We start from the raw sequence: 72089 nt of genomic DNA on the forward strand, positions 1-72089 counted from the left end.
CCACCCCACTCTATTCACCCATCTTCTGGCGGATTGGGGCCCACCCTCACAAAAAAAAACTTATGCTCATTCAGACATACAATCTAGCTACGCCCGGCTTCGTATTCATCCCCCTTTTTTTCATCCCCTGTCCCCCTTTTCGCACCCCCCTCCCCAAAAAAGAGGTAAAAATTCATTCTCTACATTTGTAACTATTAAGCTCCTACGTCCAAGAAATACTTATTTCATGTAAACATTCAACATTTGCTTCAAAATAGGGAATTTTGTTTATTATTCTATTAAAAACAAATGGACCTCATTCACCAATCGTAAACACACAATATGGTTCTCGTGGTTCTCTATCTCTTCCATACAAATTACGTAATCCACAAATACTGTCACGTGATACGTTTTGTTCCATTATATTAATACTTAGCTAAATGTTGTTTTTTTACGATTGGTGAATGAGGTCCATTTGAAACATTGAACTATATAAATCGTTTGTTACAAATCTCACTGCTCTACTTTACGCCCCTACTTTTCTTTAAGTTTTCATGAGTTGAGAGGTCTGTTCTTGAAACTTTATGGTACTTTTATTCCTTAGTTCAAAATATATTTTTGTGTAAAAACAAACATACTTAAAACGTTGAAAATGCTAATATTCACACACAAAAAAAGTTTTCCTCTTATATAGCGGAGATAATGTAAAGGCCATCTGTTTCCTTGGTCCACGGTTAACTAGGGTGTCATGTGGCCAGCACAACGATCAACCTCCTTTACTTTTCCCCAAGTAATGTCAAGTACCCATTAGAGCTGTATGGACTCTGCGGCTCCCTAATGATCCCAAAATTTAAAATATTTCACTCCTCCGCCGCACCTCAGATTGTCTCGGATACAATAACTAGTCCAACTATATAGATGTGTTTAGATAAGATATGTCCTTTTAATAGACCTACTTTTTTTTTAAAATATATCTTTAATAAATGTTTAAACATTGTGAACGTCACAGAGACTGTACCTACAAAAACACACACATTTTGCTCTTTGATGCAGACACATATACATAAAATGTATGTTTTGCCCTAGATTTCCACCTGTTTATCTTTGTCACGGTTTTACTACTGGTCAGATAAAAAACACTTACAACACTATTACAATCACAATATATTATACTGTTAAAGTGGTTTCAACTGGAAATAATTTATTGACATCAACGTATCCTAACATCATGAGGCTGTTTATCATCTGTGCATTATTATCCCTAGCCAACGCAGGTAGGTGTGATATACCACTTTTCGCACATTACGTTTTGTGTATATAAGTGAAATGTTAGGTGCTGAAACAAATGGTACATACATATTGTAATAACTTAAGGGAGGCAACTCAACGAGACATAGACGTTTATTCACACGACACCACAGGTACACAAAACAACATCTATCTTAGGCACTATCTCTCCATATTGGCTCTCTCCTTGGGCGGAAATCGTTCTCTTTATAATGTTGACATCCTTTTAGGTCTAGTCTATCACAGTGCGCACCTTCTAGCACTAGCCTGGATGGCTGTGCGCATGGCGGAGTTATAACAATATTTAATCATAAATGAACAGCAGCACCAGAGACATAGTATTAAATGAGAGAAAGTAGTGAATGAAATGTGGCGAAAATAAGAGACTGCACCGACCGAGGATTTGTTGTTTTTGTTTTTGTTTTGACCGCGTCTAAAGTGAAGCGGAACTGACGTTAGGAATTCTTTTTTTAGGTTGATTTATTATTATTATTATAGCTTTTATATAGCGCTACTTTCATGCTTATAGCATACTCAGAGCGCTTTTAGTCCAATCTCAGTTGTGGACCAGTGGTGGGAGGGGGTATCTAATAGTTGGTTTTCCGTGCTGCCTTTAGGCGCTCAGTAAACACAACTCTGCCCGAGTCGGGTGTCCAACCTCGAGCCCCCTTCTAGGTAGTCAAGCCAGGCCAAATTCAAGCGCACTTGGCCTCTCGACCACGCTTCCCACATAAGAAAAAGACTTAGAGAAAAAGAAAGAAAATACAGGAAGTCTTAATTGTGTGCAATGTCTATGCCTTATCAGTAGATTGCGGCCTTTTGTGGTAATACCGAAAATAAAAAAAAAGGTTTACTAGAAACCTTGAGGTTTTTCTAGAATTGCGTTTTTCAGGTTGCGAATTTATCAAAACTGCGTCTTATAGAGCATCCATACATCCATCCCAGTGGCGCTACAGCCCATGGAGGGCGCTGGCCTGCTTTAACACATTCTTCCATTCAGATCTAACCCAAAGCTGCTTCAGATCTGCTTCAGCATCATCAATCGCATTCGGGGTCTGCCTTTGGGTCGCCTGCCTGTTTTTGCCTGTATACAATTTTCGCTCCTCTGTTATCAGACATTCTTTCAAAGTGACCTGCCCAACGTAGTCTGTTCTTTTTTATTTCCGTCACAATTGGTGGGTCTTCATACTATTGATATATCTCATGGTTAGTGCTTGTCCTCGTCTTATAGAGCACCTAAATGGAAAAAGAAATCTGTGTAGAAATTTCATGCGAATCCGTTTGCTAGTTTACGAGATCTCTTGATAAATTAGGCTTTCAGTCTGTGGATATATTACAAAAGATTATAGATTTACAGTCTTACTAAACGTATCCTTAAAACAAGTTGTAAGTTGTAAACAGTTTACTACCAATGTCAATGTCCTACAAATTAATGGTAGGGTAGGCTGGTAGGTAAGTGTGACGATACAAGTGTGAGTCAGATGGGAAGATATATTTCGAGAGCTAGATTGACAACGATGTCTTGATGTAACGATGAGATTGTGTTGATCACACAATGCGTTTTTGATTGATTGTTGTTTGACTGATTTATTGCTGGGAAGTTTATCTGAAGTGTCATATGCACACAAAGACCTTTACAAAGTGAATAAAATGATTGACTGTTACTAATTATTTGATAGCTGATAGAGAATCAACCATCGATTTTTTGATTATTTGATAGCTGATAGAGAATCAACCATCGATTTTTCGATGATTGATTGTTTTTAATGATCGATAGATGATATGATTTTTTATTATTTTATTGAAAATTTTTACCAACTATTGTTATAATTACAAACTGTATTTTGACGAATAACTGTTAATGCCTTGACATTAAAATATTAAATGAAGAAAGGACAAATCTGGCGAATGTATTTGCAGACTACACAAAAAATTCAATTTAACATTTCTATTTGATTTGTTTCCCTTTTAGCCAATCGACTTTGCAATGGCGATGTTATGACCCTGCATCCGACCGGGAAGGCTAGTGGAGGTAAGTGGTTTAAAATGTTTTTAATATACTTTAACCGAGTAATATACTTTCTACAGTGGTCAATGGACCAAAAGCTACCAATCTTCTATTAAAATTTCCTTGACAGTTTGTCGCATAATTTGGGCTATGTTCATATATTCTAAAGAGGCTTCTTTAGAAGAAAGTCTCTTGATGGATCTAAGTTTTCTTTTTGACTGTACTTTTACATATAAAAACAATAATAAAAAGTGCTTCTTTAAAATGTGACTTCCAACGCACAAGTATCATGACAAAAACGGCTTCTTACAGTACCTCTATTCAAGTAACATGGAGAATACTGCTTTAACGATTTTCTTGTAAATTTAATAGTTGATGTTTATCGCTGAGAAAAAAATAGGTTCGTTGGCCACATGGGAAAAACTCAAGTTTGACCGTTATAATTTTTCAAAGTAAAAATTAAATAAGTGTAAATTTGGCTTGAGACTTACAAATCTAGGTCTAGACTGACTAGAGCCAACATGACGTAGTCAGCCGTATTACCGTAATTATGCGATAACAGTAAATTTTAAAGTTGCTTCAATTTTTTTGAAGTTTATAAACGTTGCTTATATTCTTACGTAAATCTAATATAGAGTACATCTACATTCTAGATCTAGAAGTCGATATAGATTACATCTTAAGAGTTCTAAAGCAGAACTTTTGGTCTAGTGTTAAAAAATATAATGGAAACCTGATTCTGCGTATCTTGTTACTTAAACTAATACCATACCATATAATATGTTTGCATTCCGCGCTGGCCGAATCTGAAAATGCAGACGCTCAGCCTCAAGGCAATCGAATTGAATCAAATAATTTTTTGGAAGGGTTAGGGTTAGGAAGTCACGGGTTCGTCACCCGAATTGAATCAAATGTGTTCTGTATTTATTGTATTTTATTTATTGTTTTGATAATTGGAATGTCGTTTGTAAATTTGTAACTATATTTTTAAAATGTTTTTCTTGTTTTAGTCTTATGAAATTAATTTTTTTTTTTCTGTAAAGAATTGGAACATAATAGTCTTTTTGTGTTTTTGAAAGATCGTTTATACAGCATAAGATTTTAATTTGAGATCTTCATTTCCACCACAATCCTGTTTATGTCTCTCATCTGAAAAATTTCTTATGCCCCCTTACGTCGAGCGCTCCACAATGCGTTTCATTGGAAGACATCATTTTTTTTTCCACAGGTGTTGCTGCTTCCCATGCTGAGGTCCAGCACGACGTCACCGCTCTAGAGAAACACAGACACTGTTACCAAGCCAGTGCTGATAATAACTGTGAGTTGGGTCTCTCCTTGTTTTGTGCTGTGATTTTGATTCATTAACTCCTATTAAATTGTTTTAATGGGTATGTGTCGTGTGCAATCCGGCAGGGGGCTCTTGCTTTTGGGTTTCTGTGACTATTACATTACATTTACAACTAAATTAGTTTTTAAATTATTAATATATTTTTTGCGATTCCAGCTACACCTTTTTCATAGATTCTGGCTGAAAGGCAGGAGACGCAAAAGCTGAGTAATAAAGCGTTTGGCTTTCGAACCGGGGGTCCTAAGTTCGAATCCTGGTGAAGATTGGGATTTTTACTTTTGGATCTTCAGGGCGCCTCTGAACCCAGCCAGCTTCAATGGTATCTGACATTGGTTGGGGGAAAAGTAAAGGCGGTGGGTAGTTGTGCTGACTACATGACAAACTCATTAACCATGGCTTATGTTGTTTTGTTTTTTCATTTTATTTTTCAATCACAAAAAAAAAGATAAATGTTTGGTTGACAATACTATTTGAACATAAAGGAATCGTTTCTTTTATCTGAAACAGTGATAATCAATACTTTGATAAGAGTAAAGAGATGGTACTTTTGCGGGGTAGGTCTAGAATCTAGGTATCACTAACTACTATCCAATACTTTTTTGTCCAGCTAATAATATCAGGTACCCATTAGAGCTGGATGGACTTAGAGGCGCCCAAAGATCCCGAAATAAAAAATCCCAGTCGAACCCCGCACATCGGTTCGGAAGCCAAGCGCCTTACTGTTCAGCCACTGCGCCTCCTATTCTGTTATTGCACTGCATGTTATATCAGTTTCACAGCCACACGAATATTAGTGTTCCGAGATCTACATCAGTTTCACGAACACAACAATATTAGTGATTCGAGATCTACACCAGTTTCACAGCCACACGAATATTAGTGCTCCGAGATCTACATCAGTTTCACAGCCACACGAATATTAGTGCTCCGAGATCTACACCAGTTTCAAGGCCACACAAATATTAGTGCTCCGAAATCTACACCAGTTTCACGGCCACACGAATATTAGTGCTCCGAAATCTACATCAGTTTCACGGCCACACGAATATTAGTGCTCCGAAATCTACATCAGTTTCACGGCCAAACGAATATTAGTGCTCCGAAATCTACACCAGTTTCACAGCCACACGAATATTAGTGTTCCGAGATCTACACGAGTTTCACGGCCACACGAATATTAATGCTCCGAAATCTACATCAGTTTCACGGCCACACGAATATTAGTGCTCCGAAATCTACATCAGTTTCACGGCCACACAAATATTAGTGCTCCGAAATCTACACCAGTTTCACGGCCACACGAATATTAGTGCTCCGAAATCTACACCAGTTTCACGGCCACACGAATATTAGTGTTCCGAGATCTACATCAGTTTCACGGCCACACGAATATTAGTGCTCTGAAATCTACATCAGTTTCACGGCCACACGAATATTAGTGTTCCGAAATCTACATCAGTTTAACGGCCACACGAATATTAGTGCTCCGAAATCTACATCAGTTTCACGGCCACACGAATATTAGTGCTCCGAAATCTACACCAGTTTCACGGCCACACGAATATTAGTGTTCCGAGATCTACACCAGTTTCACGGCCACACGAATATTAGTGCTCCGAGATTTACATCTAGAAATACTTCAACGTAAAAACTACGAAACACTAGAATGACAGTCTGATGCTATTAAAACAAACGACATTTCAAAGCTTAAATAATATTGCGTTGAATAGTTTCACAATTGTTGATTTCTATTGGCATGGATTTGAACTGCGTTACAGGTATTCAAGCATCTGTTATTGCCGCCGTTGCAAGCAGAGAGTCCAGGGGCGGAACCCTTCTGGTGGCCACTCATGGATACGGTGATCTAGGGCACGCTTGGGGTATCATGCAGGTCAGTTAATTCTTAGATTTATAAGTTTAAAAATTTATTAAAAATCAAAAGCACAACTATACCTATTCAAGTTCAGACTTTAGACGTAAACTATTGCTGTTGAAAACAAAAACAAAATTAGTAAATTGAGCCTAGAAACAGAAAATGTTACAAATATTTCATTATTAATTTTAAAAAAGCAAAAAAAAAAAAAAAATTTTGTCTGCGAGGTCATTAGCCATCACTCTTTCTTCTGATATCACAATTATTTTATTTAGCTTCCACAATCGTTTAATTTCCGAGCTAGATTTTCTTTTTTATTGTTATGGCATTGCAATGTCAACGATTTTTAAAAAATGACATTTCCCCCTTCACGGCATGCGGTTTATAGGTCAGATGATGTCATCAGATTTTGTTGTCCACGGTTAACAATGCTGTCAAGTGGTCATCACAGTGACCAACCGCCTTTATTTTCCCCAACTAATTTCTAGTACATATTAGAGCTTGGTGGACCCAGAGGCACCCTAAAGATCTCGAAAACCCAGTCTTCACAAGGATTCAAACCCTGGACATTCCGGCCAAACACTTAAAAACTCAGCCTCCTCGCATTCTTATCGATGAGTATATCTGATTTTTCATGTTTATCAATAAAAAGAACTAGTCGATAGAAGTCTACTGTCTTATCCAAACTTATCTGTTATTATTGGCCTATCTCAACAAAGTAGGTATTTAGTTAAATTATTACTATGGAAATGAATCAATTATCATTCTATGGCACTGTCAGGGTCGAGTTTTGTTTAAAGGGAAACAAAAATTTACTGTAGTCCTCTGAACAGTATCCACGGAGAGGTTTTCTGGTGATGTGGCAGGTCTGAAGCAATACTGCCCTTTGACAGGTAATAAGGATGTTAATGGCTTCAAATTTGTATGCGGGGTCAGTTGTCATTATCCCACGGTTGACGTAATAACAGACTCAACAGAGTGTATTGTTATTGTATTATTATGTTAGAAATGAACGAGTAGTCATTCTCTGGCGCTGCCAGGGTCGAGTTTCGCTAAAGAGAAACAAAATTCATCGTAGTCCCTTTAACAGTTTCCATTGAGGAATTTTCTGGTGATGTGGCAGGTCTGCAGCAGTACCGCCCTCTGACAGGCAACGAAGATGTTCCTTGGAATGTTAAGGGCCTTGAAGGTGTCTGTGAGGTCAGTTGTTATTATCCCCTCGGTTGATATAACAATTTGGTATATTGTTATTTTGGACAATTTCCATAGACGCTTAATCTCCAAGCCTAGGTTCCCATATTTTCTTTGTTTTTCTATCTCAGTTTTTCTTAAATTATGAGACAGTGGTACGGCGATATCGATTTATTATTATTATGTTAGAAATGAACGAGTAGTCATTCTCTGGCGCTGCCAGGGTCGAGTTTCGCTAAAGAGAAACAAAATTCATTGTAATCCCTTTAACAGTTTCCACTGAGGAATTTTCTGGTGATGTGGCAGGTCTGCAGCAGTACCGCCCTCTGACAGGCAACGAAGATGTTCCTAGGAATGTTAAGGGCCTTGAGGGTGTCTGTGAGGTCAGTTGTTATTATCCCCTCGGTTGATATAACAATGGGGTATATTGTTATTTTGGACAATTTCCATAGACGCTTAATCTCCAAGCCTAGGTTCCCATATTTTCTTTGTTTTTCTATCTCAGTTTTTCTTAAATTATGAGACAGTGGTACGGCGATATCGATAATGGTAGCGGTTTTTTCTTTTTTATCGATGAGCAGCAGATCAGGGCGATTGAAATCTACCGTTTTGTCGGTCAGAATAGGCCTATCCCAGTACAGCAGATGTTCAGTAGACTCGAGAACCTCTTGCGGAGAGTATTTATAATAAGGGGGAGTGTCCTTACCGATCAATTTGTACGTCAAAGCCAGGTGTTGGTGTATTAACTTTGCAACTTGGTTATGGCGACCTAGGTAGGCTGATTCTGATAGGGCTGGACATCCTGCCATAATGTGTTCAATCGACTCGCCCACATTTCCACATTTTCGGCATTTGTCGACAACATTGAGTTTCAGGATATGCTTCTCGTAATTTTTTGTCCTGATTACTCTGTCCTGTATTGCTGTAACAAAGCCCTCTGTTTCAGGGTAGAGATGACCTGCTTTGAGCCATGTTAAGGAAGCAGCCTTGTCGATGTTGTCCCCATGTAATGAAGCCGGAAATTTTCCGTGGAGTGTTTTTTCTTCCCATTGGCGAATCTCATGCCCTACGTCGTCCAAACCGATATTGACATCAGCATTGTGTAGGTTCAGAGGGGTTGCATCGGAGTCGTATTTCCGTAGGAAGGAAACTAATTTGTTGCTGGAGGCGAGCAGTTTTGATCGTATTTTTAAAACTTGCATCTTACACAATTTGAAGATGTTCTGCAATCCACGACCCCCATCCTTCCTGGGCAGGTATAACCTTATGGTGGAGGACTTGGGGTGTAGACATCGAAACTTGGTTAGTAATTTTCTAGTGAGTCTGTCAATGTCATGTAGGTCGGTGTCAGTCCATTTGATCACACCGAACGTGTAAAGGAGCACAGGGACGGCCCAGCTGTTAATTGCAGTGATGAGATTACTGCCAGACAGTTTGGTGTTGAGGATTTTATTAACTCTTTGCCTATATTTGCCAAGAAAGTCCTCTTTTAATTTCTTATGGTTTATCTTGGCATTCTGGTTTATTCCAAGATATTTATAAATAGAGGCGGAGTTCAATTCCTCGATGCCTTCAAATTCAATGTTGGTGTTCGTTGCCTTGCCCTTTTTAATGCTTATGATGCCACACTTATCCAGGCCAAAAGACATACAGATATCGTCACTAAAGCATTTTACCGTTTTGATTAAGGTGTGTAATTTTTGCTCGGTTTCTGCATATAGCTTTAGATCATCCATGTATAATAAGTGGGACACACATTTTGTACATTTAGTGTCAACCCTAAAACCGTTTGTAGAGTCTTGGAGTAATGTAGATAGAGGATTAATCGCTAGGCAGAACCAGAGTGGAGATAGTGAGTCACCCTGGTATATACCTCTTCTTATGTGCACAGAACCTAGTTTATCACGATTTAGGTGCAGGTTTATCTTCCAATTATCCATACAGACTTTCAATAGTTGTTTTATTCTTGGGTTGATTCTATGGATGTCCAGGGTTTTTAATAGCCAATCATGCGGAACTGAATCGAAAGCTTTTTTGTAGTCGATGTAACACATGTGTAAATTTCTCTTTCTTCTATTAGCTTGATGCAATATAATACCATCTATAGTTAGCTGTACTTTACAGCCCATCGACTCTTCAATGCAACCTTGTTGTTCATCTGCTAGTAGCTTATGGGAAGAACAAAATTTATACATTTTACTTTTTAAAAGTGAAGTTAATAGTTTATACACCACTGACAGACAAGTGATAGGGCGATAGTTTGATGGCTGGTTCGGATCCCCTTTTTTGGGGAGGAGAGATGTTCTCCCTTCAGTGAGTTCTAACAGCATTGAAGACGGTTCTGATATTAGCTCGTTAAAACTTGATGTTAGTGGTGCATGTACGGCTGTAAGTTTTTTCAGCCAAAAGTTGTGTATATTGTCCGGTCCAGGAGCAGTCCAGTTGTGGGTTTTTGAAATAGCTGCGGAGACTTCCTCAGCTGTGAAATCCTCATCAGGCATTTCTGGTATTAGGTTGTTTTTAGTTTGGATTTCCTCGATCCAGTCAGCCTGCACATTGTAATGTAGCGGGTCGGACCAAAGCGCCGCCCAGTAGTCGGTAAAGGAGCCGTGTTTAGTGCTATCAATGGTTTGAATTTTGTCAGCACCATTATCAGCTAGTTTACGGAAGAACTGTTTTCTCGTGTGCTGAAATAAAGCGTTATGCTCCTTTCTTTTGGTGGTTTCGTTGTAGCGCTTTAACCTAGCTCCCTTTAGTTTAGCTTTCTGTCTCAGAGTGTCTTTCAAACATAAGAGTCGTGCGTGGCTATCACAGTCCGTCAATTTGATTCCAGTTGTTCTTAGTATTGTCTTCATTTTGTTAAGTATTTTCGCGGAATGGTTGTTTCCCAGATATTGTCCAATTGTATCCATTTGGCTCCTCAGTTGATTAATATTGTCTTCAAGGCGCCTTTTCCATGCTGGCATATGTTGTTTTGGTCTTTGATTAATTGGGCCTAGCTCGAAGGTCTTTTGTCCAGAGAGCTCCGTGACAGCCACAGCAGCGCAGTATATAGCGAGGTGTGTCTCAAACAAGTTTCTTGGTGTTTCAAAATGGTTGGCTAAGACTTTATTTATTTCATTAATATATGTGTTTGTCTCTTTCTTGACGTTTAGCTTGGGGATACGAGGCCTAGAGTTAAGATTGGTGTTTTTATAACGGTCTATAAGATTAGAAAATTGTGAGTGTAGCTCATTGCTTATTGCCGATGTTGGGTCATTCTCTTGTTGGTTGGGTGTTCTACTAATGTCTTCGTTGGTCGGCTGTGTGGGCGTGTCGTTCATGTCTGAGATGAGCTCTTGTATATGAAGCTCATGACCTACTTCCCTTCTTATCACGTCAATTTCTGCAGGGGTCAAATAACATTTTTTAATTATTACAGATCTTCTGTCTACAACATTCTGCTCTGTAAGGTTTAGATTAGGGTATAATTCCAGGGAGAGTTTTTGCCTATAACCTGGTAGAGGTTTATCATCACAAATGTTAACACGGAAGAACGATTTGATAATGTCTATATTCATTTCTCTCGTCCATTTGATCCTTTTGGCTCCTCTTGTTCTACCACCAACAGCACCTCTCAATTGTGTGGGGTGCGAGTCAGCGAGTAGACCGACCTCTTGTGTTTGGTCATGAGGTTGTGAATTACCCTCAGTAAACACTCGACTCATTGGTGAATAATATTTACCGCCTAATTTATTTCATATTCATCGCTGTCCTGGAAGAAGCAATGGGTCCGTTCTATTTCCTCAAAATTCAAAAATGAAGATAAAAAAAATGAACGTGCGTTAACTAGTTTATTTTGATCTACTGTCTCAGTAAACAAGCTTTTTAGATCTAGGTCTAGTAATCATGGAAGTGACGCAGCGAAAATGGCGTCCCTAGCCTAGGATAAGAAGTGATCTTAAAACTAAGAAAGTTTTCAAACCCAATGCATAAAAACATCCTAAATATATGCAGACCTACAACCATGTAGCAGTACTTCAGTATTTGTAAAGTCTAGAGTACAAATACTTCCTTGATCTCGCTAAAAAGTGCAATGAGTCAGAGAGAAGGAAAACACGCCATAGCTTCCGGCGGCCATTATTATTATTATGTTAGAAATGAACGAGTAGTCATTCTCTGGCATTGCCAGGGTCGAGTTTCGCTAAAGAGAAACAAAATTCATCGTAGTCCCTTTAACAGTTTCCACTGAGGAATTTTCTGGTGATGTGGCAGGTCTGCAGCAGTACCGCCCTCTGACAGGCAACGAAGATGTTCCTAGGAATGTTAAGGGCCTTGAAGGTGTCTGTGAGGTCAGTTGTTATTATCCCCTCGGTTGATATAACAATGGGGTATATTGTTATTTTGGACAATTTCCATAGACGCTTAATCTCCAAGCCTAGGTTCCCATATTTTCTTTGTTTTTCTATCTCAGTTTTTCTTAAATTATGAGACAGTGGTACAGCGATATCGATAATGGTAGCGGTTTTTTCTTTTTTATCGATGAACAGCAGATCCGGGCGATTGAAATCTACCGTTTTGTCGGTCAGAATAGGCCTATCCCAGTACAGCAGATAATCAGTAGACTCAAGAACCTCTTGCGGAGAGTATTTATAATAAGGGGGAGTGTCCTTACCGATCAATTTGTACGTCAAAGCCAAGTGTTGGTGTATTAACTTTGCAACTTGGTTATGGCGACCTAGGTAGGCTGATTCTGATAGGGCTGGACATCCTGCCATAATGTGTTCAATCGACTCGCCCACATTTCCACATTTTCGGCATTTGTCGACAACATTGAGTTTCAGGATATGCTTCTCGTAATTTTTTGTCCTTATTACTCTGTCCTGTATTGCTGTAACAAAGCCTTCTGTTTCAGGGTAGAGATGACCTGCTTTGAGCCATGTTAAGGAAGCAGCCTTGTCGATGTTGTCCCCATGTAATGAAGCCGGAAATTTTCCGTGGAGTGTTTTTTCTTCCCATTGGCGAATCTCATGCCCTACGTCGTCCAAACCTATATTGACATCAGCATTGTGTAGGTTCAGGGGGGTTGCATCGGAGTCGTATTTCCGTAGGAAGGAAACTAATTTGTTGCTGGAGGCGAGCAGTTTTGATCGTATTTTTAAAACTTGCATCTTACACAATTTGAAGATGTTCTGCAATCCACGACCCCCATCTTTCCTGGGCAGGTATAACCTTATGGTGGAGGACTTGGGGTGTAGGCATCGAAACTTGGTTAGTAATTTTCTAGTGAGTCTGTCAATGTCATGTAGGTCGGTGTCAGTCCATTTGATCACACCGAACGTGTAAAGGAGCACAGGGACGGCCCAGCTGTTTATTGCAGTGATGAGATTACTGCCAGACAGTTTGGTGTTGAGGATTTTATTAACTCTTTGCCTATATTTGCCAAGAAAGTCCTCTTTTAATTTCTTATGGTTTATCTTGGCATTCTGGTTTATTCCAAGATATTTATAAATAGAGGCGGAGTTCAATTCCTCGATGCCTTCAAATTCAATGTTGGTGTTCGTTGCCTTGCCCTTTTTAATGCTTATGATGCCACACTTATCCAGGCCAAAAGACATACAGATATCGTCACTAAAGCATTTTACCGTTTTGATTAAGGTGTGTAATTTTTGCTCGGTTTCTGCGTATAGCTTTAGATCATCCATGTATAATAAGTGGGACACACATTTTGTACATTTAGTGTATTATTATTATTATTATTATTACTATTATGCTAGAAATGAACTAATATTCCTTCTCTAGCATGCCAGGATCGAGCTTCGTTAGAGCGAAACAACATTCATTGTAGCCCTTATGATTTTTATTATTTTTTGAAGTATAATTAATATTATTATTACGAAGCGTTGTCTAATTTAATTGATGTCTTAAGATTCTAAATGTTGTATGAATACATTTTAAAAACAAAACAAAATTTTGCATAGGAACGTAGAAAACAAATGAAATTGTTTCTAGTACAATTAACAATGTTTGAACTATTTCTATATATAATGTAGCCTCTAAAAAATAACACGAATTTTTATTTCTTTTTTTCTGAACAGTGTGACACTAGGTACTCAGGCCTGCCTTGTACTTCTGTGCCATGGGACAGCTGTGAACATATTGAGATGATGGTCCACAGGATGCTCGTACCTAATGTCCACTCTGTAAGACGTCGCCCTCTTTTTTCATCTACTTTAAAAAAAACAACACTTTTAAACTCTTTCTCTTCGTAATTATTGTCATCGTTTTAATAGAATTGTTCATTTTGCTTTTTTGTATTTCACTCTCCTGTTATAATTAAACTTCAATAACTTTTTTTGTTTAATATCAGAAAATGTTATATTTGACACCGAATTCTAGGGAAATGCATGCTCTTTTTACTCAACACAAATTAAAGTTTATAAATCCTAAAATCAATTTAGTTTAATTTTGGTCAAATCAAAGTTGATATCGTCAATTAGGAGAGAAAGAGTTAATTAAGTGTATATTTATTACAAGCTTTATATGCTGTAACCTACGTAATTTGCCACATGTTTTTACTAGTTGTCCGCTGGTGTTTTCGATTAAGATTCTTTTTCGCCGTCTACGTCTGCTCTGTTCATTCAAGGCGATCTTTGGGGCTGAGTAGATTTTAGAGTTCTGAAATATGACTTTTTCCGAGGTTTATAGTTAAACCAAAAGAATTTCCTTGCGACACTTTAAACTTAATGAGAAGAGGAGATAGCCATTAAACTTAGTTTTTTTTTTTGTTGTTGTTTTTTTATGGCACATGCCAGTTAGGATCTCCGCAGATTCATTATGTTCTTTGTATTGTACAGAAATTGTGGCTATTCATCAGCGTATAATGAATAATACAAATAGTAGGTATTCGTGTGTGTATTTTTTGTTTCATCCTGATCTGTTATTGTCTTTTGTCCTTTAGCTGCACACCAAGCACCCAGCCTGGCCCATGTCTCATTGTCTGCAGGGTAAGCTCTTTAGTACTTACCATTAACTACTGAGGATTGTCACCCTAAATGAAACAATGTCAAGGAGGCTAACTTGAATACTTTCATTGTTACTAAAGTTTTGTATCTACATTTGAGCTACAAACGAAGAAATAAAAAAGAACATTTGGTTTGTAGAGCTAAATAGATAAAAAAAAAAAAAAGAAATAATAATTATATTCTTTAAAAAAATGGTTTATAAACACTTCCTTTCTTGGATACGCCGGATGCAACAAAAGGGTAACTCTGCCTCGACCGTAGTTCTGTTTGAATGTGTTTATTACCTTGCTGTATCATTAAGATAAACATTAAGAAGCTTTAGAAAGAATGGTGATCTTTCGAAATACTACATTATGGATCGAAATGTAAATTAAGCAAAAATACATTTTGTATGCTTGTAATCTCTTCAGCTTACTAACACGTAGGCCACTAAGCCAGCCAAGTGCTTATGAGAATAAATGATTTTATAGTTATCTAATGTTAGAATCTTTATACAAGGCTTATCTCCCCTTAGCTAGTACTTGCTCAATCCAAACAGAAATTAATGAATTATGACTAAATAAAGTATTAAATTGTGGCTTTTAGCATACTCAGAGCGCTTTGGTCCAATCTCAGTTGTGGACCAGTGGTGGGAAGGGGGTATGTAGGAGAAGGTATTTCCGTGCTGCCTTCAGGCGCTCAGTAAACACAACTCTGCCCGAGTCGAGTGTCGAACCTCGAGCCCCCTTCATAGGTAGCTAAGCCAAGCCAAGTTCAAACGCACTTAGCCTCTCGACCATAATTGATAAAATAATTGGTCAATTTTTTTTTTCAATTGATTGGTATTTGTTAGAGAGAATGAATAATTGTGCAAAGTTTCAACTTGATTTGATAATTTGAAGTGGGAGAAAGAAAAACACTTTTCAGTAGACACACTGACAGGGAGTATAATGACAGCACCAGAGAATTGGAAACGCATAGTTTCATTCAAATTATAATAAGAGTAATTTTTAAAAGGATCTTTATCAAAAGCCTACTTTGCACAGATCTACATCCTCATAGAATAATACTCTAAGCACAGAAAGACTAAAAAGTAATTTCTTTTTTTTTTCGTACCGCACAAAATGGTTGCAATTGTGTTTTCTAAAACCATACACTCTGATGCATGACTTTAAATGTAGGCTAAATGCTGTTGAAATGTTAGCTATTAAGAGATAATTATTTACCAATCGAAATTTGGCTTTTTAAGTTAAAGCTTTTAGAATTTAAGAGTATAAATTATTCACTGTTTAAATACTATTGTTTATAAAATTCTCAGGTGCTGTGGCCGGCTACAACTGTGGTCTTAGCAGGGTGACTTCGTTTGAAACTGCCGACACCCACACCACCGGACACGACTACAGCAACGACGTCATCGCCAGAGCCCAGTGGCTACATCAGCACGGATGGAATTAGATTCTTGCTCTCTAACTAAAAATAAAATGTTCCCAATGTTTCAAGTTTCTTTTTACAATGTTTGTAGTCTCTTTTTACAATGTTTGTAGTCTCTTTTTACAATGTTTGTAGTCTCTTTTTACAATGTTTGTAGTCTCTTTTTAAAATGTTGTAAGTCTCTTTTTAAAATGCTTCAAGTCTCTTTTTAAAATGTTTGAAGTCTCTATTTAATATGTTTGAAGTCTCTTTTTAAAATGCTTCAAGTCTCTTTTTAAAATGTCTACTTTTAGCTTACACTTCTTTTATCGATGAAAATATACAAAATAACAAACCAAATAAAACAAAATAAAACAAAATAAAACAAAACAAAATAAAACAAAACAAAATATTTAAAAAATCCTTTTTTAAAAAAAAAGCTTTTCTAAGGGGAAGAACTCGCGCTTACAACGACATCTCACGATAAAGAAGTTAGTTCCCTTATTCAATATCTAACAAAATAATTAATTACCAATAGTTAATTGAAAAATTATTTAATTTTTTTATTCAATGTTTTGTTAGGTACAATAATTAAGAAGTCTCAACTTGATCCGATAATTGGTGTGGGAGAAATAACCTGTACAGTTATCTAAGGGTACAAAACCTACATATTTATCCATATATGTGAAAACTGAATGATTAATTTCACTTGTTGGTATGAAACAAAATAGTTGATTAGCAATAATTCATTGACTAATTGAATTTTTATTTTATCGACTTGTCTACGCCCAAAAATAATTGTTCAAAGTTTCAACTTGATTCTGTGGGAGAAAAACGTGTGCAAACATTTTAACAGACAGACAGACAGACAGACAAAGTGAGTTGATATAAAAAAAAAAAACTCCCCCTCTAGGACAGATGTTGTAAAGGTCATCTGTTTTTGTGGCCTACGGTTAACGAGGGTGTCATGTGGCCAGAGTTTTATTTTCGTTCGCAAACAACTTAATGTGTTTTCTATCAGCTTTTAAAGAAAAAATAAACAGCTTTCAGTTGATCACGTGATGTTTGCCAACACAATAACATTCTGTTTTTAAGACATTGCGTTTTAAACAAGCCTCTACTTCATATCGAGGTAAAGTGCAAGCTATGACAAAGTAGATAACACTTCCGTTCTGAGTACAGTTTGAACATAAATGGAGCCTAGGCCTCGATAGTTTAAAAGATTAGTTCTGAATAAATTAGTCCCTTGTTAATATGTTGGTTAAAAAAACAACACCTTTATAATGAAATAAAAAAACAAGAAAAACATTTTTAAAATACTTAAAAAAACCAAAGCTTATATTAAGAGTAGAAACGTGACACAAAACATTCAAAACATTTTTACGCTGCTTTGTAAAGCCCAACTTTTAGGTTTATGGCATACTCAGATCATTTAGTTGTATATTTCATTGGTAGACTAGAGGCTGGAGGGAGTAGCTCGGAAGAAGGTTTCTGTGCTGTCTTTAGTCACTCATCAAAATCAGCACGAGAAGGGATTCGAACTCAAACCTCTTTGATGGTTAGCATAGTGGTTTAGCCATTTAGCCAATCATCCTTGTTTTAAAACATGAGAGCGTAATTTTAGAACCGAGACGTCCTTTTAAGACATTAGATTTACACTATCACTGCCATATATATCAGGAATATTCTTGTTTATTATATCACACAAATTAATTACTTAAACAAGACTAATGGATTAAATGATTGATTTTTTTATTCATTCATGTAGTGTCATGAAATAGGAATAATTATGCAAAATTTCTTTCAAACTCTTCTGTCTCTTAGTCGCTATGTCCCTGTGATATGTCCGTGTAACTGTCGGCCAGTCTATTTGTCTGTTTGCTGGCCCTGTTGTTTGTATCGTTTGTCTGCTTGTTCTGTTGAATTTAGTCTTGTCTTCTTCTAAGTCTTCTAGTTTCTGTCTTTTCTCCCCCTACACTGATTACCGGTCTGCTTGTCATTATTACTTCAAATACTTTAAAATAAACAACAAAGCTTATCTAAGAAGAAGAATTCCACATTTACACCCCTATCTCTAAAAACTGTAAGATTTTTTTCCCTTCTTCTATATTAAACAAAAATAATTAATCACTAATTAATTGACTAATTGGGTTATTATTTTTATTGATTCATGTCAAGGACGATGAATAATTGTTTAAAGTTTCAACGTGATCTGAGAATAGGAAGTGAGTGAAATAACGTGACAGACAGACAGACAGAAGTGAGTTGATATAAGACTTGTAAACATATGTCACTTAAATGAGACTCAAAGGACGAAGTACAATATAAAGCAATCAGCTCAGAATGTATTTCTCCACCAGGACGCGGGACCGAAAAAGGTTTTCAAGGACACGAACTATTTTTGCAGTGCTACAAGACTAACCATGTTTTCAAGGAACCAATACGAACTATTTTTTCAGCGTACTAATACTGCGTTTTCAAGGAAACAATAAGAACTATTTTTCAGCGCACTTAGACTGTGTTTTCAAGGAACCAATATAAACTTTTTTTTTTCATCGCAAAAAGCCAACAAACAAACATAAAATAAAAGCATTAAAAACAGTATGGACAGAAAAACAACAGCAAATCATTTGATATGAACATATTATAATGACTTGAATTATTAATTTTTAAAATAATTTATGCACGCTTCAATGCTATAATTTTACTTTGTGACCTTTCTCTGCATCTCGTGGATCTATTTATAGCTTGAACACGACTTCAAGGACATTAGAACTAATTTGAACTACTGAGAGTTTCGATGCTATTCTGAACAATAACATTGACCTATTAACGTTTTTTATGTTAATCTTTTCACAATATTCTCAATTAAATGTTCGTGATAAATGTCTTTGTCTTTTATTTTCAACTTCAGAATTACTTTTTTTATAGTTACAAAATTGCCTTCATAGGAGGTTTATTTATTGTTAAGAACACAAAATATTAAATGCTAATATATAAAAATTTTGGGAATCTTTAATCAATATTGCAGTCAAACTCCCCCACCCCTTTTAAAAAAATCCTTTTTCCAAATACCATTTTTCGAAATGTATAATATTTAATAAAATGTGCACATGAAATAAGGGGGAAAAAAAGAAAATTATAATATTTTAATTTATAGAGCGCTGTTTTCAACAAATGTTGTCTCAAGGCCATGGGCGCCCGCATGGGGGTGCAAGGTGGTGCACTTGCACCCCCCCCCCTGGATTATGAGAAGCCCAATTTTACCCTTTTTTTGTTTTTGCACTTTCATATCTATCAAAGTCTAAATACCAACAGAACGAGTAGTGCTTCCACTGGTGACTGAAGTACAGATGTAAAGGTAAGTTAATGTAGTAGTAGACTAGCCCAGGCGTATCAGAAATTGATGGCCGACCATTTACGTGCACGCCTCTGAGTAGCCACATTTGAGCCAATTTTTTTTAACACCTTCAAAGAATCAAATGAATTAACTTCTAAGTAGGAACTTAACAAGTAGTGTTTTTACTGAAGTACAGTTGTAAAGATATGTTATAATTGTAAGAAACTAGAATAGTCAAATCTGTAGTTCATGTTCGATTATGTACGATTTTTTTTTATAGGTTTGCAATTCTTTGCACTATAAGGGTGTCATGTATTCTATAGCACAGTAGTCGTGACCATTTGTTTTCATTTGCTCATAATTATAGCTATTATTAGATTTAGTTAAGGCCTAGAATATATATTTTTTATGCCTTGGAGAAATCTTTGCCAGTTATCTTTCGATGTGATAAATATGAAAGTATCTTTAAACAAAAGTAAAGAGTGTAACTGTATTAACGTCTTGAGGAGTTGCTGTCGGTGAAGAGAAACAAGAAATATTCACTTGCCATCGTCCGAGTCAAAACGTTGATTTGAATCAACGGAGCACTGTCAGCAGCAAGATACAAAACAATAATAATAATACGAGCAGCAGCAGAATGAATTAACTGCAATTGCTAGGTATTTTGGCGATGAAACAGCGGTTCTCAACCTTTTTAGTTCCGCGACCCCTTTTTATAATTTCTCACTATGTGGTGACCCCCCAACAGTACAGTTATCTGTGTTTTCGCTAATGTTTCAGAGATCCATTTTCATTTATTGTTAATGGGTTGTTCTATTATAAAAATATAATCTACAATAACATTGTGGCATATTACTAACTATATTACAATTGGATGTGCTTTTTAATAACAACATAGAAACAATACCTATGATTCTGCAATGGCGCCAAATTGCATTTGCCGCGCCGTTTGATGGACAGTCAATGAAACTGTTAAAAAAATTAATGCTGTGACGATTAAAATGCTTGAAATGATTCTGATTCAGTTGTTTTTTTTTTGTATCATATATCCTCGAATGACGATGCTAGTAAACAAAATAGTAACTACCAAGGAAACATTTTTTTACAGTGTCAATTTTCTTTTTAGACAAAAAAATATTTTTCCAATGGGTTTTAGGCGACAACTGGAAAATCGTCTTTCGACCTCCAAATGGGCCGCGACCCACAGGTTGAGAACCCCTGCACTAAGCAGACGTCCCTGAGCGTTCAGTTAGTTGATTGCAACTGTATTCGACTTCATTGTTTTAGTTTCTTTGGCTCAGAGAGACGTGCTGCTTGTGTCTAACGTCATTGTCAGCGAATACATTATGTACAGTCCAGACATGGACAGACTACTCAGCCAAGGCTGCCCGCGATGGCTAGCTTTCTTCTTTCGTAACAGTCCCTGGCGATGGCGTTGGTGCTAAATTTACCTCTTTTCTTTGAGACACAATTGACTGAGAAATACGAATCCTTCCGCGCTTAACTTCGAAATCTTTGTTTGGCGGCTCTTAAAATAACGACCGCAAGTGAAACCAAACAAACTGCACACATTAAATGTCTCCTCCTCTTGTGTTTCTGATTTGTCTTTTCATTGTCGTCAATTATTCCTCTGTTCTTAAACCAGTTTCCCTGATGTTGCAGTCTATCCAACTTAACACAGTGGCAACTCAACAGCACATCAGGAGTCACATCAGTGACATAATCAAAACGCAACCTGACCATTCTGAGGAACTCGTAAGTGAGTGCTTCTTGAGGAAGTCGAAAGTGCTTTCAGAAAGACTTCATACAGGGTATTGAGCTGGTTCTGCCGTCGACAGACACATCGAGCAAAAACCACCTGTTTGGATATTGGGAGTTATTACAGAACACGGTTTTACACGGTTTCTTCATAACGTATCACTTTACGGGCCATAATAATGTTGAGTTCAACTTGTTTTGGTCTTTATTCTTAAACGATGCAAGAGCTGCAATGCAAAGAACAATATCAGAGCTGCACGATAAGCGTTAATTGTCAACTTGTCCATCGCGTCCAAAAGCTATTCATTGGTATGACATTTTCGGCAGCCACAGTCAAGGTTTGCAGTTTTGTTTGATCAACCGTAGCGAAGCACGGGCCTAACGAATACGTTTTAACAATGTTTACAGTAAATTGAGCGCAGGACTCTCCGATGAACACAAGGATTGATTAGTTCGCTGAGATACAAGGGCGTTTCTTTATTATAGATACACTGATGACAAAGTGGGGCCACCTTGATGACATTAAATTTAAAAGTACTTTCTTTTTCCACAAAAAAAAGCAAGCTGCTTTTAGATTTAGTAATGTTGTTTTGTGCATCTAAATGGAAGCACGAAGAGGGTCGGTGCACCCTCAAAAATCCTGCACAGGGCCTAAACTTGCCAAAATCCGTCACTGAACTTGTAAAGAAAAAAACACTATTTCACTAAACATTAAACAAGCTAAATATTAAAAAATAATTTTATTTAAAAAAAAAAGGGGAGGGGGGGGGCGGTGGCCGAGTGGTTAAGACAAGGATTTTGAATTTGGGGATTTTTAGGGCACACCTGAGTCCATCCAATTGGGGGCGAGGTGGTCGAATGGTTAAGCGCTTGTTCTCCGAACCTGAGGTCCTGGGTTTGAATCTCGGTGAAGACAAGGATTTTAAATTTCGGCATTTTTAGGGCGCCACTGAGTCTACCCAACTCTAATGGATACCTGACCTCAGTTGGGGAAAAGAAAGGCGGTTGGTCATTGTTTTTGTATTTTTACTTTTAAGCCTTCTATTCTAAAGGCTTTCTAAATTGAGTGATTTTACTCAAGGTGTTACTCTAGTCAAATGTGAATATTCGTTAGTTATGAATCTCACTGCTCTGTTTTGTGTCTGTTCTAGTTTCTTAATGTTTTCTTGAGTTGAGGGGTTCCAAACAGAGGACGCATATTCTATTATTGTCGTAACCAAAGTTAAACAACATTTTAGTTTTATGTTCTTATTTGATTTATAGAATTGTTTAAATAAACAATAATACTTTGTTTGGACGCATATTCTATTATTGTCGTAACCAAAGTTAAACAACATTTTAGTTTTATGTTCTTATTTGATTTATAGAATTGTTTAAATAAACCATAATACTTTGTTTGAACTTTTAAAAAGTTTCATCAATGTGGGGATTAGTGATGGGTCAGTCTGTCGATCAGTCAAGAACCTCATCTTGATATATAAAGATTAAACTATAAATCCACAAAGAATGTCTCGTGCTTTGTCTTTTATTTCAACAAACATCGTGCATGTGTGTAATTTAAAAAAAAAGTGTGCGAGACAATATAAATAGATAACCTTGACCTCATAAACATCGAACGATTTTGACTAATGTCCAAAATATAGGCAGTTGAATATGTATTCTATTCGGGAAGGTTGAATAGAGGTCATGTTATACTTAGAACTTAAGGAAAGAAAGTAGTAAGCACTTTTGTCTAATCTTTGACTTAGTATTTAACGAGTGTGTATGTGAAATAAAATAAATAAAAGTTGAACTAAAAGAAGATGCAAAATTTGGAAACTCTAATTCAGTAAAAGAAATAATTCTAATTAAAGATTCAAATGTTGACCTACTTTAGTACATTCACTATAAAATTAGAAATCTCCTTGATGTCAGCAATAATTCATTTTACCCACAGGGATTCTCAAATAGCCAAAACCGAAAATCTGTTTTATCTGAATTTTTCTTATAAATTCATATTTAAGTATTACTCAAGTGGAGATTTCTATAACAGCAATGTTCCGAATTTAAGTGATGTCATTTCATCTTCAAATTTAGAACTTTCATACTATTTTCTCGAGAGATTTCGTAATAAGATCTATTCATAACGTTTTTTTAAAGAAGATATATCAATATATCTTCGCTAATACGATTGTAGAGTCTCGGCGTCTGTTATAACGGTCTCCCGAGTGGCGTCATCGTTCAGCAGACGACCGTTACGTGACAAAATGGGCCACCTACAAGATATTGTGCTGAACAAGAGAATGGTCTTAGGACGAAAAAGTCAATATTCCTCTATTGCTCCGAATGAATCGGTCTGTCGCCTACAAGATATTGTGCTGAACACAAGAATGATCTTAGGACGAAAAAGTCAATATTCCTCTATTGCTCCGAATGAATCGGTCAGTCGCCTACAAGATATTGTGCTAACACAAGAATGATCTTAGGACAAAAAAGTCAATATTCCTCTATTGCTCCGAATGAATCGGTCTGTCGCCTACAAGATATTGTGCTAACACAAGAATGATCTTAGGACGAAAAAGTCAATATTCCTTTATTGCTCCGAATGAATCGGTCAGTCGCCTACAAGATATTGTGCTGAACACAAGAATGATCTTAGGACGAAAAAGTCAATATTCCTCTATTGCTCCAAATGAATCGGTCTGTCGCCTACAAGATATTGTGCTGAACACAAGAATGATCTTAGGATGAAAAAGTCAATATTCCTCTATTGCTCCGAATGAATCGGTCTGTCGCCTACAAGATATTGTGCTGAACCAAGAATGATCTTAGGACGAAAAAGTCAATATTCCTTTATTGCTCCGAATGAATCGGTCAGTAACCTACAAGATTTTGTGCTGAACACAAGAATGATCTTAGGACAAAAAAGTCAATATTCCTTTATTGCTCCGAATGAATCGGTCTGTCGTAGCACCTCTTAAACCCTCTTCTTACTAGAAAGAGTTCATTGTAGACGCCAGGAGAATGCATTTCTAAAGCTAAAAATACAGGAAAATACCCGGAGTGGGAACTCTATTGACCTCCCAACTGGTTTAAGGGGGCGCGAAATGGGACGAATGTATTTTTTTTTTGGGGGTAGTGGTCTTGTCACTAGTATAAGATTGTTCCATACCATATGTTTAAGAAGTAAAAGATATTTAAGCATTAAAGATATTTACTCGTCTAGCACTTAATAACATCCACTTATGGCTCACTACAAGGAGAATCGAATGGCGTGATTGACTTAAGCTAAAAAAAACTTTAACTCTATCCGTACGCATTTTTTTTGTTGGTGAAACTTCAACAATTTGTTCAGTTCCCACGGAGATAAGACCAAAAAAAACACAAGACATTCCGGTCTATAAAATGGTGAGATTTTTTGGTCCAAATGTATTTGTTTGTGAAACTTTGAAGACAGACTAAGAAGAAACAATGTTTGTTATCGTACTTTGTGCTCTAGTGGCCTATGCCAATGCAGGTACTAGATTTGGTTACGTTCGTCAATATTGTTTGTGTTTTAGTAGAATATTGTGAACTATAATATTAAATAAATTTATCGCTTAAATTAATTTTCTAATTCTTATATTATCTTATAAAATACAGACGTTACTTCAAAACAGATGCTTTCGTCCAACACGTCATGCATGTTAACCAATGACTTAAATTCTGCCAGGTCATTGGTTTACCTGGCTGGCTCAGGCAACCCATTCCATGCTCAAATAGTACTAGGGAAGAAAAAGCATTCTGCCAGGTCATTGGTTTACCTGGCTGGCTCAGGCAACCCATTCCATGCTCAAATAGTACTAGGGAAGAAAATGCATTTGACAAAACTTGCCCAATGTTTCGTTGGTCAGGTGAAGAAGATTGCTAATAGTGTCATTCTGAAATCATTAATAAAAGCCGGACTTTGCAATGTTAACTCTTTCTCTCCGTTATTATTTGCCCACGTTTCGAATGAATTCTTCATTTTGCTCATTACTATTTCTCTCCCTTGTTATGATTAAGCTTCAATAGCTTTGTTGTTTGTTATCAGAAAATGTATTTGGTATAGAATTAAAGGGAAATGCATACTCTTATTATATAACAAAAATTAAAGTTTTTAAAAATAAGCATTAATTTAATTTAATGAGGTCAAAGCAACGATGGTATCGTCGATTAGGATAGAAAGAGTTAAATAGCAAGGAGGCCCTATTATAACCAACGTCTCTACAGCTCGGGGATCTGTTGAAGCTCTCAATTCTTCCACAGTGGCGTGCAAGCAAATTCCTTGCAATATTATTATTCTTTCGGATCTCCAGAATCCATTATTAAGGCAGAATAACAGCGGCGATGATCATAGGTTGACACAAAAATCGAACCCCCTTCGACGTCCTGTTTGATCTCCCACTAATACATCCTTAGGTGAAAAAAAAACGTATTTTATCAAAAGGTAATGAATGAATATAAAAAAAAGTACTGAGTGTCAGATATTGGAGCTTAAAGCTTGAGCATTACGAAATTGATAACAAAATAGTATGACTATCAATCATTTAAACATTTAAGCCAATAACATTAAGAAGTATACTTAAGAAATATACACTAAGTATTATTCCCTAACTCCAATAAAAATAATTCTGAAATATTGAAAGGTTAAAAAGGTTAAAGATCAAAATTTTTATCTTTCAGCCAACAGACTTTGTTATGGTGACATTATGAAACTGACACCACACGGCAAGGCTAGCGGAGGTAAGTCATCCTGAATGAATCAAACACAGCGCCTTGTTATTGTTTTCATTAACTGAAGTTGTGATTAGCAACAAAATAAAATAAATAATTCATATTAGTCATATTAGCTGACTTGTATAAAATATATGGATGATATACTTTCCTAACATTTGCCTCCAAACCAGGTGTGACTGCATCCAACTCCATAGTCTCATCAGATCTGGCTGCACTGACCGCACACAAGAACTGTTACGATGCCTCTGCTGATAGAAATTGTAAGTATTGACGTCGATGACGAGCGCACCTTAGACCTATAGCTTTAGGTGGGGGGGGGGGGAAGTGGTGGATGAACGTTGAAGCGCTTGGGTTCCGAACTGTTTGGTCTGGGGTTCGAATCTTGTCAAAGACTGGGATTTTAATAATAGATCTTTAGGGCGCCTCTAACATGATGAATATCTGTATCCATTATCCTCCGGACGTAAAAATTGATGGCTTTAACACCATCTGCCCACTAGATTGCAAGGTCTGAACAGGGTACTTTTAGTTTTACTCCTTTATTTAACAGTGAGAGTGTGCTGGTCGAGTGGTAGAGCGCTTGTTCAAATATCGGTATAGATTGGGTTTCTTTAGACTTCTCTGATTTCAACCAACTATACTGGGCATCTGAAATTATTTTGCGGAAAAGTTGGTGCTGGCCACATAACACCCTCGTTAACCGTGGGCCACAGAAATAATGATCTTTACATCTTTCTGTCCTATTGATCGTAAGGCCTGAATGGGAAACTTACCCTTTTTTTTTACTTTACTTCATTTGCAAGATCTGAGAGAAAAAATTACATTTATAAATGCACCCTGTTTTAACGCCTTCAGTAGACTTGTAGACATGTTTATATCTAATTTTCTGTTCACATTTTGCTTACAGGTATTCAAGCTTCCGTGATCGCCGCTCTGGCCAGCAGAGAGTCCAACGGTGGATCTGCCCTTCGCAACGGTTATGGAGATGGTGGCAAAGCATGGGGAATCCTCCAGGTGAGCCATATGTATATAACCCACATGATTCGTTGCTAAGTCTCATAACCTTCCTATAGCCTAAGATTGTCATCTGGATTTGTTTTGTTTCAGTGCGATATTGTGCACTCTGGCCAGCCTTGCACTTCAGTTCCATGGAACAGCTGCGAGCACATTGAGATGATGGTCCACAACATCCTTCTTGCCAACATCCACACAGTAAGTCCCTCCCAAAATATTCTATTTTGTCTTTCCTTGACTGAATTATCTAAATTACATGCCGCCAGGTGTTAACAAAATTTAAAGGTTTATGTATAAAGTTGGGATCTACTGGGAATGGGGTTAGAGTTTTTGAATAAAAATTGCCCCCTTCCAACGTAAAAGTTATGGATTCACCCCTGACAGAGTGTCTGTTTTAAATGACATAGCCTCTCTTTCAATGAGCCTCTTCCAGACCCCAGGCTGGAATGTCTTTGGAGTTTTCTCATGGAGTACTTAGGATACATTATATTTTGGTCTCTACTGATCATCAAGCTATTCCGTAAATATCTTTAAATCTCTATATTTTATTTGTAAAATAAAATTACATAGATAGCACATGTACATGAGACTGGATAGGAAATCACTGCATTGCTAGACTGTGCATATACTATATTTGGAATTTCTTTACCATTTAGCTGAAATTGGTATTTGGCAATACTTTTGACCGCTGTGCAGTATATGCATAACAATCTCAAAAAACCCAAAATGGATGTAAATGGAGATGACCCACTACTACTTACTGTTCCAGACAGTATTAAATATGTTTTCTTATTCTCACAATATCTCTCAGTCACTGTCACAAGCTTTTACAAGGTTCTTTTTTTTTTAGACCTTTAATTGCATTACTAATAGGAACCAATCAGTTGTATATCGAACATCATATTACGATATAACAATCAAAATGTAAAAGTTAATCAAATATTTTGTTCAAAAGATTATAAAAGGGTTAAGAACTGCACAATTACTGCCATATGTCTCAATATTGCACAATTTATCTCCTTTATTTTGAATAAAACAAAATTATTTAAAAATTGCTAACTAGTAAACAAATAGGTCATTATTTTTTTTATTGATTCATGCATCGTCTTCAACTATGAATAAGTGTGTAAGTTTCAACTTGATTCAAGAATGGGAGCAGTGGCGTAGCGACCATGGCCGCGAAGGGGTTCATCGTGCCCAGGCCCAAGACCAACATGGGCTGAAACGGGCTCTTGTGTTGGCTGAAAGAATGTCAAACGTTTCAAACTCTTACATTATTTTACTTAATCAATGTATATTTATTGTTCTCTTTCTTTTACTGCTATAGTTCTCAACAAGAGAACACTAACACAGCGATGTAAAACTTATTACTTTAGTAGGAAATGTATTAAATTGTCAATGTGGTGTTTCCTTATATTCTAACGAGTTTAAAGCGTATGTGCAGAACGGATTCCCCGTTGTTGTCGATCGAGCCGGAAATGACCTCTGCCTCGTGCGAGATGTTGTGGGAGTGACCTTCTAAGGCGTCGACCGAGGCGACGTAAAAGTACAGTGGGTGGTCAGTCGAGTGAGAGTGCGCTATCACCATAGAAATAATAATAATAATATTAATAAAAATAGTAATAATAATAATAATAACTTTGTAGTCAATGGGAAAGTTCTCTACTAGATTATGTTGTTGTTTTTTTATAGTGTTAAATTGTTATTGCTTTCCTCAATATTCCATTATATTGTCCCTAGTTGAGATACATGAATTAATATTATGAGAAAACACTATTTTTTCGCTTTTGATTATCCTGGAGGTCTATTACTTTTTCAACATCAATTGGGTGAATGTGCAGTTGTACATCTACCTCCGAACAAAAAATAAAAAATTGCAACCTCACCCGCAAGCGACGTTGAATTTTACCATCAATCAAAGTATTTTAGAAATTTGTCTTTCGAACCTGGTCTCCAGGCTACCGCTGACCCTAGTTAGTAGGATGACCAACAATCTTAACAAAGGCGTTTCAAAAACTTTTGTCTTCTATAAAGTTGGTGTCAAACATTTAGCCAGTACAGTTGCGTTGTCATTAAATAGACATAGACATCAATAAATGACCAGGCCCGGGAAGAATTTCACAAACATAAAAGTTTCCGAGTTTTAGGGGAAGATTTTGCAGAAACAGGGAAAGATTCTCGAATTTCTCCCTTTATATAGGGGCTGCTGCTGGTCATCTTACTCACAGGAAGTATTACTCCACGGCGACACAATCAAACTGACCTCCAAGGAGGGAGTGGTTAGATAAGGAATAATAAAACAGTGTGTGTGTGAATGTTGTTCATCTTCAGCCCAGGTCTAATAGTCTGGACATTAGCACGGGGGACAAACAGGAAATCACATGTGTTACGTCGTTTAACACAGCAAGAAATGAAGAGAGAAATCATGTCGACTGTTAGGACAACTTCTTCCGGTTCATACAGACGTTCTGTTAGGACAACTTCTTCCGGTTAATACAGACGTTCTGTTAGGACAACTTCTTCCGGTTCATACAGACGTTCTGTTAGGACAACTTCTTCCGGTTCATACAGACGTTCTGTTAGGACAACTTCTTCCGGTTCATACAGACGTTCTGTTAGGACAACTTCTTCCGGTTCATACAGACGTTCTGTTAGGACAACTTCTTCCGGTTCATACAGACGTTCTGTTAGGACAACTTCTTCCGGTTCACACAGACGTTCTGTTAGGACAACTTCTTCCGGTTCATACAGACGTTCTGTTAGGACAACTTCTTCCGGTTCATACAGACGTTCTGTGTTCTGTTAGGACAACTTCTTCCGGTTCATACAGACGTTCTGTGTTCTGTTAGGACAACTTCTTCCGGTTCATACAGACGTTCTGTTAGGACAACTTCTTCCGGTTCATACAGACGTTCTGTTAGGACAACTTCTTCCGGTTCATACAGACGTTCTGTTAGGACAACTTCTTCCGGTTCATACAGACGTTCTGTTAGGACAACTTCTTCCGGTTCATACAGACGTTCTGTTAGGTCAACTTCTTCCGGTTCATACAGACGTTCTGTTAGGACAACTTCTTCCGGTTCATACAGACGTTCTGTTAGGACAACTTCTTCCGGTTCATACAGACGTTCTGTTTGGACAACTTCTTCCGGTTCATACAGACGTTCTGTGTTCTGTTAGGACAACTTCTTCCGGTTCATACAGACGTTCTGTTAGGACAACTTCTTCCGGTTCATACAGACGTTCTGTTAGGACAACTTCTTCCGGTTCATACAGACGTTCTGTTAGGACAACTTCTTCCGGTTCATACAGACGTTCTGTTAGGACAACTTCTTCCGGTTCATACAGACGTTCTGTTAGGACAACTTCTTCCGGTTCATACAGACGTTCTGTTAGGACAATTTCTTCCGGTTCATACAGACGTTCCGTTAGGACGACTTCTTCCGGTTCATAAACGAGCGACAAACAATTCACACTCAGAATATCTGCAGACTCAGTATGTGGCTAGGAGTCCTAGCAAGCTGCAATTGTATTACACTATTCATCTTTTTTTTTCCGCAGATTCAAAGAATGCACCCAACATGGCCACCAGAGCATCAACTCCAAGGTAATAAATTTAGGTTTCTTTCGGTTTTCTTAGGTAGATATCCATCATTCCCGTGATAATGCTTTAATTAAACTTAATAAGGCCCTATGCAATTTGAGATATTGGACACTTTGTAATCAGCAAAGGGCAATTTCTGCTTTTGCTCTTTCTTCAGAATAATTCAACATATCCCTAGAACCATAATTTGGGGGTTATCAAGTAACTGGGTGCTCTTAGCTATAATTTGTACTGCCTATAATTAAATACAGCACTGGATGCAAGAGTCTTATGCTAGTGAGTCTGGGTGTCGCATCATAAAAACTTGGGTTAGATTCAAGGTTAAGATTTTATATTTGAAAAAACAAATGAAGCTTCTCGTGTAATTATTTAGATGTTCAGTTATTAACTTTTTAATTCGTTTTGAAAACATAAATCATTATACGTCATTCTGTATCAAAAGTGCCTGATCGTATATAAATAGATATGGTCTATTTTAGTCTCTTTTTTCTTTATCACATTCTTTCAGTTAAATCCTTTTCTCTCAATTTCTTTCTCTCTTTCAGTCTCTCTCTCTCTCTCTCTCTCTCTCAATTTCTCGCTCTCTTTCACTCTTTCTCACTCTCTCTCTCTCTCTCTCTTTTACTCTTTCTTACTCTCTCTCTCTCTCTCTCTCTCTCTCTCTCTGTTACTCTTTATTGTTCTTCCCACTCTTACATTTTTTCTTTCTCTCTTTTCTCTTTCTATTCTTCATTATCTTCTCTTCTCTCTTTCTCTCTTTTATGTTCTCTATCTCTTGGTGTTTTTCTACTTTCTCTCTATTTCTTATTGTCTATCTTTTCTGTTGATTGTAACCTTCTTCATCACTGTCTCTTTCACTCTATTGCCTCTATCTTTCCACTCTCCTTTTCTGTTTATTGTCCTATGTATTTCTTTCTTTCTCTCTCTCTCTTTCTCTTTCTTTTTCTTGCTCTTTCTCCTTCAATCTTCTTTCAACTATATCTTAGAGTTATGCCTTACCCTGTTTCCCTTGTTTTCAATACAAATATACCCCCCCCCCCCCGAACCCTCTCATTGACAGGTGCCGTCGCCGCCTACAACTTCGGTACCAGAAACGTCCAGACCTGGGCTGGTGTTGACGTTGGTACCACTGGTGGAGACTACAGCAATGACGTCATGGCTCGTGCCCAATGGCTACACAACCACGGCTGGAACTAGACGAAATCAGACGATACAGTTTCCAACGATTGCTGTTCAAATTCATCTCAGCGCCAAACATTAGGGACATGGTTATGTCGTTCAAGTTCTATAAATATGTAAATTTTGCTCTCATGGTTTGATTTTGGAATACTTTCTTAGATCGTTTCTGCTTATATAAAATATGAAATAAAATAATAATCTTGTTTTAATTATTATTTCTTTTTTCTCTATATTCATCAAGCATTTTTTTAAAATCTTAACGAGGCTATTTATTAATGTTTAAAAACGCCTTAAAGCTTAAAAAACAATAAAGATAACATTGATCAAAAGGCTATGAATGTAGGTGTAAATTAGAGATTAACATAACGTAGTGATGACCCCCCCAAAAAAAACGACCCACGCCATATATGGCCCGTAGTAAGATGCTCTACGGATCATATGCCCACAATGCAGTATCAAGTCGCAGAGGGTTGGATCGTTTCAACTCGACGATTCTCTGCAGGTCATAAAACGTGAGTCAGAAATTTATAAGCCGAAATAGGTTGAGCATCGTTTCTGAGACAGCAGATTCAATCCAGTGGTCTAAACAGCAGATTCAATCCAGTGGTCTAAACAGCAGATCCAATCCAGTGGTCTAAACAGCAGATTCAATCCAGTGGTCTAAACAGCAGATTCAATCCAGTGGTCTAAACAGCAGATTCAATCCAGTGGTCTAAACAGCAGATTCAATCCAGTGGTCTAAACAGCAGATTCAATCCAGTGGTCTAAACAGCAGATTCAATCTAGTGGTCTAAACAGCAGATTCAATCCAGTGGTCTAAACAGCAGATTCAATCCAGTGGTCTAAACAGCAGATTCAATCCAGTGGTCTAAACAGCAGATTCAATCTAGTGGTCTAAACAGCAGATCCAATCCAGTGGTCTAAACAGCAGATTCAATCCAGTGTTCTAAACAGCAGATCCAATCCAGTGTTCTAAACAGCAGATCCAATCCAGTGATCTAAACAGCAGATTCAATCCAGTGGTCTAAACAGCAGATTCAATCCAGTGGTCTAAACAGCAGATCCAATCCAGTGGTCTAAACAGCAGATCCAATCCAGTGATCTAAACAGCAGATTCAATCCAGTGGTCTAAACAGCAGATTCAATCCAGTGGTCTAAACAGCAGATCCAATCCAGTGGTCTAAACAGCAGATCCAATCCAGTGGTCTAAACAGCAGATCCAATCCAGTGGTCTAAACAGCAGATCCAATCCAGTGGTCTAAACAGCAGATTCAATCCAGTGATCTAAACAGCAGATTCAATCCAGTGGTCTAAACAGCAGATTCGATCCAGTGGTCTAAACAGCAGATTCAATCTAGTGGTCTCAACAGCAGATTCAATCTAGTGGTCTAAACAGCAGATCCAATCAAATGGTTTAAACAGTAGATCCAATCCAGCGGTCTGTCAACTAAAAGTGGCATTGTCATATCATTTCTGAGACAGTAGATCCTATCCAGTGGTCCGTCAGATAAAACTGGCCATCGAATCAATAATAAATTCGAAACGAGCAAACAGCCAATATTTTCGATTTAGAGGTGAACTCCAACATAGATGAGGTTGCATGTAAATGTGTTATGCGCCAGGAGGCCCATGATTCCATTGCAACTGGAGAGCTCTCTGACAGCCACAGAGCAGAAAGGGAAGCACTAGAACTAGCTGCCACCATATTAGCAAATCATCCAAGTACCCCACACTGTCAGATTGTCTTTCTAACCCATGCCAAAACAATCCTCCAAAGTTTGGAAAACTCTGATTCCTCCTATACAAAACTACTCAGGACAGCACTTATAAAGCTAAACAACAGCAAAAAAACTGTTATTCAATGGATACCAGCACATATCGAACTAGAAGGAAATGAGAAGGCTGACACACTCGCCAAGAGTGGGAGAACAAACTCACAATTAAACATTGCACTCTATCCAGAAGAAATGAAGAAACTAATAGTGAATAAAATAAATGAGAAATGGACGAGCTCCCATCCAAATCACAAGAAAGATGACGCTTACTATAAGCTATCCCGACAAGATCAACGTCTAATCTTTCGACTCAGGACCGAACACTACAGAATGAGACAACATATGTTCCGGAAGCTCAAAATTGGAACCAGTGAAATCTGCCCATGTGGAATCACTAGTGGATCCAGAACTTTGGAGTGTGGGGTGCCATTTTTTTCTAAAACCCTAACCCTAACGCCTAGTAAACCCTAACCCTAAGCCTAAACGCGCGTACAGTATATATTAGACTTTTTTTTAAAGTAGTGTTTCTCAAACTTGGCAAAAAAACAACAACAAACAAACAACAATGATAATACTAGTTTGGCTTAAGAAATACTTTTTACTTCATTCAATCTTATGATTTAAACTGATTTGATTATTATTGTTGAATTTATTTATTAAAGTTTTTTAGAAAGTCTGATATTACATTTTTTCTATGCAAAGTATCCTTTAAATTTTATAATTACAACTCAAGATACATGCGAATAAAAAAGCAATGGGACATTAATTAATTATTAAGCAGTATACATTTTAGAAAATCAGCTTCAATGTCAAACTGTTCTCCCGTGCCATGGTGGCAATCTTGTTATGGCATCCATCTACATTGTGCTTCTGGAACCTCACAAATAAAACTGAGGTCGTAATTGATAAGTGGATTTCTAGTCAACTCACAAACGATATCAATCATGCTCCACTGAGGTGTTAACTTAAAGCATAAACAATTTTCTAATGTACCTCCAGATGGCTCTCCAACACCCCAGATAATAGTGGCAGTCATGTTGGGGCTGTGTTTATTAACCCAAACACCTTCTTTTTCTTCATCTGTCATGCCTGTGTATATCAATACGTCAATGTTCATTGTAGTAATGTAATTTACAATGAAGCTGTATTCTGGGTGGCTATCTAGTTCAAGGAGATACCCTCCGAATTCTTCACAAACCGTTTGGGCCTCCGAGTAGCTGAAATGATTTGTCGGTTTCCTCATGTAATAGTGATGCTCATTAAAAAGCAGAGGAGAATAAAAGTCATTCTTCACTAGTCCGTGAGTTAGGGTTTCAATGAAAGATTGCTTTTCGCTCAAACAAGAGTTCGCTTTGTTCACTAATTCCTGTAATGTCGTTATATTCGACTGAGACTCTTTGATAAGATCAAACAAGAGGCCTATATCGTTTGGTAGTACTTCCACTGTGCTGTATTTGGTGACTGGTTTCCCTATGTGATCAAAACCAAATACCTCACACATGTACTTTCCTGTGAGATTGGACTCTGGGAATTTAAAGCGTATGTGCAGAATGGATTCCCCGTTGTTGTCGATCGAGCCGGAAATGACCTCTGCCTCGTGCGAGATGTTGTGGGAGTGACCTTCTAAGGCGTCCACCGAAGCGACGTAAAAGTACAGTGGGTGGTCAGTCAAGTGAGAGTGCGCTATGACCATTGAAAACACTGATGCCATGGACGGCAGGTCGACTTTACGAACTTTACATTCAATGTCAACGGTGAAATTCAAGCCCCGAACCAGGTAGGGAGGGCTCGTTTTAATTGCGACATTATTATCCAAAATCTTTTCATCCTCAGAGAAAGAGAAATTAGAATCTGTAGACAAGCAAAGCTTAAGTTAATTATAACTAGTATTATTGGACATTAACATGCAAAATACAAAAAAAGTACTTTTAAAAAAAAACAAAGTTTATATACAGTGTATCAATTAGTTTGGATTAGTCATGTGACTTGTTATAAGCCTCAGACGACAATCTATAATGGGGACTAGTTTAGCTTATACCACCACTTTAGTCAAGTACTATTTCTTTCCTTTGTTTGAGATACCAAACAAAGTCTTTATTACCAAAAGTTAATTAACTAATTGGTTAATTTTCTTTCAAATAAAATCTTGTGTTGTCAGGTAAAAGAAATAAGTGTGCGATGTTTCAGCTTGATCCGAGATTGAGTGACGGAGAAATAACATGTACAAGCTTTTGGTTTAGACAGACAGATAAACAGACAGACAGAGTAATTTGATAAAAGCTTTGTAAAACACAAAGGTATTTAAAAAGTTTGTGTCAGCCAAAAAAGGGTCCACCCATGAATCATTTGCTATTGGTATTTTCTGCCCACAGGTTGCGACGTAACAGGTCAGTGTTCAGGCCTTCTATGACGATTAGTCCGGGTAAAAAGACTGGTTTCACTATTGACCCTAACCTCCATCCAGTATGGGTGTGGACCGCATATCAAGGGCGATTTTTTGTTTGATAAGCTTAAAAGAAGACACTTTATAGATCAAATCAGTCGATATTTTTCCATGAGTGTCACGGAGAAAAGCAGCTGGAATCAGATGGCCTCTGACAGGAGGGACGCGGAAAACATATTTGAGACAAGCAAAAAAAAAATTGCGGAAGACAGGCGCAGACAAAGAAAAGAAAACTTAAAATAAACACCTTGTGGACAACAGCTTTGTCAGCAAAATTTGCCGGCCGCAAAAGGGTTTACCTGGCCATCTGAAATACTGCCACACCATTAATGTTTGGAATTGAGGAGACACTTCTGGACAGATTAAAAAGTAGAATATCATAAAATACTGAACCAGGGGCGGCCTTAGCAGTGCGCGGGCCCTGGGCGAGCGTCATGTGCGGGGCCCTGAGTTGTAAGGGCATACTGTATATACCGTACCACGTCTAGCTAATGGGCTAAACAATCTCTTCCGCTTTGATATAGCAATACAGTAGGTCCACCTCTAACGCTGTGGTGGCCTAATATTTTGAGCAGGGTCGATGTTATCAGGAGTCATTTCTGGAAAAATCTTCAATTCTGCACACGAGTAAAATTTTGTCCGAATCCCTGCATCACTTCAACAATTCATCGTAGTTCAAAGCCCGTAGATTCTTCAAGTTGTTCAGAAATCCAAAGATTGTTCGAATTTTTTTTTCCATTGAGGTAACTGCTTGATCTACTAGAGCGTAGAACTTTTCAACTTTCGAGGCGGCACTCCCAACGTATTTCTGACAGGGATTTTGTTGTCATGAAAGGCACAGCTTCTTCCAAAATGTTCCACCTTGCAGGTGACGCTGCAGGTATGGTGACTCTGTATGAAACCATAAAAGGTCAATGCTTGGGAGTTGCATTAACAAGTTTAAGGTTATAGTAGTCTTAAGGAGAGTAAATGTTCACTTGAACTCCTTGGTGCTTTCACTTCATGTTTGCACCATTGTCGTATCATTTGCCACGGCGATTTGCGACGTCCAGACCAAGGTTCTCCAGCACAACTAGAAAAGCCTCTGACAAACTCTTTCCTATTGTCAACATCTAGAACTTCGATGACGTGTTCCAGCACCTTAAATTTTGGATCTGATATGTCCACAAAACGTAACAATTCTTTTTATACGATAAGGCCACATAACAGTGCTGTATGACACATTAAAAAATTACTGAGTTTCTAAAAGGAACAGCGTGTATACGTTAATGGAATGGGAAATGATTATCTAGTGGTTTTAAGTGTTTGGTGATGTTCCGTGAAACTGTTTATATCCAAATGTAGTATACGTATATGAAATTAAATCCTGAGAAAACTTGACCTTTGCGTGCCGTCTTAAAACGTATCACCCACGAAAGTCAAGAAAACACTGTATATTTGTTTATTAAAATTTATTTAAATATTCAATTTTTCAAAGGTTGCATCTATGCTACTGCAAATCTTATAAATGACTCTTTCATATACAATTTTTCGTAACCTCAAAACAGGTTTAAACTTGATCACTACACATTGTACTCATAAAGCGTCGATGTTTATATACGACATAAACTATTTGGATTGGCTACTTCATCCTACGCGTTTTTATTAAAACCAAAATTGTATGTTAAGAGCTTAAATTGTAATTATTATCGTAAGATATTGAGAATATATTGAGTAACAAGTCATAGTTTATGAGAACTGATTTAGTTTTCGAAGTTGTTAAAATAAATCTCCGATCGCGGGGCCCCCTTAGGCGCGGGGCCTGGTCAGGTTGCCCCACTTGCCACCCCCTAAGGCCGTTACTGCAGTGAACCATAATTTACATATACAAAAGCAGAACCTAATAAACATTGTAGGCACAAAGATTAAGGTTCATCTCTTATTTCATATGCAAGGACAAATTCATAGAAGTGCTCTTTCTTCCTTATTGCCACAAGAGCAGCATGAAAGGGATTGCGTGAATCAGCCAGGAAAACCAATGACTTAGTAGAGTTTCACTCCTTAATTAGTATGCACGATTAAATAAACACATATACAAATAAGTTAATTGAGGCCCTAGGCGTAGTCCATATGGTGGCCCCAAATGTAATAGAGAGAAGTGCTGAGGACCCTGGGGTCATGTGTTCGAATCTCGGTGAAGACTTGGGATTTTTAATTTCGGGATTTTCAGGGCGCCCCTGAGTCCACACAACTCTAATGGGTACCTGACTTAGCTGGGGAATGTAAAGGCGGTTGGTCGTTGTGCTGGCCACATGACACTCTGCTCGTTAACGGGTGGCCAAAGAAACAGATGACCTTCACATCGTCTGCCCCTGTAGATAGCAAGATCGGAAAAGGGGAACTTTACTTTTAAATGAAATAGAAAGACAAACAATAAGACCCACAATACGCGATGAGGTATAAGCCTTCCTCTATCAAACATAAGTCAAATTCATGTGGCACCCATTATCATTTATGTGCTTCATGGACGATTCATGATCACCTGACTAGAAATAATGTTTCGACATTTCACCAAAAGGAAAAAACAAACAAAGGTCTTCTAACATCTGCAGCCTAACAAGTAGATCTAAACAAAGGTCTTCTAACATATGCAGCCTAACAAGTAGATCTAAACAAAGGTCTTCTAACATCTGCAGCCTAACAAGTAGATTTAAACATTTATAAAAAAAAAACTAATCATAACACAGACTTAGAGCGAGGCTAGCAGACATAGAGCTATAAGGTTCTGATTATCTCATCTTTCTTTTTTGTATTAATGTCTGTGATGTATGGTGTATGTTTCAGATTTTGATAAGCCGACACATTCATATCAAATATAAGATACTGTGAAAGACGAGTTTATCCGATTTGTTAAAAAGTTTCTTTAATATACATAAATTTAGCTTTTTTTTTTTTTTTTGGGGGGGGGGGGGGGCTCGCAGCTGTGGGAGGGACATTAAGCATATATCATAATCTAAAAAACATTCATGTCAAGTTTTATCCAAATTTGTCAAACGGTTTTGATTCCTACAACTTACAGTCTGCTTCATTTATTAGATAGTAAAAGTAATGTACCAATTTCAGACCTTGCGATCTATGAGCCGGGTTAAAGATCATCGGTATTAGTGTTTACAGTAAACAAGCAAAATATTTCGAAAAAATCTTTTTTTTTTTAAAAAAAAAGAAAGTTTATCTAAAGGAGAAGAACTCCGTCTCTAAAACTATATATCTACCAATAAAGTACAGGCTATCTCCCTTACTCGATATCAAACAAATTTATCATCAATAATTAATTGACTAATTGAGTATTTTTGTTTATTGATTCATTTTTAGTAAGTTACATTAATAATTGTTTAAAGTATCAACTTGATCGGAGAATGCGTGAGGAAGACTTAACGTTTACAACTATATTTGAGGACTAAACCCAACAAATTTAGCCATATTAGTAAATACTTAATATTAGTTTCCCTTATTGCTATTAAACAAAATAATTAATTATCAGTAAGTAAATGTATAATTAGTTACTTTTTTTTTAAATTCAAGTCTTGTCTATGTTCATGTATAATTGAATTTTTAAATTGATCCTAAAATGGATGTGGGAGAAATAAGATGTATACATTCTTTACCGGACAGACTGACAGAGTTTATATAAGCTTTGTAAAATGTATTTTAAAAAGGTACAATACAATAATTTGTTTATCCCTACTATAAATAGAAGCTAAGATGATGTCCATATGACACTTACCTCCAAAGGTCAAAGTTATTACAGCACAGAAGACAACAATGATATGCATTATGTTAGCGAGATTGCCTGATAAGCCAACATCGGAACCAAAACCGCTTACAAACTAATACATAGTTGTTTTGATCATCTGTATAACATCCTCGTAAGTCGACAACATGCTATAACCTGAGGAAATCTTATCACTTCTTAAAGTAAGGGGATTTTAAGTACTACAATTATGTACACTTGTGTACACTTGTGTACACTCTGCTGCAAATATTATCATTGCAAAGATAATTTAGGTCCTACTTAAGTTTAAGTAGGCTATTACGATAAAATAAATCTTAACAGCCTTCTAGGAAATAGCCATGAAGATTTATGGCATATAGCATGTATACATACGGATGTACAATATAGTCGTAGTATTTTTCTTTTATTAAAATTATTTAAATTTTAAAACCAGTCTACAACTGCATTGTTTTTATTAATTTTTTTGGTCGATGTAATTATCATCGAAACTTCTTGCACCAAAACGTCTATCGCCAACACAGCCAGCGCCCTTACGGCCTGCGCAAAATGGTTGCGCCAAAACGTCCATCGCCAACACAGCCGGCGCCCTTACGGCCTGCGCAAAATGGTTGCGCCAAAACGTCCATCGCCAACACAGGCAGCGCCCTTACGGCCTGCGCAAAACAGTTGCGCCAAAACGTTGTTGATGTTGCCCAAACCATTTTGTTAACAAACTTGATTTTTTACTTCTTTTTTGTCAACATAAAAACCTGACTGGGTGTTTAATTACTCCTGCAGAGTGGTTGATGGCTTTTCAAACAAACCATACAAAGCACTTTCGCGACCCTTCAATGTACAATTGATCGCTGAATGTCTCCTTGTCCAACAGCTGAAAGAGCACGCACAGAAACGAGGCAGCATGTTGTCCTGAGTGGGACCTTTAAGGGAGAGGGGTCACTGGTAAGAAATAAAGGGAATTAATGTACAGTTACCCAAACAATACAATTAAAGGCATGTCTGTGTCCTGGTGCGTATTTAAAAACACTCAATTCGTGGAGAATTTTAATACACATTACAACTTATCCTCAATCCGTAGGGGGTGATACAGTGACAGAGATAAAAGGTTTGATTCATACTTGAGATTATCATATTGAAAATTAACACATCGGAAATTATAAAGTAAAAAATCTCAAGAATGTTCAAATAAACTTCAATGTTTTAAACTCCATCAAGATAATTGAGCTGCAAACGGAGGAGCTTAGAAAATGTGAAGGTGCAGTGCAAAAATAAATGCACGAAAAGTAGATTATAACACTTTATTTAGTCTGTACCCCGGATATAAAAAAAAAAAACCCTAGCTACCGATATTTATAGTTTTTCTACCACAGAAGAAAATCTCTGATATACTTAATGAATAATCAACGCATACTGTGACTAGATAAACCCAGACCATTGAATGTTATTGTTTGACAGTTGCAATGTGGACAAGTTGAACACGCTCTTCACGTAAAGTAATAGAAGGATTATGACATTGAGATGTCGTTGTTAAGATGTCGTTATTAAGATGGCGTTGTTAAGATGGTGTTATTAGTATGTGATTGTTAGGATTGCGTTTCCAAGATGTCGTTGTCAAGATGTTGTTGTTAAAATGTCATAGCTAAGATGTCGTTTTTAGGATGTCATTGTTACGTTGTCCTTTTTAACATGTCGTTGTTGTTATGTCGTGTTAACATCTCGTCGTTAACATGTCGTTGTTAAGATGTTGTTAAGATGACATTGTTAATATATGTCATTATTAGAATTTCGTTGTTAAGATGTCGTTTGGAACATGTCATTGTTAGAAGCAAATTGTCATATATTCCTGTCAGTTGTAAGAGTCTCATGTAAGGGACCAGCGCCACGATCACTTCATGTCTTTGTTAACATGTTGTTGTTATTTTGAGTTGTTAACATGTCGTTGATATTTTGTCGTTGTTAACATGTCGTTGTTATTTTGTCGTAGTTATTTTGTCGTTGTTATTTTGTCGTTGTTAACATGTCGTTGTTATTTTGTCGTTGTTAACATGTCGTTGTTAACATGTCGTTGTTATTTTGTCGTTGTTAACATGTCGTTGTTAACATGTCGTTGTTATTTTGTCGTTGTTAACATGTCGTTGTTAACATGTCGTTGTTATTTTGAAGTTGTTAACATGTCGTTGTTATTTTGTCGTTGTTAACATGTCGTTGTTATTTTGTCGTTGTTAACATGTCGTTGTTAACATGTCGTTGTTATTTTGTCGTTGTTAACATGTCGTTGTTAACATGTCGTTGTTATTTTGTCGTTGTTAATATGTCGTTGTTATTTTGTCGTTGTTAACATGTCGTTGTTATTTTGTCGTTGTTAACATGTCGTTGTTATTTTGTCGTTGTTATTTTGTCGTTGTTAACATGTCGTTGTTATTTTGTCGTTGTTAACACGTCGTTGTTAACATGTCGTTGTTATTTTGTCGTTGTTAACATGTCGTTGTTAACATGTCGTTGTTATTTTGTCGTTGTTAACATGTCGTTGTTAACATGTCGTTGTTATTTTGTCGTTGTTAACATGTCGTTGTTATTTTGTCGTTGTTAACATGTCGTTGTTAACATGTCGTTGTTATTTTGTCGTTGTTAACATGTCGTTGTTTACATGTCGTTGTTATTTTGTCGTTGTTAACATGTCGTTGTTAACATGTAGTTGTTATTTTGTCGTTGTTAACATGTCGTTGTTAACATGTCGTTGTTAACATGTCGTTGTTAACATGTCGTTGTTAACATGTCGTTGTTATTTTGAAGTTGTTAACATGTCGTTGTTAACATGTCGTTGTTAACATGTCGTTCTTATTTTGAAGTTGTTAACATGTCGTTGTTATTTTGTCGTTGTTAACATGTCGTTGTTATTTTGTCGTTGTTAACATGTCGTTGTTATTTTGTCGTTGTTAACATGTCGTTGTTAACATGTCGTTGTTAACATGTCGTTGTTAACATGTCGTTGTTATTTTGTCGTTCTTAACATGTCGTTGTTAACATGTCGTTGTTATTTTGTCGTTGTTAACATGTCGTTGTTAACATGTCGTTGTTATTTTGAAGTTGTTAACATGTCGTTGTTATTTTTCGTTGTTAACATGTCGTTGTTATTTTGTCGTTGTTAACATGTCGTTGTTAACATGTCGTTGTTATTTTGTCGTTGTTAACATGTCGTTGTTATTTTGAGTTGTTAACATGTCGTTGATATTTTGTCGTTGTTAACATGTCGTTGTTATTTTGTCGTTGTTATTTTGTCGTTGTTAACATGTCGTTGTTATTTTGTCGTTGTTAACATGTCGTTGTTAACATGTCGTTGTTATTTTGTCGTTGTTAACATGTCGTTGTTAACATGTCGTTGTTATTTTGTCGTTGTTAACATGTCGTTGTTAACATGTCGTTGTTATTTTGAAGTTGTTAACAAGTCGTTGTTATTTTGTCGTTGTTAACATGTCGTTGTTATTTTGTCGTTGTTAACATGTCGTTGTTAACATGTCGTTGTTATTTTGTCGTTGTTAACATGTCGTTGTTAACATGTAGTTGTTATTTTGTCGTTGTTAACATGTCGTTGTTAACATGTCGTTGTTAACATGTCGTTGTTAACATGTCGTTGTTAACATGTCGTTGTTATTTTGAAGTTGTTAACATGTCGTTGTTAACATGTCGTTGTTAACATGTCGTTCTTATTTTGAAGTTGTTAACATGTCGTTGTTATTTTGTCGTTGTTAACATGTCGTTGTTATTTTGTCGTTGTTAACATGTCGTTGTTATTTTGTCGTTGTTAACATGTCGTTGTTAACATGTCGTTGTTAACATGTCGTTGTTAACATGTCGTTGTTATTTTGTCGTTCTTAACATGTCGTTGTTAACATGTCGTTGTTATTTTGTCGTTGTTAACATGTCGTTGTTAACATGTCGTTGTTATTTTGAAGTTGCTAACATGTCGTTGTTATTTTTCGTTGTTAACATGTCGTTGTTATTTTGTCGTTGTTAACATGTCGTTGTTAACATGTCGTTGTTATTTTGTCGTTGTTAACATGTCGTTGTTATTTTAAGTTGTTAACATGTCGTTGATATTTTGTCGTATTTAACATGTCGTTGTTATTTTGTCGTTGTTATTTTGTCGTTGTTAACATGTCGTTGTTATTTTGTCGTTGTTAACATGTCGTTGTTAACATGTCGTTGTTATTTTGTCGTTGTTAACATGTCGTTGTTAACATGTCGTTGTTATTTTGTCGTTGTTAACATGTCGTTGTTAACATGTCGTTGTTATTTTGAAGTTGTTAACATGTCGTTGTTAACATGTCGTTGTTATTTTGAAGTTGTTAACAAGTCGTTGTTATTTTGTCGTTGTTAACATGTCGTTGTTATTTTGTCGTTGTTAACATGTCGTTGTTAACATGTCGTTGTTATTTTGTCGTTGTTAACATGTCGTTGTTATTTTGTCGTTGTTAACATGTCGTTGTTATTTTGTCGTTGTTAACATGTCGTTGTTATTTTGTCGTCGTTAACATGTCGTTGTTATTTTGTCGTTGTTAACATGTCGTTGTTATTTTGTCGTTGTTATTTTGTCGTTGTTAACATGCCGTTGTTATTTTGTCGTTGTTAACATGTCGTTGTTATTTTGTCGTTGTTAACATGTCGTTGTTAACATGTCGTTGTTAACATGTCGTTGTTATTTTGTCGTTGTTAATATGTCGTTGTTATTTTGTCGTTGTTAACATGTCGTTGTTCTTTTGTCGTTGTTAACATGTCGTTGTTATTTTGTCGTTGTTATTTTGTCGTTGTTATTTTGTCGTTGTTAACATGTCGTTGTTATTTTGTCGTTGTTAACATGTCGTTGTTATTTTGTCGTTGTTAACATGTCGTTGTTATTTTGTCGTTGTTAACATGTCGTTGTTATTTTGTCGTTGTTAACATGTCGTTGTTATTATGTCGTTGTTAACATGTCGTTGTTATTTTGTCGTTGTTAATATGTCGTTGTTATTTTGTCGTTGTTAACATGTCGTTGTTCTTTTGTCGTTGTTAACATGTCGTTGTTATTTTGTCGTTGTTATTTTGTCGTTGTTATTTTGTCGTTGTTAACATGTCGTTGTTATTTTGTCGTTGTTAACATGTCGTTGTTATTTTGTCGTTGTTAACATGTCGTTGTTATTTTGTCGTTGTTAACATGTCGTTGTTATTTTGTCGTTGTTAACATGTCGTTGTTATTTTGTCGTTGTTAACATGTCGTTGTTATTTTGTCGTTGTTAACATGTCGTTGTTATTTTGTCGTTGTTAACATGTCTATGTTAACATGTCGTTGTTATTTTGTCGTTGTTAACATGTCGTTGTTAACATGTCGTTGTTATTTTGTCGTTGTTAACATGTCGTTGTTAACATGTCGTTGTTATTTTGTCGTTGTTAACATGTCGTTGTTAACATGTCGTTGTTATTTTGTCGTTGTTAACATGTCGTTGTTATTTTGTCGTTGTTAACATGTCGTTGTTATTTTGTCGTTGTTAATATGTCGTTGTTATTTTGTCGTTGTTAACATGTCGTTGATATTTTGTCGTTGTTAACATGTCGTTGTTATTTTGTCGTTGTTAACATGTCGTTGTTATTTTGTCGTTGTTAACATGTCTATGTTAACATGTCGTTGTTATTTTGTCGTTGTTAACATGTCGTTGTTAACATGTCGTTGTTATTTTGTCGTTGTTAACATGTCGTTGTTAACATGTCGTTGTTATTTTGTCGTTGTTAACATGTCGTTGTTAACATGTCGTTGTTATTTTGTCGTTGTTAACATGTCGTTGTTAACATGTCGTTGTTATTTTGTCGTTGTTAACATGTCGTTGTTAACATGTAGTTGTTATTTTGTCGTTGTTAACATGTAGTTGTTATTTTGTCGTTGTTAACATGTCGTTGTTAACATGTCGTTGTTAACATGTCGTTGTTAACAAGTCGTTGTTATTTTGAAGTTGTTAACATGTCGTTGTTAACATGTCGTTGTTAACATGTCGTTCTTATTTTGAAGTTGTTAACATGTCATTGTTATTTTGTCGTTGTTAACATGTCGTTGTTATTTTGTCGTTGTTAACATGTCGTTGTTATTTTGTCGTTGTTAACATGTCGTTGTTATTTTGTCGTAGTTATTTTGTCGTTGTTATTTTGTCGTTGTTAACATGTCGTTGTTATTTTGTCGTTGTTATTTTGTCGTCGTTAACATGTCGTTGTCATTTTGTCGTTGTTAACATGTCGTTGTTAACATGTTGTTGTTATTTTGAGTTGTTAACATGTCGTTGATATTTTGTCGTTGTTAACATGTCGTTGTTATTTTGTCGTAGTTATTTTGTCGTTGTTATTTTGTCGTTGTTAACATGTTGTTGTTATTTTGTCGTTGTTAACATGTCGTTGGTAACATGTCGTTGTTATTTTGTCGTTGTTAACATGTCGTTGTTAACATGTCGTTGTTATTTTGTCGTTGTTAACATGTCGTTGTTATTTTGTCGTTGTTAACATGTCGTTGTTATTTTGTCGTTGTTATTTTGTCGTTGTTAACATGCCGTTGTTATTTTGTCGTTGTTAACATGTCGTTGTTAACATGTTGTTGTTATTTTGAGTTGTTAACATGTCGTTGATAATTTGTCGTTGTTAACATGTCGTTGTTATTTTGTCGTAGTTATTTTGTCGTTATTATTTTGTCGTTGTTAACATGTCGTTGTTATTTTGTCGTTGTTAACATGTCGTTGGTAACATGTCGTTGTTATTTTGTCGTTGTTAACATGTCGTTGTTAACATGTCGTTGTTATTTTGTCGTTGTTAACATGTCGTTGTTAACATGTCGTTGTTATTTTGTCGTTGTTAACATGTCGTTGTTATTTTGACGTTGTTATTTTGTCGTTGTTAACATGCCGTTTTTATTTTGTCGTTGTTAACATGTCGTTGTTAACATGTTGTTGTTATTTTGAGTTGTTAACATGTCGTTGATATTTTGTCGTTGTTAACATGTCGTTGTTATTTTGTCGTAGTTATTTTGTCGTTGTTATTTTGTCGTTGTTAACATGTCGTTGTTATTTTGTCGTTGTTAACATGTCGTTGGTAACATGTCGTTGTTATTTTGTCGTTGTTAACATGTCGTTGTTAACATGTCGTTGTTATTTTGTCGTTGTTAACATGTCGTTGTTAACATGTCGTTGTTATTTTGAAGTTGTTAACATGTCGTTGTTATTTTGTCGTTGTTAACATGTCGTTGTTATTTTGTCGTTGTTAACATGTCGTTGTTAACATTTCGTTGTTATTTTGTCGTTGTTAACATGTCGTTGTTATTTTGTCGTTGTTAACATGTCGTTCTTATTTTGTCGTTGTTAACATGTCGTTGTTATTTTGTCGTTGTTAACATGTCGTTGTTATTTTGTCGTTGTTAACATGTCGTTCTTATTTTGTCGTTGTTAACATGTCGTTGTTATTTTGTCGTTGTTAACATGTCGTTGTTATTTTGTCGTTGTTAACATGTCGTTGTTATTTTGTCGTTGTTATTTTGTCTTTGTTAACATGTCGTTGTTATTTTGTCGTTGTTAACATGTCGTTGTTATTTTGTCGTTGTTAACATGTCGTTGTTAACATGTCGTTGTTATTTTGTCGTTGTTATTTTGTCGTTGTTAACATGTCGTTGTTATTTTGTCGTTGTTAACATGTCGTTGTTATTTTGTCGTTGTTATTTTGTCTTTGTTAACATGTCGTTGTTATTTTGTCGTTGTTAACATGTCGTTGTTATTTTGTCGTTGTTAACATGTCGTTGTTAACATGTCGTTGTTATTTTGTCGTTGTTAACATGTCGTTGTTATTTTGTCGTTGTTAACATGTCGTTGTTATTTTGTCGTTGTTAATATGTCGTTGTTATTTTGTCGTTGTTAACATGTCGTTGTTATTTTGTCGTTGTTAACATGTCGTTGTTATTTTGTCGTTGTTAACATGTCGTTGTTTATTTGTCGTTGTTAACATGTCGTTGTTATTTTGAGTTGTTAACATGTCGTTGTTATTTTGAGTTGTTAACTTGTCGTTGTTATTTTGTCGTTGTTAACATGTCGTTGTTATTTTGTCTTTGTTAACATGTCGTTGTTATTTTGTCGTTGTTAACATGTCGTTGTTATTTTGTCTTTGTTAACATGTCGTTGTTATTTTGTCGTTGTTAACATGTCGTTGTTATTTTGTCGTTGCTTTTATGTCGTTGTTATTTTGTCGTTACTAACATGTCATTGTCAGAAGCAAATTGTCAACAATTCCTGTCAGTTGTAAGAGTCTGATGTTAGAAGAACAGCGCCACGAACTTGTCATGAAAGCACTTCAGCGGAACGTGGCATGTAGAAATGGATCTCGTCAAGTCACCACTAAGATTGAGCAGTTAATTAAACAAATCAAAGCACTCGACCTGTAAATTACCAATAACTTTATTTTATCCATTCTCCGGCATCATTAGCTTTAACAGCATTCGCTTAGAAACAACGTTTGACTGAACTCAGATGTTTTGTCTTAGTTTTACCACTACTTATTAAGTTCACTTCATTAAAAGTTACCGAGATGCAGTGGTACACGGTAAGTTTGAATAATAAAATATAAATAAATGAAAAAATAAATTATAGCTTTTATTTAGCGCTACTTTCATGCTTATAGGCTCAGAGCGCTATGGTTCAATCTCATTTGTGGACAAGTTGGGGGGGGGGGGAGAGGGGAAGGTATCTGGGAGAAGGTTTTCCTTGCTGCCTTTATTCACTCAGTAAATACAACTCTGCTCGAGTCGGGTGTCGAACCTCGAACCCCCTTCGTAGGTAGCCTAGCCAAGCTAAGAACTTAGCCTCTCGACCACGCTTCCCACCAAATATAAAGCTAACGAGAGTGTTATGAATTTAGGAGGCGCCGTGGCTGATCGGTATAGCGCTTGTCTTCTGAACCTTTGTTTAAATTCTTGTGAAGACTGGCATTTTTAATTTCCGGATATTTGAGCGCCTCTGAGTCCACCCAGCTCTAATTGGTTCCTGACATTAGTTGGGAGGTTGTGCTGACCATATGACACCCTCGTTAACCGTAGGCCACAGAAACAGATGACCTTTACATCATCTGCCCTATAGATCTCAGGGTCTGAAAGGGGAACTTTACTTTTTAAAGAGAACGTAATGTATTTATGCCTACCATGTCTACGTTGGATGTGGCAAAATATGTAGATCAAAGCTAGGACTGCATACCCACATGATATTCTGCACTGCACTTAATCTTCGGCTTGAGGAAGTGCTGTAGTTGTGTAGTAAAAATAATAGAAACGGAAAAAATCCGATTTTAGTTTCACGTGACCAGTCTGTCTGTCTGTCTGTCCGTCCGTCATGATTGGAACTCAAGAATTTGAACGCATAGAAAATCCAATTCATGTTTCTTTGTAAATGTCATGTTGATCTAAGAATGCAAAAAGCATTGAGATTGCGCTAAGCAAAAACAATTGGTAAAAATATTTCTAATCCCTGACTCTTTCTCTGTCTCTTTCTACGACCATGATCATCTAGTCCAGTGATTCCCAAAGTGGTCTATATAGACCCCCAGGGGTCTACGAAGACTTTCAAGGGGTCTACGAAAGTGAAAAAACAAATTGGGGGTCCATGAGATGTCCAAGGGGGTCTATGATAATAGATTTCATATAAGCAGGTCGTGACTTTAATTTTTACATCCCATTAATGTAATTCTTCACACTATATATAATTTGTAACTTAGTTAATCATTTAAATATTCAAACGAAAAATTGTTATATTGAATTTCAATACTTATAAAAATAACTTAATTTTGTGTTCATGTAAATAATGTTTAACAAAAAGAAATGTAGACTGTCTAGCGTTGATTATATAAAATTGTTCATTCTTTCCTTGTCAACCAAGCGGTTACCGATTGCCTTTTTTATGACGATATGAAACTAATTACGCTTGAGGATCTTCTGCGACAATATCACCCTGATAAAAAGATATAGATTTGAGAAACTTTTGAACATTCAAAGATAAAGTTCAGAATAGACCCACAAAATCTCTAATCAACATCATGTAGAGAAGATGGTGGTTTATGAGTCTTACAATATCTGTTCACTTATAGCAAAATAAGAGTGTGGTGGTAGTGGTTAAGCGCTTGGCTTCCGTAATTGGGGTCCTGGGTTCGAATCTCTGTGAATTTTGAATTTCAGGATTTTCAGGGCTCCCCTGAGTCCACCCATCTCTAATGGGTACCTGAATTATGTTAGTAAAAGTAAAGGCGGTTGGTCGGTGTTCTGCCCACATGACACCCTGCTCGTTAACCTTTGGCCAAAGAAACATGACCATAACATCATCACAATGTCTGAAAGGGGAAATTTACTTATTTATGGTAAAATGCGGAAAACACCATAGGTGTAGTTGTAGTTTTAAAACCTGTTTTACACAAACCCACATCTGATATTATTAAAAGAATTTCTTTAAGCAACAATACATTTCAAGGTTGCTTCGGTGGCATGAGTTATAAAATTAAAAGCTTCATATGTAATTCTTTGCAAACGACATATATAAGTTTGGGCTCAGCAGCGTCACAGGTTCTGACAGGATGTAGTGGTGTGTGCTGCAAACTGCATTATGGTCGCCGGCTCCTTATTTTTCCTCAGGTTAAACAACAAAACCTTTCCCATGTTTGAGTTGCAAGACAGGAGAGTTTTGAATTCAGTTTTACTTCTGTTAGGTGGGTAGCCAGCCAAGACTAATGAGCCCTTCCTGCTCGAAGCTTACTGGTTTAGGCGACAGTCACTCGCCTTCGCTCTTTCTCCCGATAGTGATAACATCTTCGCGCAGACACAATATTTGAGCAACTCGTGAAACGTCAACAAATACACGAGAAACTGCTCTTTGCGAAAACTCTTACAATGATACTTAAGGCCATTGTGTTTGGAGATTCCAGCAATATATATTGCTATTTTAATTGGTTTTGAATTTTATCAATAAAAAAGAGAGATCTCTAAAATCTCTAATATGTAGCTTTAAATTACTTTTTCACTTTTCAACTCTCTACCGATAGAAATTAGGAGGCGTTTTGGCTGAGCGGTAAAGTGCTTGGCTTCTGAACCGGGGGTCCCGAGTTTGAATCCTGTTGAAGACTTGGATTTTTAATTTCGGAATCTTTTGGGCGCCTCTGAGGCCACCCAGCTCTAATGGGTACCTGACATTAGTTGGGGAAAGTAAAGGCTGTTGGTCGTTGTGCTGGCCACATGACACCCTCGATAATCGTAGGCCACAGAAACAGATGACCTTTACATCATCTGTTCTATCGACCACAAGGTCTCAGGGGAACTTTACTTTTTGTACAGATAGAAATTAGTTTTAAAAAAAAATGTTGAATTTGCAAAAATTTGAAAGTTAAGCAGGGGGTCTACCGATAACCAGAAAACATGGCAAGGGGTCTACGAGACAAAAAAGTTTGGGAACCACTGATCTAGTCGCAGGGGGACTCCAGACAGAGGGGTCTTTGAAGAGCCTGGCCACGGGATAAAATCATTTTCCGGGTCAGATGTGGTCATCTTGAACCATACGTGGACATCTAAACAGGGTGGCAACCACCCCATACCCCGCACCTAACAAGGGATAACCGCGTAAAGAGAATATTATTGTTGGTTTAGATCAATTAAAAATTTTAATTACATTACAGTTCTAAACTAGTTGATACAATTACACTAAATATAAACTTTTTTAAAATATGTGTTTTTATGTATTACTCTTGATCAACTAGACAATGGAACACTATCCGAATAGGAACCTTATGTTTTTCATTGAACTGATGATGTTAACTATTAACCTGTTTCTTTTTGTTTTAGCTGCAAATACTTTACAAAATCTGTCCTCTTGTTACAATTGTATTTATATTAGTGGCATGCACGCTCGCCAGAGAGTTGAAAGGTTACGCTGAGGTCAAGGACTGTCACGACGAGAGCGTCCACCTGCTTGACAGCTACCTTGAGATTTTTTCGAATAACAGTGACGACCTGACTCGCCTGCAGTGTGCAATGCTGTGCCAGAGGGAAGATATATGCAAGCTGGCGGTGTTCGTAGAGCTGCTACTAACGACAAGATGTCTGATGTTCGAACCTAAGCTTCTCGAAGGTAAAAACAATACTTATTGGTGTCAGACTTGAAACTTAAATCTGAAGTAAAATCTTGTTTAGATGAAATTTTGTTTGAAATAAATCTGTATTTTTGTATTGCTTATATCGCTCATAATGATCACATTCTTTCTCTCTTTTACTAGCACTCACGTTCTGACATAATAATTCATGAATTCTTATTTACTCAGGTACTCTCATTCCCTCCCTCCTTCCCTCGGTCCCACTCTCACTCACTCTCACGTCTTCTTATTCATATTAGTTATAACTCTCTCTGTCTCTTATTTGCGCACACGCTAATTGTAACAACCAAGCGTCAACAAACATCTCATTAACAGGTAGTCAAACGTACACAACTACCTCATTAGCAGATAGTCAAGCGTCAACAACCACGTCATCAGCAGGTAGCCAAGCGTCATCAACCACCTCATCCATAGATAACCAATGGTTTATAACCACCTTATCAGAAGGTAGCCAATCGTCATCAACCACATCATCAGCAGGTAGCCAATCGTCATCAACCACCTCATCCATAGATAACCAAATGTTAATAAGCACCTTATCAGCAGATAGCCAAGCGTCAACAACCACATCGTCAGCAGGTAGCCAAGCGTCAACAACCACATCGTCAGCAGGTAGCCAAGCGTCAATAACCACATCGTCAGCAGGTAGCCAAGGGTCAGCAAGCACATTATCAGCAGGTAGCCAATCGTCATCAACCACCTCATCCATAGATAACCAAGTGTTTATAATCACCTTATCAGAAGGTAGCCAATTGTCATCAACCACATCATCAGCAGGTAGCCAATCGTCATCAACCACCTCATCCATAGATAACCAAATGTTAATAACCACCTTATCAGCAGGTAGCCAAGGGTCAGCAAGCACATTATCAGCAGGTAGCCAATCGTCATCAACCATCTCATCCATAGATAACCAAGTGTTTATAATCACCTTATCAGAAGGTTGCCAATTGTCATCAACCACATCATCAGCAGGTAGCCAATCGTCATCAACCACCTCATCCATAGATAACCAAATGTTAATAACCGCCTTATCAGCGCCAACAACCACATCATCAGCAGGTAGCCAATCGTCATCAACCACCTCATCTTTAGATAACCAAGTGTTAATAACCACCTTATCAGCAGGTAGCCAAGCGCCAACAACCACATCGTCAGCAGGTAGCCAAGCGCCAACAACCACATCGTCAGCAAGTAGCCAAGCGCCAACAACCACCTCATCAACAGGTAGCCAAGCGCCAAGTACCACATCTAAAGCTATTCAAGAGTATGATATGCCAATATATCATTGGATCGTCAGTATTCTTAGAATTGCCTACAATAATTCAGACCTTGACGTTGACGAGGAGTTCGAAAGTGCAGAAACTCAAAATCCTTCAACCGAATTAATCACTGAGTGTAAGATCATACTATTTAAGTAACAATTACCGAACTCTAACCGTTCGTTAGAAATGATTGTTATCTTTATGACATAAGATTGTATGTCTTTTTTTTTTATTGTTCTGACTCTGACACGTTTCCACACGAGACAAGAACATGTCTGTCGCACGATTACACACGAGACAAGAACTTGTCTGTCGCACGTTTCCACACGAGACAAGAACATGTCTGTCGCACGATTACACACGAGACAAGAACTTGTCTGTCGCACGATTTCACACGAGACAAGAACATGTCTGTCGCACGTTTCCACACGAGACAAGAACATGTCTGTCGCACGATTCCACACGAGACAAGAACATGTCTGTCGCACGATTACACACGAGACAAGAACTTGTCTGTCGCACGTTTCCACACGAGACAAGAACATGTCTGTCGCACGATTCCACACGAGACAAGAACATGTCTGTCACACGATTTCACACGAGACAAGAACATGTCTGTCGTGTGCGCGTGATGGTTTTTTCATTGTTTTTTTTAGATATATGAACTATTTGTTTGTTTTGCGCTATTTGTTGTCATGAATCTGTGTATGTAAGACATCATGAATCTCTCTGTGTGTAAGACGTCATGAATCTGTGTCTGTAAGACTTCATGAATGTGTGTAAGACGTCATGAATATATATTTGTGTGTAAGACATCATGAATATGTGTGTGTGTAAGACGTCATGAATTTGTGTGTGTAGGACGTCAAGAATCTGTGTGTGTGTGTGTGTGTGTGTAAGACGTCATGAACATGTGTCTGTAAGAATTCATGAATGTGTGTAAGACGTCATGAATATATTTGTGTGTAAGACATCATGAATATGTGTGTGTGTAAGACGTCATGAATTTGTGTGTGTAGGACGTCATGAATCTGTGTGTGTAAGACGTCATGAATATCTCTCTCTCTGTGTGTGTGTAAGACGTTATGAACATGTGTCTGTAAGACTTCATGAATGTGTGTAAGACGTCATGAATATATTTGTGTGTAAGACATCATGAATTTGTGTGTGTAGGACGTCATGACTTAGTTTCTTCTACTTTCGCTTGGGAAGATGTTTGGGCCGATGGACCCACTGTTTCCCCGTTGTAACAGGGTGCTGTGTCTGGGGCCGTATTGAGTCAGGCTTCGGGACGTTTAAGCCAGGTGGTTGCTGAGTCGGGCCTTGGTTAGTGAAATGTCTTGTCTCCGCCCATGTAATTGTTGGCGTTCCTGGGCCAGGTTTAAATGTGTTTGTGAGCTGTCTTATTTATTCATTTTACATTGTATGCATTGACATTATAACACAGCTTAAGTTGTCATGTCATTCATCATCCATTTAAATTCCATAACCAAGTGTCGACCATTTATTTATGGTTTACAGTTCATTTATTTAACTTGTGCTTTTGTGTTTGGTGCAGTTATTATTTGTTATGAACAGGTCTATGCTTTAGACATAATCTCTATTTTTTTAATAAATTAAAACTAGAATCTATGTTTAAATTCTTTTCTTTTTCTTTCCAAATTATGACACTAGCCTTATTGCAGTATATCCTACATGTCAATCATCAACCCTGTCTTCCGTATTGTTGAGACATATACGTTGGTATATTTGGTAAATACTAGCAGGGCCGGTCTTAAGCCACTGCAACCTATGCGGTCGCAGTGGGCCCCGCGCTTTCATAGGCCCCGCGCTAATTCAGGGTCTAATTATTAAATTAAAAAATATATACGAAAAACTACTGGAAATCTCCTGAATTTATTACAATCTCCTGAAAACTCTTTAAAATCTCCTGAAAAATAGACAAAATTATCATTTGTGGGTGTCATTAATTGAGGAAAACGCCTACCCTATGCGTTATAAAAGGAAAAAAGGCATTGTCAGCTTTCATGTAATAATCGGGGCGAATTTATACCTTAATCGGAAGTTCCAATACTTTATTTACTTTTATAGTCACTATATGCCATTGGTTACAAGGTTTGTAAAGTAAAGATCGCAATTTTTAACTTAGTAAAGTCGATTTTATTTCTTATACAAAATCTTAATTTTCACTTATTGTCCTTATACCCACACAGACTAGGCCCAGCGCAATCAGTTTCGCATAGGGCCCCGCAATTGCTAGGACCGGCCCTGAATACTAGCAGCACGTTTTAGTCATAAACAGGACAAATTTTTCGGTTTGAAGTTACAAACGTAGCTATTTTTTTTTAAAAATAAAGGTTTAAGTAAAAAAAGAAAAAAAAGAATTTGTGTTTCACTTAAACTCCTAAGCGGCCTCAACGGGTCAGCAATGCTGTTAATGACGTAGGTTTCGATATTTACAGCACGAGTATAACAAGACGTGGCAACGAGCTATTGGTCTAAACTGCCCACAGGTTGTGACGTTGCAGGTCAGTGTTCAGGCCTACTACAACGATGTTTCTCGGTCCATGGCACTCAGTACACTGAAGTCTTGTAAAGCCTGGCATGTGGAGTCTGGACTTGGCGGCCTGGGCGAAACGTCAAAAAAAAAACAACTAGACAAATCGGAAAGAAAGGCAAATACCAGCACAAAAAAAGCTGTGGAGCACTCTAGACCAGAACAAGACACACAGGTCTCTGGTCATCGACTGCACCCAAACTCGTCCCCTGACGTCTTGACCAAATCTTGCTTTCCGGAAAAGGATGGGCTTTAGGGCGAGATAGTGAGGTCGACGTGTTGAGCGAATCCTTCTCGCTTTAATAAAAAAAAAAAAAATTCAGCGCGTAACGTAGTTATCCCCCCCCCCCCCACATATGCAAAGCCCTCAACCCTCTGGATGACGAAAGTGGTCATCATCGAACCACGATGGACGAACAAAATATATATAGGAGGAAATGTTCAAATGTGTTGTTTTCTTTTTCAAAGCAATACTTAGCAATTTCAGTTAGAAAGTAATGAAAAATCATACTTAGTACTGAACCTTATATAAGTGAGTAAGAACAAGTCTCTCTCTCTCTCTTTAGTAACTGTAAGTGTATTGGTTTTATTTTACAGGAGGAAATAAATGTACATCTAGGTCATCTGTAACAATCATTTTCAAAACATTTCAACATAATTGGTTTAGTAAAAGGTAAAGATAAGGAAAATTAAAACCCTTAGAGCTAACGAGGAGTAATGGATTAACACTACAGAAATAAAAGCTTATCGTAATGAGAACATTGTGTATCGGACTATATCCCTTTGAGAAAGTCAAAGGGAAAAGATTGAATGGGCCCTTCAATCAACATGATTGGGGACAAAAGAAGGGGAGGGGGGGGGGCTTTACCTTGTCATGCAAAGTAAATTTGACTCATTACTGTCTTTAACTTAAATTACCGTCTAAGATAAGGTGTTGCCTTTGTGTTCAGATTGGAGGTCAACTTGAGATAAGTATTTTTATCTACGAACTGTTCAACATATTCTTTTTGAATAAAAAAAGGTCAAATAACTAATTCTATACCAGAGGATTAACAGTGACATTGGTAGGGTCTAATTAGTAAACATGTATTTGAGATTAATTCATGCATTCCTGAAGTTAAATAAAATATTTAATGTTCCAATTAAAAAAAATATATTGCTCCTAAATTGATGACGGCGCGGTGACCGAGCGGTAAAGGGCTTGGCTTCCAAACCATGGTGCTGGGTTTGAATCCTGGTGGAAGTTAAGCTTTACACATACACATAAATTAGTCATTGGTTTTCTAACCTTAAGCATTACACAGAGTTCACCTTCCAATTAACGATTAAATCATTTTATTTAGCATAATGTATACGAGGGTATTGAGTAGCCACTACAACTTTTTTTTAAATACAATATAAATTTTTTGGCAGCAACACATTAAAGCTACACATTCTTGAGGAAAGAAATTAAATCCTTTGCAAATAAGCTCTTCAGCCCTAAGCTAATACGAGGCATCTTCAACGTCTTTACAAGTACTGAATTTAAAAGGGTATAGCTAACTGAGATTCTTCAACAGGTCCTCAGGAGAAGAAAGCCTCAAAGAGATGTAACAGTTAAACATGAATTAGGTACAACAAATATGTGTACATAAACTTTTAATTTTAAATGTATCTAATGATACAATAATTTGGGAACCCATCAAATGCTGACATTAATATGAATGAAAATTTACAACAAATAAATAACACGTAAAAGAATAACTAGGGTATACAAATGTATTACAGGATATAAGTTTTTTACATAAATATATGCATCTCCTAGCCAACAGCGGACCCACAGGTGCCGCCTATGAGTTGGTGTTAACACAAACTCCATTTGCTAACTTGTAACTGTCTTCTTTAGAGCATGCATTGTTCAAGACAGGCCAGATATTGAAATAGTTGTGAGGGGAGGACTTCTGAGGTGCACTCTTATAAACACAGTTTGGGTTTCTCAGTAGTCACGAAGTTTGAGGCTGCTTGAGAACCTCAGCCAAGGCGCTTTTTTGTCTTAGATAGGCTTGGCTCCTGACCCATCTTCTTTATCCAAGTCATTAGAAAGGCAGAAGGACTCCCAATGCTGCATGTTTGGGGGAGGGGAGGGATTATCTAATTTTTTGACATTTTTTTCATCTTCTTTTTTAGTAGCATATTGACAGAAAGCAAAGCTGTGTGTTCGTCACTGTGTGTGTGCTTGTCATTTATATTTGTAAATGTGTGTGTCAGTAAAATTAAGAAGGCTAGGGTCAACAAAAATATTTTAAATCAACACTGAATCATCTCTACATAGATCAATTTAAAAGCCTTTGTGATAAGTGGTTGTGTCTGTTTTATAAGAACCTGCCACTGAGGCTCTCAGTTTTCTTATTGAATTTCTCTTCCAGGGCTCTTTTATTTCTTTTGGCTTGCTTTTATTTCTTTTTGGCTCGCCATAATGTATATTCTCTGTATGTATGGCACAATTTCTCTCTTTCTGTCTCTGCTTCTTTCCTGCATAGAGATCATTAATATTCATATGTATGAAGACTACGATCTCCACAGCTGTTCCCTTTAATGGCCTTAGCACTGTTCCGCATCTGTTCGCGTGTTGTCGGTGATACACACTCGACTTGTCAACAATGAAATAAAATTATGCATCATTTGTTTAAAAAGAAGATGGTTCCCAGAAATTTGAAACCGGGTCCTCGAGAGGACATAAAGGGGTAGGTTTTGGAGATGATCCTGGCCTTAGGCAAAATGGCCGTTATGTCAAGGTGAACTTTCCCTTAACAGACACACGTAACAGGCAAGTGTAATTGTTCTTATTTATTTGTTTGCATTTAACCTTAAACGCCAGTATCGAAGACTGCGTCTTTTAGGGAATATGTATAAATAAAAAAACATGAAATACCTAAAAATGGTTTATGTTAATGTTTTGCATATGTTATGTAAATATATTCACATTTTATACATGTCACACTAATTCGTAAGGCGCGTTTATTTGCAAGGTCTATTCAGTCGCAAATTCTGTTGAAATGTCTGTGTTTCAATAGTTTTCAGTCCATGTTTCCTTTAAAAATGATGATGATGATTCTGATTCTGCTGGTTGTTCTCAAAGTACATAAAGTCCTGTGAGGGAAAATAAACAATCTCAAATCAAATGTAATGTACAATAAAACAAATCAGTAAATTTCACTTACAGACATAATACCCCTCCCCACAAACAAACCAAAAAAAAAAAAAGAAATCAATATTGTAATTCATGGCTTGTAGAAATGAATGGATTTCGAATTTTCAATAAATTGTATGGAATGTTGTTTGTTTTTTTTTTTTAGTCAGCACGTGACTATTTTTATTTGTTTACAGAGTCAAATGTTAAATATGGGAAGTGAAGATGTGTTATGAAGTGTGTGTGTGTGTGTGTTTCTATGGTGACGGCGAGAAGAAGTTAGTGATTGGTTGGTGGCTATGCAGTGTGAATGATGCAAGATAAGCTGCACTGTCCCGTAAGCTGTCTCGGGTACGCCAGACGACTTCAGAATGCCAGAGGGTACAGACGTTTTGTTTTTCTTCCGATTTATTTAAAAGTTTAACTTACACGTTTCCTTTCATCTCAAATGAAATATTTCTGTTTTATACTAAAAAAAATATTTAGTTTTGTTCACAAAGAAATTTTTTAAGCTATTTCAAGTTTTATAAGTTAACATATAACAGCCTACAGAGGTTCAGTTGTCTACCAGCAGTTTGGTGCTACAAGTCAATGGCCGTCAACATCAGATGAGCCAGCAGTTTACACTGTATAATAACCATTAACTTTAAGCCAAACTTTCTCTTGTATTTTAAGTCACGGAAGACGTTATTTTCTCTTTGGCATTCTCTAGAAGCTTCCTGAGTTTGGGCAGCTCTTTAATGGCGCTGCAATCTGCCTTTCTTTCAGGTTGATGGGATCCAAAAGTATGAAACTCCATCTCATTTCATGGGTCAGATGGTTGCAGGAGTTTAACTAGAGAGGCTTGCTATGAAAAGACTAAGTTCTGACTAGAGAAGCTTGCTATGAAGAGACTACTGACTAGAAAGGCTTGCTATGAAGAGACAAAGGTCTGACTAGAGAGACTTGCAATGAAGAGACTAAGTACTGACTAGAGAGACTTGCAATGAAGTGACTAAGTACTGACTAGAAAGGCTTGCTATGAATAGCCTATGCACTGGCTAGAGAAACTTACTATCCGCACTGACTTTACCACCAAAATAGAGTTGTCACACTAGACTCAAAACGCAACACTGGTCACAATATAATGACATCACTTGGCTCAGAGGATCCTACTATAGCATTTACTGGACTAGACGTCACCTACTATCAAAACAAATGGACCCCAGGCTATACAGTGTGATAACAGTTGCTATTCTTTCGATGACCGTCACGAAAACGAGCGATAATGTTTTTTTTTTTGGTGTGGGGAGTTTGTTATTTATTTAAGAAGAAGATATACTCACAATTAGGAACACGCAGCCCATTAGAGTTGCTTTCATCTTGGCATCGAGATCCATGGGAACTAGAAAGAAATAAACATTTATAGGTTAAAGGACTGTTTGCGCTGACAGATCACAGATACTCTAGAATTAAATCCGAGTACAACAGCTTTCCTTACCATTAAACACACAAATAATAAATGTACATAAATCAAGTAAAAATAAGCTCCCACAGACTGCTTTCAAATGTGAACTAGATCTAGAAGCAAGAAACTAGTCAGCTCATAGCTACATTTGACTTCTTGACTGTGTACATTTAGATGCTCAAACCTATCTCCAATACGATTTTAGACAATAAAAACAAAAAAAAAGTATGTAGATCTAGAGTAGACCACTTCAGTGCGATGAAGGTACGTAACACTTAGTCAAATAATACCAAAATAATACGCTAGGGCACTGGCGATGAAGGTACGTAACACTTAGTCAAATAATACCAAAATAATACGCTAGGGCACTGGCGATGAAGGTACGTAACACTTAGTCAAATAATACCAAAATAATACGCTAGGGCACTGGCGATGAAGCAATCACATGGACTTTGATAAGTTCAACTACCTAGGACACTAGGTCATTCAAAACCTTAACTAGTGACGGCCTTTTAGATTAAAAGTGCACGTTAGCGCCCCACTTAAGTCCACAAGGAGTCTCACAGTTTATGAAACACGGACTTAAACCCACAGAAAGAAAACTGTCTTTGCAAGGGACATAACACACTTTGTTTCAACACATTGAGCATTAGTGCATTGTCTCCTTCACTCGTTCGGCTTCTTTATCCATAGAGATATTTTGAATGTTTGCAAACTCACTTTGTCTGTCTGTCTGGTAAAAATTTTGTACACGTTATTTCTCCGACACCCCATTTCTGATGAAGCTGAAATTTTGCACAATTATTTCTTTGACCTGACAACACAAGAATCAACTTAAAAAATTAATCAATCACTTAACTGACTATTGGTAATTAAATAATTGGTCTGGTATCTCTAATAAGGGAAAGAAATAGTACATGACTGAATTGGTGGTATAAGCTGAATTAGTGCTCTTTTTAGGTCACCGCTTAAAAGTAACTTTATACAATACAAACAACTGTACAATCTTCTATTTCATAGGGCGCTGCACTAGCTGAGTGGTTAGGATGTCGGATTGAGCCGTAAGTTCGACTTCCAGTCGTTCTTCGCCATTTTTTTAAATTTGTGTTAAATGCTTGAAAAAGCGAATACGGTCAAAAATACGCCCAGATCTCCCTTTCTTTCCCACCCCCCTCCCCCCATTTACCAACTGGTCCAGACACGTGATAGGATCATAGCGTATTGAGAAAGCTAAAAAAAATATGAAATAGCGCTAAACAAAAACAAATGGTAAACATATTTCTAATCGCACAGACTTGTTGTTGTTGGTCTAGATCTATTACAGATTTCATGACTTAAAAGACGCAAACTAATTGATACAATTATACTACGAATAACCTTTTTTCCCCATCTTTTTGATATTTCTCATGTTTGAATGTGTAATTAGATTTTATTTTGTCAAAATTCCACCAATTTTTAAGTAAACAAAGAAAAAAATATCGAAGCCATTTTTATTATGAACAAACATCTAGACCTAAACATGTACTCCATTTATTATATTGACATCCTGAAACTCTGACATATTGTTATTTCCAAATTGTGATAATTTACTTCTAAAGCTTCACTAAAAGACATCTTTTTAGGTAAATAACCTTTCAATTATTTATGATTTAATACTTGTGAATTATGAGAACTTACAAATAAGAACATTAAAAAAAAGAAAAAAAAAAGACCACAAAAGAGGCAAGATGGCCCATAAAAGAGGCACATAAAGTCCAAAAAAGAGGCAAAGAAAAGAGGCCTAAGGATTCCTATGATGATAAAGCTAAAATTGAATAGCGCAAATTCTGAGGTTTCCTTTTTAAAAAAAAAAAAGACAATGTTTCTATCCAAATATATAACAATGTAAGGCAGTGATGCCCAGCCTAATTCGACCTGCGGGCCACTTGAATCTTCGACACTCGGCGGGCCACATGAACGAAAACGTAGGCCTACAAAAAACGATATGAAATTGACCTGAAACTATTTGATTAGAAACCCGTAGATTCAGTGCTTCATTAATTAATGGAATATTTGAAATTTATCTTCTTTTTTTTCACGCGTCGGAAAATGGCGTCATTTCTCTACTTAAAACTATGAGCAGCATTGTAACTAGATTTACAACAGACTCATTTTCTTGTGTCTTTTTGTGGAATATTCCCATGAATCTTCCCATTTCTTGGCGTACTTAAACAATCTTTAATTCGGGGCTCAAACCAAGAATGTCGTCATATCTGTTGTATTATGCCGTTTATGATGTTGTTGTTTTGTTTTTTTTAAACAGCCACACTCTCTTTACAAATCAAATATGTTGGCTTATTATCATGTTCCCCACAAAAACAAATAAAGGTCTGTTCCTTTTTCCTAGTAGGCCTAGATTTTACATCCAGAGTCCCATTTCATAAACACACAGATGTTAAATGTCATGGCACCAATCCATCATAGGAAAAATGAGGGCTCTAAGCCCCTAACGTAGGTAATGATACAGATTTCAACCTTTTTTTTTTTTGAAAGGGGGGGGGGGGGTTGGGGGATGAAAAAAAAAGAAAAAGGGGGGGGGGGATGGATTTTCTACACTTTGTGTCGACATTTCGGCGGGCCGGATGGAATCATGTCGCGGGCCGTATTTTGATGCAAGGTAATCATATATGACGCAATAAAGTACTATTATAATTATAATTCTATTTCACAGATTGACGGAACAATTTCTTCATGGATGATCCCGATTTTAAATACTTATTTTTCATCCTGGAAAATAGTAGTTATGCAATAGTCTTGCACGTGTAGTAATTAGTTATTTGTTTCCTAAATAGGGGACGTTTTGACTTAGAGACAATGACGCTACAAGTAAAACCAAGGCTAGGATTTGAGGAAGAATAGCGAAGCGTAAACAGACCACTTTTGACGGCTGTAGAGAGGGGCAGCCTTTTATGGACCCAGAGATCCAGCTTGACGATATTCGACGGTTCCTTTCATTATTATTAAACTTCTTGTTCGACATTCGCTATCAGCATCGACTATCTTATATTGATGGCCTCTCGCCTGTGTTATTGAAGTTCGTTATTTGAGAGTTACCTTCGTTTGACTTATTCTTATTAGACACAGCGTGAAAGCGTCTTACAGGTTACTAGACATATGAAATAATTAGAGCATTACATCGGCGACAACAAAATGTAGATAGAGACATCATTCAAATACACAATGTGACGTTGTTGAGGAATTGAACTGATAAGGAGATTGTTCCTTTCAGGCTATTCTTTATAGATGAAGATCTTATTAATTACAAACCTTTCATCAAAAAGAAGATACTGTAATTAATTAGAGACCTTGCAATCTATTCGGCAGATGATGTAATGGTCATCTATTTCAGTAGTCCACGGCTCATGTGGGTGTTATGTAGCAACCAAAACGACTATCCGCCTTCGTTTTTTACCCAACTAATGTCAGGTAGCCATATTAAAATCCTAGTATTCATCAGGATTCGAACCAGGGTTCCTAAGCCAAGCGCTTTACAACTCAGCCACTACGCCACCAAAACTCTGCATACGTCTAGGATTATTACATTCTGGTGTCGCCAGGCTGTGTTCAAACCCTGGACTATCTATTACGACAGCAAATAACTGGCTATTGGTCACAATTTCAGCACTTTTGGACTTGGGTTATGAAAGACAGGGCCGGACTTAGGCCACTGTAACCTATGCGGTCGCAGTGAGACCCGCACTTTCATAGGGCCCGCGCTAATTCTAGATGTAAATTATTAAATTAAGTCATTATAACGTATATATGTGATAACAGGTTTTGCACTACTTCCTGATTATCCGGTTGTAGTGGAAAACTCCTGTAATTGTTAAATATAAAAAAAAAATTCTGGAAATCTCCTAAAATAAAAAATCTCCTGAAAACTCAAAAAAAAAAAAATCTCCTGAAAAAAAGAAAAAAATGTCATTTGGAGTGCCAATCCTAAGCGCGATAATAAAAAAAAAACGACATTGTCAGCTTTCATTTAATAAAAATTTATTGTAAAGACGAATGTATTTGCTAATACAAAATCCTAATGTTGACATTATGCTTATTCCTACTCAGACTAGGCCCTGCGCAATCCGTTTCGCATAGGTCCCCGCAATTGCTAGGACCGGCCCTGATGACAGCTACTATCTTTAAAACAACTTTTTAGGATTTCTTTGACCTGACAGCATTTTATGATCCATACTAACGAGGTAAAATAGAAATGACCCTGAAACACACAAGCAGACGCAGAGAAATGTGAACTCTGTTTTTGGTCTCCCCCCGACAAAACATCCCTCTCGACTATGCCCGATTTGGATGTAGCACAAGCGAGTCCGTTCGTCTTAGAAGGCTTCAACGTCGCAGCCTGTAAGCAGTGGAAACCAATAGTTCGTGCCTCGTCAGACCTGTGACAAAGTAATGGGCTTAACTGCCCACAGGTTGTGACGCTGCAGGTAAGAGATCAGGCCTTCTATGATGATTGGTCTCGGCACAAGTCGCGGTCACATCTTCTAACGATGGCTCTCAACAAACATGAAGGGTATGGAATTATTTTGGTTGTAGAGCGAATGTTGGTATATCCAGGGGCATAGCAAAGCAAGAATATCTCGTATGGAGATATGGAGTATGGAATTATTTTGGTTGTAGAGCGAATGTTGGTATATCCAGGGGCATAGCAAAGCAAGAATATCTCGTATGGAGATATGGAGTATGGAATTATTTTGGTTGTAGAGCGAATGTTGGTATAGCCAGGGCCGTAGCAAAGCAAGAATATCTCGTATGGAGATATGGAGTATGGAATTATTTTGGTTGTAGAGCGAATGTTGGTATAGCCAGGGGCGTAGCAAAGCAAGAATATCTCGGTGGCCACAAAAAGACAAATTTAGTGTGTGACAAAATTGAGTACTCTGAATATATTTGTACATTTATCAAAAGACATTACAATGTCAGTGCAAGGATCATACTTTTTTTTTGTAAGTAATAATGTCAATAGGTTGGATTCAGTTATGACTCTCAACAAGTCTAAAAAGTCTTAACAGAATCAAGCAACATTTTTATATCGGTTTTCACAAAAGTACACTTTTTTTCCCTTTGGTGTCATTCCAAGTGCTCATGTGTGCCCCAACTGGTCAAGCGCAATGAACCCCTACGCGCCATGGTTGTTACACCAAAGAATGTGGGCCCCTAACGGTCGTGGGCATGGGTTCATTAAATCCATTCGCGCCATGGATGCTACGCCACTGGGTATAACTTTGTTACAACTGGTAACCATTAAAAATAAATATCTTCTTAAAAGTCAATGTGTTTATCAATCGCAATCACCAATTCACACAAAATTGTTTTTGCTCTATTTCTTTAATACAAGAAACAAATAATAACACTCTTTTAAAAATCACTTCTAACTTTTGTGCTCAAATAATAGAGGAAATTAAATTTTTATTTTTTATTTTGGGAGCAGACACATGCAAAAGGGAGACTACTGATACTCTGTACCCGGTGCAGTCAGTTCAGGATGCCACCCCCGCCCCTCCCCCCTTAAAAAAAACCAACCTTTTTTTGTTTGTTTGTCGCATTGAAATACATATATAGTTTATAATTACCTACGTTATTTGATAGTTCAAAATTCAATTTTAAAATTCAATTGTCTATTACAATTTATCGACATTTTTTGTAGTGTTCAAAAATCACCAAGTCCAGTTTAGTATACTATACAAGTCTATGGTATATACATTTCTATGTCAATGGTATAAATTATATTCAGATTTAAACCAAAAAAAAAAAAAACAACTTACAAGAAATACCAAAGTTGTCAGCATCTGTAAAGTACTCTTGAAACAAGCCCGACCATTGTTTTGTTATATTGGCCACCACTGTCTCTGTTCCGAACTTGCGTACCTAAAGAGGCAAAGCAGAAATAGAAATTTTTGCTACAACTTTTCCTATAATGTTGGATAAGTTTATGCAATTCGATCTTGCTTCAATCAAAAGTTTTCTTAAAAGAATAATAAATTTTCGTGGTGTGGTGGTGCTTAGAACTGTCCTATATTGTCTCCAGTTCAAATTCAAGGTTTTTCTTCGAGTCCGATGATTAAGGACGAATACAGTATTTCACATCGCTTTGCAGTCCTAACTGTGACCTACATATTTTGACACATCTAAGGTAGACAAAACCGTCGTCAGCAGGAAGATAACTTTAAAAAAAAAAATGAAAATTCACCTATATTATACAGTTCTAGCTATGACCTACATCTTTTGGCACATCTAAGGTAAAAAAAAAAACATTGTCAAGAGGAAGATAATTTTTGTTCCACTACATAAGACTTCAAGTACTTGGGATATTCAATTTTTTTTTTCAGAAAAAGTTTCAAGAAAATTACAACACTTGTTTTATATAGTTGTGCGGTGGCGTATCATATCACAACATTGCATAACATAGTAAACAGGGACCAGAAGAGGTCACGATTTTCATATTTTTTTGATGAATTGAATCATTTAAAAATATTATAACTTTGAAATGCTTTCTCTCATGTAAGATCATAAGAAACTATACCTAGAAAGTTAGCCTAACAATGAGGGTTCAAACATGGAACTATACTAACTGAAAGCTTTTCGACACTTACCGGGAATTCGATATTCTGGTTACAGACAGTGCATGGACAGCAAGGTCCCCAGATTTCAAACTGTGGATCTTTATTGTGGTCTAAAACAGTGTAATGGGGTTTCCAGAAGGAACAACTGAAAAAGAAATGTAACATTTGGCATTTCCATAACGATCTAATAAGATCTAAGAAGAAAAACATATAAAATACAGTAAAAAAAAAAAACAAAGCTTATATTAAGTGCAATTGTATCTATTACTTTGGATTATTCATGTTACCATGCATATGAATGACTTAGACTTAATAAATCTGTGCAATTATCTGTCCTCATGGCGACTAATTCAACTTTTACCACCACAATTGTCAAGTACGATTTCTTTCCTTTGTTCAAGATACCAAACAATATAAGTAATTTTATCAATAGTTAATTAATTTAATTGTTGTTTTTTTAAATTATAATTAGTCTGTACTTACGCCTGTCTGACATATCCATACTGTGTTCCGTCCTTGCCGTACACACTGACCTCGTCTTGTACACACCTGAGGCCAGCACACCAGTTACAGCCACCAAAACATTTGAAAGGTCTTTTAATTGTGAATATTTTCTGAAAATTGATGTAAACGTTTAGAGCAACTGGTTATGACTCAATAATTTGGGTTATCTCCACTGATTTTAATTCCCTATTAACGGGACGACTTAATCAATGTCTGTTTGTAAGCAGTGGCCGTTAGAAGGGGTTCAAACTGTTCGCAAGAAAAAAAGAACAACAACAGATTTTTTAAAAATGAGATTTAGTTGGAACTGGTGGTGATGGTGGGAGGGTGACGCTATACGACAGGAGGAATAACAGGATGACACAACCGCACTGGGTGACACCAACTCCCCTGACGCCACTGTATGTTAACTTTTACTTTGAAATTTATAGATAAACACGCATAATAAAAAAAATATTTTCTAAAAACAAAGGGAAAGAAGCACATAATTGCTGTCACTATGGACATTTATCTCAATACTGTAAGATTTATTTCCCTTCACCATATAAAACAAACTTATTGATTACCACTGTTAAATACGATTTTTTTTTTTCATTGATTCGTGTTAAGTGTTAGACAAATTATTTTGAAAGGTTTCGACATGATCCGAGAATGGGTAGTGGGAGAAAAAGATTGGAAATGGATTCTGACAGGCAGACAGATGGAGAGCAGACAGACAGAGTGCAGACAGATGAAGTGCAGACAGACGGAATGCAGACAGAGGAAGTGCAGACAGAGGGAGTGCAGACAGACGAAGTGCAGACAGAGGAAGTGCAGACAGATGAAGTGCAGACAGAGGGAGTGCAAACAGATGAAGTGCAGACAGACGGAATACAGACAGATGGAATGCAGACAGATGGAGTACAGACAGACAGAGTGCAGACAGACGAAGTGCAGACAGACAAAGTGCAGACAGATGAAGTGCAGACAGACGAAGTGCAGACAGACAAAGTGCAGACAGACAAAGTGCAGACAGATGAAATGCAGACAGATGAAGTGCAGACAGACGAAGTGCAGACAGACGAAGTGCAGACAGACGGAATGCAGACAGACGAAGTGCAGACAGACGAAGTGCAGACAGACGGAATGCAGACAGACAGAATGCAGACAGATGAAGTGCAGACAGATGAAGTGCAGACAGACAAAGTGCAGACAAACAAAGTGCAGACAGACAAAGTGCAGACAGACGAAATGCAGACAGATGGAGTGCAGGCAGACGAAGTACAGATAGACAAAGTGCAGACAGATGGAATGCAGACAGATGGAATGCAGACAGATGGAGTGCTGACAGATGAAGTGCAGACAGACAAAGTGCAGACAGATGGAATGCAGACAGATGGAATGCAGACAGACGAAGTACAGACAGATGATGTGCAGACAGACAAAGTGCAGACAGACGGAATGCAGATAGATGGAGTGCAGACAGATGGAATGCAGACAGATAGAGTGCAGACAGACAAAGTGCAGACAGACAAAGTGCAGACAGACGGAATGCAGACAGATGAAGTGCAGACAGACGAAGTGCAGACAGACAAAGTGCAGACAGACGGAATGCAGACAGACGGAATGCAGACAGATGAAGTGCAGACAGACGAAGTGCAGACAGACAAAGAGCTGACAGACGAAGTGCAGACAGACAAAGTGCAGACAGACGGAATGCAGACAGACGGAATGCAGACAGATGAAGTGCAGACAGATGAAGTGCAGACAGACAAAGTGCAGACAAACAAAGTGCAGACAGACAAAGTGCAGACAGACGGAATGCAGACAGATGGAGTGCAGGCAGACAAAGTACAGACAGACAAAGTGCAGACAGATGGAATGCAGACAGATGGAATGCAGACAGATGGAGTGCAGACAGATGAAGTGCAGACAGACAAAGTGCAGACAGATGGAATGCAGACAGATGGAATGCAGACAGACGAAGTACAGACAGATGAAATGCAGACAGAAAAAGTGCAGACAGACGGAATGCAGATAGATGGAGTGGAGACAGATGGAATGCAGACAGAGGAAGTGCAGACAGATGAAGTGCAGACAGAGGGAGTGCAGACAGATGAAGTGCAGACAGACGGAATACAGGCAGATGGAATGCAGACAGATGAAGTACAGACAGACAGAGTGCAGACAGACGAAGTGCAGACAGACAAAGTGCAGACAGACAAAGTGCAGACAGACGAAGTGCAGACAGACGAAGTGCAGAGAGACGAAGTGCAGACAGACAGAATGCAGACAGATGAAGTGCAGACAGACAAAGTGCAGACAAACAAAGTGCAGACAGACAAAGTGCAGACAGACGGAATGCAGACAGATGGAGTGCAGGCAGACAAAGTACAGACAGACAAAGTGCAGACAGATGGAATGCAGACAGATGAAGTGCAGACAGATGAAGTGCAGACAGACAAAGTGCAGACAAACAAAGTGCAGACAGACAAAGTGCAGACAGACGGAATGCAGACAGATGGAGTGCAGGCAGACAAAGTACAGACAGACAAAGTGCAGACAGATGGAATGCAGACAGATGGAATGCAGACAGATGGAGTGCAGAGAGATGAAGTGCAGACAGACAAAGTGCAGACAGATGGAATGCAGACAGATGGAATGCAGACAGATGAAGTACAGACAGATGAAATGCAGACAGAAAAAGTGCAGACAGACGGAATGCAGATAGATGGAGTGCAGACAGATGGAATGCAGACAGAGGAAGTGCAGACAGATGAAGTGCAGACAGAGGGGGTGCAGACAGATGAAGTGCAGACAGACAGAATACAGGCAGATGGAATGCAGACAGATGAAGTACAGACAGACAGAGTGCAGACAGACGAAGTGCAGACAGACAAAGTGCAGACAGACAAAGTGCAGACAGACGAAGTGCAGACAGACGAAGTGCAGACAGACGAAGTGCAGACAGATGGAATGCAGACAGATGGAATGCAGACAGATGAAGTGCAGACAGACGAAGTGCAGACAGACGAAGTGCAGACAGACGGAATGCAGACAGACGGAATGCAGACAGATGAAGTGCAGACAGACGAAGTGCAGACAGACGAAGTGCAGACAGACGGAATGCAGACAGACGGAATGCAGACAGATGAAGTGCAGACAGACGAAGTGCAGACAGACAAAGTGCAGACAGACGGAATGCAGACAGACAAAGTGCAGACAGACAAAGTGCAGACAGACAAAGTGCAGACAGACAGAGTGCAGACAGACGAAGTGCAGACAGACAAAGTGCAGACAGACAAAGTGCAGACAGACAAAGTGCAGACAGACGAAGTGCAGACAGATGGAATGCAGACAGATGGAATGCAGACAGATGAAGTGCAGACAGACGAAGTGCAGACAGACGAAGTGCAGACAGACTGAATGCAGACAGACGGAATGCAGACAGATGAAGTGCAGACAGACGAAGTGCAGACAGACAAAGTGCAGACAGACGGAATGGAGACAGACGGAATGCAGACAGATGAAGTGCAGACAGACGAAGTGCAGACAAACAAAGTGCAGACAGACGGAATGCAGACAGACAAAGTGCAGACAGACAAAGTGCAGACAGACAAAGTGCAGACAGACAGAGTGCAGACAGACGAAGTGCAGACAGACAAAGTGCAGACAGACAAAGTGCAGACAGACAAAGTGCAGACAGACGAAGTGCAGACAGATGGAATGCAGACAGATGGCATGCAGACAGATGAAGTGCAGACAGACGAAGTGCAGACAGACGAAGTGCAGACAGACTGAATGCAGACAGACGGAATGCAGACAGATGAAGTGCAGACAGACGAAGTGCAGACAGACAAAGTGCAGACAGACGGAATGGAGACAGACGGAATGCAGACAGATGAAGTGCAGACAAACAAAGTGCAGACAGACAAAGTGCAGACAGACGGAATGCAGACAGATGGAGTGCAGGCAGACGAAGTACAGAAAGACAAAGTGCAGACAGATGGAATGCAGACAGATGGAATGCAGACAGATGGAATGCAGACAGATGGAATGCAGACAGATGGAGTGCAGACAGATGAAGTGCAGACAGACAGAGTGCAGACAGACAGAGTGAGTTAACCTAGTAAAAATAAAAGACGATCTCATAGCTAGATGTTATAAAATGTGCGTTTCCTTTCTTTAAAAGAAAAATCAAAAGAAAAATCAAAGTTGAAGGTCTTACCTCTTTGGCATTGTCAGCTACATGAATTTTAAAACCTCTTCTGGCACCACAGAACTGCCTTGCACATGCGTTGGATTCTGAAGAGATTCGTTGAAATAATGAGATGAGATAATTACATTGTAGGTTTTAACAAAACTACGGGTTTTAAAGTATGTGTGCCCAGACGCTAAAGTGTGTATGTGTGTGTGCGGTGTCATATTTACACTTGAAAAGGCGCTTAGCAATATGAGATATGGTGCCCTTTTGAGGCCCTTTCAAAGTTCAGATATTATGTGTTAGAGCTAAATATTTCTCGGGGACCCTAAAGCTTGTGTTTCCCATAGGTAAGTCCGGCCCTGTGTGTGTGTGTTATGGCTTAGTACCACTAGGGAAGAGACATGTCTAATGTCAATAAGAACATTTACTGAGGATACTTTGTTACATATAGAACCTTTAAAGTCATAACAGGGCACCA

At 37.4% G+C, this 72089-nt stretch overlaps 4 protein-coding genes across 8 annotated transcripts in view; 2 read left to right on the plus strand and 2 right to left on the minus strand.

The window, feature by feature from the left end:
- Window positions 1–1092: 1092 nt before the first annotated feature.
- LOC106078835 (glycine, glutamate and proline-rich protein-like) lies at window positions 1093–16168 on the plus strand. The gene is made up of 7 exons (XM_056008324.1): window positions 1093–1253; window positions 3239–3298; window positions 4503–4592; window positions 6401–6513; window positions 13764–13868; window positions 14627–14672; window positions 15988–16168. Exons 1-7 carry the CDS (start codon window positions 1208–1210, stop codon window positions 16122–16124), a joined length of 597 nt encoding a protein of 198 aa, XP_055864299.1. The 5' UTR covers window positions 1093–1207; the 3' UTR covers window positions 16125–16168.
- An 8382-nt stretch (window positions 16169–24550) lies between these two features.
- On the plus strand, window positions 24551–31920 carry LOC106064673 (glycine, glutamate and proline-rich protein-like). Its single transcript, XM_056008325.1, has 7 exons — window positions 24551–24673; window positions 25861–25920; window positions 26085–26174; window positions 26822–26928; window positions 27022–27126; window positions 30490–30535; window positions 31593–31920. Exons 1-7 carry the CDS (start codon window positions 24628–24630, stop codon window positions 31727–31729), a joined length of 591 nt encoding a protein of 196 aa, XP_055864300.1. The 5' UTR covers window positions 24551–24627; the 3' UTR covers window positions 31730–31920.
- A 2144-nt stretch (window positions 31921–34064) lies between these two features.
- Window positions 34065–39874, minus strand: LOC106074695 (uncharacterized). Its single transcript, XM_013235516.2, has 2 exons — window positions 39693–39874; window positions 34065–35337 (listed from the first exon to the last, which is right to left on the minus strand). Exons 1-2 carry the CDS (start codon window positions 39739–39741, stop codon window positions 34331–34333), a joined length of 1056 nt encoding a protein of 351 aa, XP_013090970.2. The 5' UTR covers window positions 39742–39874; the 3' UTR covers window positions 34065–34330.
- A 16375-nt stretch (window positions 39875–56249) lies between these two features.
- The window catches only part of LOC106074696 (phospholipid scramblase 2-like), a 60703-nt gene continuing 44863 nt past the window's right edge, over window positions 56250–72089 (minus strand). For all 5 annotated transcript variants that reach the window (XM_056007713.1, XM_056007716.1, XM_056007714.1 and 2 more), the window contains 6 exons: window positions 71636–71712; window positions 67408–67538; window positions 66955–67069; window positions 66127–66229; window positions 60189–60247; window positions 56250–58823 (listed from right to left, as the gene is read on the minus strand). In XM_056007713.1, coding sequence (XP_055863688.1) covers window positions 58767–58823; window positions 60189–60247; window positions 66127–66229; window positions 66955–67069; window positions 67408–67538; window positions 71636–71712 — 542 coding nt within the window. In that variant the 3' untranslated portion in view covers window positions 56250–58766. The remainder of the gene's footprint in view (window positions 58824–60188; window positions 60248–66126; window positions 66230–66954; window positions 67070–67407; window positions 67539–71635; window positions 71713–72089) is intronic.

The sequence above is a fragment of the Biomphalaria glabrata genome, chromosome 13 (genome assembly GCF_947242115.1).
Source record: "Biomphalaria glabrata chromosome 13, xgBioGlab47.1, whole genome shotgun sequence".
NCBI lineage: Eukaryota > Metazoa > Mollusca > Gastropoda > Planorbidae > Biomphalaria > Biomphalaria glabrata.

Coding starts and splice junctions, on each gene's coding strand:
- LOC106078835 (XM_056008324.1), top strand. CDS start 1,208: ATGAGGCTGTTTATCATCTGTGCATTATTATCCCTAGCCAACGCAG. Junction 6,514..13,763: donor ACGCTTGGGGTATCATGCAG/GTCAGTTAATTC, acceptor TTTTCTGAACAG/TGTGACACTAGGTACTCAGG. Junction 13,869..14,626: donor TCGTACCTAATGTCCACTCT/GTAAGACGTCGC, acceptor TTTGTCCTTTAG/CTGCACACCAAGCACCCAGC.
- LOC106064673 (XM_056008325.1), top strand. CDS start 24,628: ATGTTTGTTATCGTACTTTGTGCTCTAGTGGCCTATGCCAATGCAG. Junction 26,175..26,821: donor TGCCTCTGCTGATAGAAATT/GTAAGTATTGAC, acceptor TTTTGCTTACAG/GTATTCAAGCTTCCGTGATC. Junction 26,929..27,021: donor AAGCATGGGGAATCCTCCAG/GTGAGCCATATG, acceptor GTTTTGTTTCAG/TGCGATATTGTGCACTCTGG.
- LOC106074695 (XM_013235516.2), bottom strand. CDS start 39,741: ATGCATATCATTGTTGTCTTCTGTGCTGTAATAACTTTGACCTTTGGA. Junction 35,338..39,692: donor AATAACTTTGACCTTTGGAG/GTAAGTGTCATA, acceptor GCTTGTCTACAG/ATTCTAATTTCTCTTTCTCT.